The 70260-nt window shown below is 47.7% G+C and overlaps 3 protein-coding genes and 1 pseudogene across 3 annotated transcripts in view; all 4 read left to right on the forward strand.

Annotated features, from left to right (window-relative positions):
• Myo15a (myosin XVA) overlaps window positions 1-23372 on the forward strand; it is a 54214-nt gene extending 30842 nt beyond the window's left edge. Inside the window, 23 exon segments of the mRNA XM_028856522.2 lie at window positions 215-290; window positions 613-728; window positions 808-926; window positions 1758-1899; window positions 2466-2577; window positions 2667-2708; window positions 2711-2740; window positions 3091-3269; window positions 3495-3610; window positions 3831-3903; window positions 4167-4239; window positions 4453-4526; window positions 4689-4771; window positions 7099-7229; window positions 9439-9533; window positions 9754-9831; window positions 10449-10545; window positions 12512-12672; window positions 13437-13570; window positions 15029-15162; window positions 15737-15870; window positions 17351-17491; window positions 22477-23372. Of these exon segments, the coding sequence (XP_028712355.1) occupies window positions 215-290; window positions 613-728; window positions 808-926; window positions 1758-1899; window positions 2466-2577; window positions 2667-2708; window positions 2711-2740; window positions 3091-3269; window positions 3495-3610; window positions 3831-3903; window positions 4167-4239; window positions 4453-4526; window positions 4689-4771; window positions 7099-7229; window positions 9439-9533; window positions 9754-9831; window positions 10449-10545; window positions 12512-12672; window positions 13437-13570; window positions 15029-15162; window positions 15737-15870; window positions 17351-17491; window positions 22477-22578 (2442 nt within the window). The 3' untranslated portion in view covers window positions 22579-23372.
• An 11245-nt stretch (window positions 23373-34617) lies between these two features.
• On the forward strand, window positions 34618-58182 carry Alkbh5 (alkB homolog 5, RNA demethylase). The gene is made up of 4 exons (XM_028856483.2): window positions 34618-35680; window positions 46185-46265; window positions 55411-55566; window positions 56463-58182. Exons 1-4 carry the CDS (start codon window positions 34908-34910, stop codon window positions 56638-56640), a joined length of 1188 nt encoding a protein of 395 aa, XP_028712316.1. The 5' UTR covers window positions 34618-34907; the 3' UTR covers window positions 56641-58182.
• Window positions 58183-65431: 7249 nt separating this feature from the next.
• Window positions 65432-65554, forward strand: LOC114682583 (annotated as a pseudogene).
• Window positions 65555-69968: 4414 nt separating this feature from the next.
• The window catches only part of Llgl1 (LLGL scribble cell polarity complex component 1), a 14820-nt gene continuing 14528 nt past the window's right edge, over window positions 69969-70260 (forward strand). The window contains 1 exon segment of the mRNA XM_028856478.2: window positions 69969-70146. Within this exon segment, the coding sequence (XP_028712311.1) occupies window positions 70066-70146 (81 nt within the window). The 5' untranslated portion in view covers window positions 69969-70065.

Here is a 70260-nt window from a genome sequence, read left to right on the forward strand (position 1 = left end):
CAGGGCCTAGAGGTCAAATCTCAGTCTCACCGGATTCATACAGAAACCAAGGCCTGGGAAAAGCAGAAAGGATTAGGGAGGTGACCATGTGAAGGATCAGTTAACAGAAGTAACCCAGTTTACAAATGACCCCAGTGGGGCAGAACTGGAACCCCTCCCCGAGAACCTAGGCCATAGACCTCAGCTTCCAGCAGGGGCACACTTGTTCCTGCAGATTCTTCACGACACGCTCTCGGAGGCCTGCCTACGCATATCTGAGGATGAGCGGCTGCAGATGAAGGCCCTGTTTGGTACCTTGGGGAAGGGGAGGGCTCTGATGGGCAGTCAACCAGATTGGGGGCCAGCCCTTGCCTGGAAGAAGTCTAAGGATACACCCCTCCCTCTTGCCTCCCACACATGCCCATCCTTATTCAGCCTGACCAGGCTGCATGTTTGGAGGTCAGCAACACATAACACACAATATGGCCCTTTCATCTATCTGTGGCTTCTAGCTCCCCATACAGACATTGGTCAGACAGCTTATTGCTGGTACCAGCCTCTCACCCCCAACTCCCTGAGATGTGAGCTGGAGAGGAGGGGAAGAGGGTCTTGACCAGAACTGGCCTCCCTTAGCCCAGAACCAGCTGGACACACAGCGACCTCTGGTAACAGAAAATGTGAAGCGGGCTGTGATCAGCATGGCCCGAGACAGCTGGGAGGTCTACTTCTCCCGCCTCTTCCCGGCAATGGTAAGAGTCCCTGTTCACCTCTGCCTGCCTGCCCAGAGCAGCCGAGACAGAAGGCCTCAACCAGGTTAACCCTTCCTAGGGCAGTGTGGGCACTGGCGTGCAGATCCTGGCTGTATCCCACACGGGCATCAAGCTCCTGAGGATGGTCCAAGGCAGCAGAGAGGCCAGCAGACAGCTTCGGGTCCTGTGTGCATACAGGTGATTGGCAGGCAGGTGGGAGGGGGCTGTCTGGACACAGGCACAGACTGGCATCAACATCTCCGCAGTGTGCTGTCTTATGCCAAGCCTTTTACTTAAGTCCATGTTAAAGATTTGGAAAGGGAGGCACAGAGAGAGGAGCTGATGGTCTCTGGTCACATGGGTGGGAAGTGGTGGAGCCGGGACCCCACTACCCTGCTCTGCCTCTGGAGCCACATGCCAGCCCTGTCTCCAGAGCTCACTATACAGAGGGGGTAACTGCTGAGATCAACCAAGTCCCCAGGCATCTGGGAGAGAACATGGCTCTGGCTGAGACCCTACTGAGTGCCCAGACTCTCTACTGGAGTCCCTTTGTCCATTTCAACATGAGGTCAGGGACAGCTCTTTTTTTTTTTTTTTTTTTTTTTTTTTTTTTTTTTTAAGATTTATTTATTATGTACAGTGTTCTGCCTGCATGCCAGAAGAGGGCGCCAGATCTCATTACAGATGGTTGTGAGCCAACATGTGGTTGCTGGGAATTGAACTCAAGACCTCTGGAAGAACAACCAGTGCTCTTAACTGCTGAGCCATCTCTCCAGCCCCAGGAGACAGCTCTTATCACTGGCTGGGTGGAAACTCTCATAAGGAGAAAACTGGGCCAACTGATGAGACAAGGATATGGTGTGGGCAAAGTCTTGCTTTGTGGTTGAACCGAGGCCCTGAATGATGGCACAAAGGGTTTTAAGATACACAGATGGGTCAGAGAGGGGACACAGGACCAGAAAAGGCCTGTGGGAGGGCATCTCTTTGGCCACAAGGTCTCTGCCCTCACACCGCCTTCTCTCCCTCCAGCTTTGCAGACATCCTATTTGTGACCAGGCCATCCCAGAACATGCTAGAGTTCAACCTGACCAATGAGAAGATCATCCTCTTCTCGGCCCGAGCTCATCAGGTCAAGACCCTAGTAGACAGCTTCATTCTGGAGCTGAAGAAGGTTAGGATCCCTCCACAGATGTGGCCTGCCACTCCAATACAGATACATCACAGCCCTTCTGCCCAGAGAGTGTAAATACACTGTGTACATGTGCACACTACAGAACACACCCACAACCTCTATGCCAATGAGTGGTGTCTTCCCCTTGCCCTGCCTCTTCTCCTTTGTGCCCCCAGCCTCTTCTTCACACCTGCCCCTCAGCAGAAGAACGTACCTCCTGCAAGCAATTGTCTCCTAAAGACTGCATTACTTGCCCTCAGAACCTCCTTCTCATTTACCCCTATACTTTGGCAGGACATGTCCCAGGCCCAGCACCCAGCCTAGGGGGATCCAGAGGAAGGTTTAGGGAGGGATCATTGGCTAAGGCACAAGTATGCTCAGCAATCTCAGGTTCCCATCCTGTGTAACGTCTTACCCTCTGCCCATCTAGGAAACACCCATCCCTTCCCCCTGCCACCTAGGGAATGTGCCTTCTCTGATGGATCGAGAGAATGGAAGGAGCAGTAGCTGGAAGCCCCGAAATGAAGGTAGTACACAGCGCTCTCTCTATTCCTGGTGTTTTCCAGGATTCTGACTACGTGGTGGCAGTGAGGAACTTCCTGTCTGAGGACCCGGAACTGCTGTCCTTCCACAAGGGTGACATCATCCACCTGCAGCGCCTGGAACCACCTAGAGTGGGTCAGCTCCATGGCTGGGTGGAAGTGCACAAGAGAGGGAGCTGAGCAAATGGCTTCCCCGGTGCATGCTGATGCAAGCTCCTTCCACAGGCTACAGCGCCGGTTGTGTGGTCCGCAAGAAATTGGTGTACCTGGAGAGCTGCGGCGGAGAGGCCCTGACTTTGGTGGGTGTTTGTGGATGGCCCAAACCTGCAGCACCAGAGAGGGGTTCTAAACTCGCTGCAGACGCATAAGAGTCTGTTGGTGCCCCCTTGGTCTCCTAAGATGACCCGACATTGCCGGCCAGCAGCTCCTCCACCCAACCTTTTTGCCTACACATATGGCTGAGGTGTGTCTCCATGCCAGAGGCCCTACACTGTATTTCCGGTTGCTCCTGGCATTCATCTCCAGTACCACAAAAAAAAACAAAGACAAAAATAGTACTAGGAATGGCTCCAGGGGGCGCCCAAGCCTCCTCAAAGGACCCACTCTGTCCCAAGACAAGACCTTCCCATTTTCCTCTACTTGTCCCTAGGCTGGCGGTTCGGGGCGGTCCACGGACGCGTGGGCCGCTTTCCTTCAGAGCTCGTGCAGCCCGCCGCCGCGCCAGACTTCCTGCAGCTGCCGGCGGAGCCGGGCCGGGGCCGGGCTGCAGCCGTGGCCGCCGCCGTGGCCTCGGCAGCAGCCGCACGCGAAGTGGGGCGCCGGAGAGAGGTGAGGGGCAGGGCAGACACTTCAGGGGCGGGGCCAGCCGTGGGCGCAGCCAATCCCATGCAAGGGACTGGCCTGGAGGGCGGGGCCTAGTTTGGAAGCAGAGTCATCGCAAGTGGTGAGTGGGGCGGGCTTGAAGGATCCAGATGTGTGGCTGGGAGGTCAGCTGTCACAGCAGGGTCGAGGTAGGGGTGGCGATGGGCCTTGGCAACTGCACCTATCCTGCAGGGTCCTCCAGTCAGGGCGCGTTCCGCTGACAGCGGAGAGGACGCCGTGGCGCTCCCACCGAGCACAATGCTCGAATTTGCCCAGAAGTATTTCCGAGACCCTCGGAGGCATCCCCGGTGGGTAGTGACCCGTCCTCCGCTTTCCCATCTCCGTGTTTCCTTGAAGTCATTCGAGCTGTAGGCTGTAGGGCTCCCAGCCCCACTTGCGGCGGGGGGATCCGGAAACCCCTTAGTCTCAGCCTCTGGGTGCCTTCCTGATGGTTGAACTATTGAAAGGAGCAGAGATGTAGCCAAAGCCTGGGAGGCAGGACTGGGTAGCAGCGCCCATCTGTTACAGGGATGGCCTCAAGCTGAAGTCTAAGGAGGACCAGGAGTCCAAAACTCTGGAAGACATGCTTTGCTTCACTAAGGTGCATGTCCTGTGCCTCAGTTTCCTAATCTGTAAAGTGGTGATGCAGAAACCCTCTTCTATCCCCTAGAACAAATACGTGTCCCCATTGAAAGCCTCTGGCTCTCAGCGTCTGGAGCCAGGGCTCCTTGCCGCACAGTGTCTGTCCTCTATCTTGTGACATGGGTCCTCCTGTCATAATACAGCCTGAAAGAATGGTGCGGTCCTCTTCTGTTCTACCAAGTGCCAACTCCATCGTGATACAACCCCTTGGTCTCCTCACAGGTCCCCATCCAGGAATCCCTCATTGAACTCAGTGACAGCAATCTCAACAAGATGGCGGTTGACATGTTTCTAGGTGTGTGGGATGCAGCACTGTGTAACCTGTGTTTGTTACCGCTCTTCTCTAGTTCTCAGAGTTTTCCCTTCCCCAAATCTGAGACACTTGGAAGAAAATGGAAACCTCTAGCTGTCCCAGCTGCCACCTCCTAGAGAGGAAATGGACCTTGGGGCCTCTTGGGATGGGCAGCTGCAGCATGGTGGCCCTGAGCAGAATATGTCTTTCCTACAGCTGTGATGAGATTCATGGGAGATGCCCCACTGAAGGGCCAGAACGAACTGGATGTCCTCTGCACCCTCCTGAAGGTGAGTCCTGAAGCTCTGTGCCTTGGTTTCCCCATCTGCCAGTCGTAGTGCAGTGGGAAATCTCTCATGCTGCCCAGAGAGGAATGAATGCATCATCCTGCTGGTGCACGGAGGGCTGAGAACTTCCATACCGGGCAAGTGATCTGGCCTGCCTTTTTACAGTTTTGTGGGGATCACGAGGTCATGCGAGACGAATGCTACTGTCAGATTGTGAAGCAGATCACAGACAACACCAGCTCCAAGCAGTGAGTCACCTCCCAGCCCACTGTGCCCACACTCCCCCCATCTCAGAACTTCTCCCTCCTCAGCCCTGTGTTGTCTGGAGCATGCCATTTCTGCTCTTTCTTCCTCTATAAAAGAGGCAACAGTAATGTTTATGTTTAGATTCTTGGCTGCATCTAACAGAAATCCAACTCAGGGTGGTTTGGTCAAAAGTGAGAACCTGCTGGTTCAAAGCAGCTGAAATTCAATCAGGATGTGCTTGCAGGCTCAGCTGGGTCCAGATATCATGAGAAAGCTTTCATGGATGGGGATGTGGCTGAGAGGTTAAGAATGCTTGCTGCTCTTACAGAGGAACTAAGTTCAGTTCCCAGTACCCATGCTAGGCAGCTCACAACTGCCTGTGACTCCAGTTCCAGGAGACCCAGCTCTATCTTCTGGCCTCTGCCAGCACCTGCACTCATGAGCACATACCCACACACAGGCATGCCCACATTAAAAAATAACAATAACAATAATAATAATAAACAATCTTTAGAAATACGGCAAGCTTCCATCCTCTGGTCCTACTTTTCTTCTAGATTGATAGCATTCCCATATAGTCTCTCTCACAGTTAGCAAAATGACAGCTTGGGGGAACATTTATTTCTTCAGCTCAGGAATCACAAGAAAAGCAATACTGGCCTCAATTTGCTACAGAAATTCTCAAATCCAAGAAGACAGGTTTGTGTGTGTGGGGTCTCTTCCCAATGTGGCCACCCTGACTAAGACCCCTCTTTTCTGTGTTCACCACTACTTGTCCATTTGGCCTGCTGAGGGTGGGTGGCTGAGCCTAGCAACTCCAGTAACCATTTTGCCAAGTCCTGGCCAGAACACATTTTTGTTTATGTCAGTCACTCAAGCAAGTTGACCCTGGATAGCAGAGGAAAGATCAGATAGTCCCACACAGCTCCTGGGATCCCTGGATCCAGGGGCTTTTCTAATCTTCCACTTCAGTCGCTTTTTAACTCTAGTTGGTAAAGCAGAGACATAAGTGAACTTCATTTTGGACTTTAAAGAAAATGTCACCCTTGAAGTCCATCTTGGAAAAAAAAGAACACGTTTAGCGGTAGGGTGGTAGTGGTGAGGGTGAATGTGTACCACGGTGCCTATGCAGAGGACAGAGGAAAACCTGTGAGAGCTGGGTTTCCCTTCCACCAGATGGGTCCCCAGGATTGAACTCAGGTCGCCTTTGCCCTGTGAGCCATTTCTCCAGCCCCTGAAGTACAACTTCTGACAAAAGAACCTGAGCAAAACCTGGGTGTGGTGGCATGCTCGTGATCCTAGGTAGGACTCAGGAGGTGGGAGTAGGAGAAACAGGAGTTCGGGGTCATCCTTGGCTACATACTGGGTCCAAAGCCAGCCTGGGTTACATGAGACTCGGTCTCAAAACAAGTGGGAGTTGGGGCAGTTGGGTGGCTCAGCTGGTGGAGATGCTTGTCCCCAAGCCTGGCAGCCTGACTTTAATCCCCGGAATCCACATGGTAGGAGAGAGAACTGACTCCTGCAAGTTGTCCTCTGTCTTTCATGTATGTACAAGTGCATGTGCACACTTATGTATATAAATGTAAAGAAAATTTAAGCAAGATAAAAGAACTTGCACAGGATTTTTGAGATGCTGATGTGCACAAGACGGACAATGGGCTCCAGCTGTACCTGGCCTAAGAGCCACTCTTGTTATACTTTTCTTTTTCCAGACAGGGTTTCTCTGTGCAGCCCCGGCTGTCCTGGAACTCACTCTGTAGACCAGGCTGGCCTCGAACTCAGAGATCCTCCTGCCTCTGCCTCCCAGGTGCTGGGATTAAAGGTGTGCACCACCACTGCCCGACCTTTTTATACTTCTTAGCTGCTTAAAATTCTCCATAAAGGGTTTGCTTGGCAATAGCTCCTTGACATTTGTCATTCACCATGCCCTTGAATGAGGGATCTGATCTGAACCACTGGGACAGATCTCACTCATTCCCACAGTAAGGGACAGTGGGAATCAAAGCACCAGAGGGTCAATGAGCTATGCTTTCAGAAATTATTGTTCAGGTGGGGGAGGGTGGGATGTAGGGATTGAAATAAAGTCATACTGGATAGAGTGGCACTTGCCTGTAATCCCGGCACAACGGAAGCTGAAGAAGGATCCAACGTTTGGGGTCACCCTGGACTTCATAGCAAGTCTCCCCACTCCCTCATGTGTGTGTGTGTGTGTGTGTGTGTGTGTGTATACATGGAGGCCAGAGGTCGACACAGGTGTCAGCCAGTCTGAACTCTAATTGACCAGTCTTGGATCCTGTGTCCATCTCTAAGGCACCCTGTGTGCTTACAGGGACAGCTGTCAGCGAGGCTGGAGGCTGCTGTACATCGTGGCTGCCTACTACAGCTGCTCTGAGGTCTTCTACCCATACCTCATTCGCTTCCTCCAACATGTGAGCTGGACCCCAGGACTGCCTTTCCAAGGTGAGGAGCTGTGAGTGGGGACACTCACATAGGGACAGGACATTCAGCCATGGGCTGGCAAAACCAGAGAGCCTGGCCCTTGGCAGGTGCCTAGGAGTGTTAACGGATATAAATGGCTCTACGAACACTCATGGAGATCCCAAGAGGGCTGGTGCAGTAGTTCCTCTGATCTCACGTGGGTGTGCCCAGGGAAGGTTCCTAGAGCAGGAATTGCCCTGGGTAGTGCTTGCCCAGAAAGAATTTCCAGGTGGACTTTGCAGAAGTCAAGGCCCAGAAATGGAGTGCGTGACATATAGGAGAAATGGAGGAGGTAGGCAAGAACCTGGAACACCAGAGTAGGGCCCTGCTTCTACTCATCCAGGGTCTTCAGTGGCCTGCAGCTGGTAGCATGGTCTCAGCTTTACTTCTGCTGTATGGAGGAAGGGGCTAGCTGCTTCCAGCCGTGTTTCCATAGCAACTCTAAGAAAAAGACAAGGCACAGTGATGCATATCTGTAATCTCAGTACTCAGGAAACTGAGGCAGGAAAATTAGGAGTTCCAGGGCAGCTTGGGATACATACTGTCATTTCTATTGCTATGATAAAACACCATGACCAAAACCAACTGTGTGAGGAAAGGGTTTATTTCATCTTACAGCCTACAGACGATCGTGAAGGGAAGTCAGGCAGGAACTCAAGGCAGAAACCTGGAGATAGACACTGAGGTAGTGCCATGGCTTGCTTGCTTCCTTTTTTTTTTTAGAGATAGGATTCCTCGGTGTAGTCCCAGCTGTCTTGAAACTCATTCTGTAGACCAGGCTGACCTTGAACTCAGAGATCCTCTTGCCTCTGCCTCCTGAAATGCTGAGATTAAAGGTATGTGCCACCACTGCCCAGCTTTTAGCCACCTTTCTTGTACCTCCCAGGACTACTTGGCCATGGGTGAGACCAACTACAGTGGGCTAGGCCTTCTCACACCAATCATTACTCAAGAAAATGTCCCATTGTAGTTGGAATTTTCTTGGGCCACCAACCATCTCCCCAATAAAGACACGGAGACTTATTATTAATTATGAATGTTTGGCCATAGCTTAGTCTTGTCCCATTAGCTCTTTTAACTTAATTTAACCTGTTTCTATTCATCTACATTTTGCCTCAGGGCTTTCTACTTTTCTTTCATTCTGTATGTCCTACTTTCCTGCTTCCTCTGTGTCTGGATGGCTGGCCGGCCAGCTCCTGGTGTCTCCCTGGCATCTCCCTGGCATCTCCCTGGCATCTCCCTGGTATCTCCCTGGCATCTCTTTGTCTTTCTTTTCCTTTGAGCCCAAATTCCTCTTCCTACCTACTCTCCCTGCCTACAAGTCCTGCCTATACCTACCTCCTCCCTTACTATTGGCCATTCAGCTTTTTATTAGACCTTAGGCAGGCAAGGTGAAACAGCAACACATCTTTACATAGTTAAATAAATATTCTGCAACACCCCATAGACATGTCCATGGGCCAGTCTGATAGAGCACTTCCTCAGTTGAGGTTTCCTATTCCTGGTGTCTCTAGTTTGTGTCAAGTTGACAAAAAATAATAAGCACATGCACTGAGATCCTATTTTCAAAAAAGCAGAAGGACCAGGGCCCTCTAATCAATTATAGTGATGGCAGCCATAGAGGACAAAGGGGAGCCCCTCTCCCTGAATCTCCCTCTGATTATTAACTGACATGGATAACTAGGGAAGGGATCCCAGGTGGGAGATGACTGAAGAATGTGCCCTAGAATTCCTGACTCCATCCCTGGAGAGGGAAAGTACACTGCTTAGCTTAGATGCATGGAACACAGATGGCGCGGGTCTCCGTCCTGTGATGCACAGTGAGACGAGGCACTTGGCATGCAGTCCCAGTTGACAGAGACAGGGCACCATCATGTCATCTATTGAGCCAGTTGGGAGTGAGCAACATGGTCAACAGCTAAGGAGCATGGATATCTCTAGGTCCATACAAAGCCAAGGGCAAGACAAGATTATAACCCCATGAGATGTAGGTTTGGATTCTGCTCTTACACTGCAGGTCTTAATCTTGGTGAATCACTGCCCCTTGATGAGTTCACATTCCTCAACTAGCAAGAAGGGAATAGGACCTATTTCCTGTTGAAGAAGTGTAGGGGGCTCATGGCTGGGGTAAGAGGAACCTTTTCCTTCCGTGGCCAACCTGGAGCAAGACCTCGGCTCTCTGCCTCCGCAGGGATTGCCAAGGCCTGCGAACAGAATCTGCAGAAGACCTTGCGCTTCGGGGGCCGTCTGGAGCTCCCCAGTAATATGGAGCTTCGAGCTATGTTGGTGAGCCTACAGCAGGGCTGGGGTCAAGATGAGTGGGAGACCCAAGCTCTATCTACCCAGAACCCTTTGCTAGGTGCACATGCCCTGCATGGTGTGTGAAGATGGCGCCTGTCAATCCTGGCGCATAAAGGTTCCTGCACAGACGTGCCTCTGGGGATGGGGACTCCCGTGAGGGTGATAGGGTCCAGGCTTCCAACTTTCCTCTGCTTACCTACCCCAGGCAGGCCGAAGTTCCAAGAGGCAGCTTTTTCTTCTTCCAGGAGGCCTTGAACGCCATCTGAAAATCAAAACATGCACTGTAAGTGAGGAGTGTCTCAACAAACTGGAGCTAGGAGCGGGTAGGGACGCCAGGCTCTGGGTTGGGAGGAGTGAGCATCAGTGGTCCAGAGACTCCCATGCAGCCTCATGAGATAGGGCTTGAGGTTAGTTGCTCCTCCACTACTGTGGGTTCAGCATCGGCAGATTCAACCAACTGCAGATTGAAGATATTAGGGAAAAGTCACAATGGAACAGTACAGATTCTTTTCTTGCCTTTCTCTAAACAGTATCGTGTGACAATGTCCACACAGCACTCTACTATATTTGGTATTATTAGTCAGAGATGATTCAAAGTCTAATAAGGATATGTGTGAGGTCACATGCAAATAACTATGCAATTTTAAGCGATGGCCTTGGGCATCTGAGGAGTTTGGCGTCTGCAGGACGTCTTGCAATAGGTCCCTGATAGATACTGAGCAGGAAACAGCACACTGAGACTTCAAGAAGCTAAGAGTCACACAGCCCAGAGTCACATAGAGAATATACAAGGGCAAATCAGGAGCCAGTTCCAAAAGCTATGCTGTCAGGCTGAACCACAGAATCCTATGCCTCTTTGTTGGTGGATAGGGCCCAACTTTTCCTCTCTGGCCTTCCCAGGTGGCCCTGGATGTGATAGAGGGACTCTGCACCGAAATGGCCCTGACGCGTCCTGAAGCCTTTGCTGAGTATGTCATTTTTGTTGTCACCAACCGAGGTGAGTAGCCAAGAGGACTGAACATCCCAGGCTCCTTCATGAACCAGCATCACTTTTAGCCATGGGGGCCTCTTTACCCTGCCCTAATGGCCAGGCCAAAGGTCACTTTCTCTGAAGCCCTTAACCTCTGTGAGAGACGACCTCTGTGCACTGAGCTCTCTCCTTGAGCCTTTTGTTTGTTACGTTCTGTACAAGTCTGTCTCCCCTTTAGACTGTGGTTCATGGAAGATAGCGCCTCTGAACCCTGCTTTGGTCTCTCAGGGCCTCCTCAGTAGAGAAGCTGCTCTCTAGAGCCTTGTATTTTGAGAAAGTTTCATCCATCAAACCAGACTCCTGAAACCCCACGTAGGAACATTTGCTCCAGCCCGCAAGCCCTCAGAATAGCATGTAAGCCCCTGCTCAGGTCTCAGTGGGCCCTTCTCTCAAGGGACCCTGGGTACACGGGGAACCTCACACAATCCTCAACCCCTCCAATTTGCTACATGCCCACCCTAGGCTACTTTTGCCTTCCACCAACTGGTAGTCACAGCCATCTCCAGTTATCCCCTCATGAGTGTTTCAGCTCTTCTTACCCCAGGTCCAGGCAGGACAGAGGGGGTGGGGATGGCAGGTAACAGCAAACATTATTGAGCATATAGTAGGCATGTTCAAAGAATGTAATGGTATATACACCTGTGGTTGGTTTGTTGGTTTGTTTTTGCTTGGAGATACACTGGGAGTCAAACCCAGAGTCTCATGCATCCTAGGTAAGCCATCTCTGACTGAGAAATGCCTCCACCCCAGATCCAAATGCTATAAAGTCTTCCAACTCCTACATTCTGTAGGGTAGACTCTTCTCTTTGCTATTTACAGTTGGGGAAACTGAGGTCCAGAGAAACTTCAGTCTCCTGGGGCTGCTATAACAAATGACCACAAGCCCAGTGACTTACAATAACACAGATTGTCTTACAGTTCTGAGAGTCAGTGATACTAGACTAGAAACATGGTTAGAATTGCTTTTTTTCTGGAAGCTTTAGGGGAGGTTTCATTTCCATCCTTCCCCAGCTTCTCCAAGCCGCCCACAGTTCTTGGCTTGGGGCTCCTTCCCAAGAGTATTGTTTTCAGATGTCTTTCTCCTGCCCCACCCCACCCCCATCCTACCCCCCACCCTCCGTCTCTGACTCAGCCTCTTGCCTCTCTTTTCAGATCTTCAGCGCTTCCATTTGGCCTATCCAGTAATCTAAGACCCTTAATCACATCTGCAATGTCCCTTCTGCCATAAAGGTGCATAGTTACAAGTTCTAGGTATTAGGATATTGCTTTCTCCAGAGGACTGTTCTCAGACACCACAGAGACCTGATCAAGGTTCCATGGTGGAGGTCAGAAACCAGGCAATCTGGCTTTAAGACTCTGGACTCTTTTATCATCACGCCAAGCAGCCCTCCGTAGTGCAGTTTTTTGTTGTTTTTGTTTTGTTTTTTTAACTGAAGAAGTGGGACAAGTAGCAAAAACATCAGTACGAGGGAGAAGCATATGTATGTACCTCTCTCCCAGCTTAAAGCTCAGGCCTTTGACACCCCACCACACCCTCCCACCCCCCACCCTCGCACAGTGAGGGGCTTTCCTGAAGGAGGTCTGCAGAAAGGTTCATGACCAAGGCCTACTGTGCTCCTCAGTGACTACAACCTCTCTGGAAAAGGAGCTAGGATTTCCCAGTGCCCTTTCCATACCCTGGCAGGCACTCCAGAACATTCAAGGCCCCTTCCTGGGGAGGAACGGGATGTCAGTGGTTTCTTTAAATTGGAGCAAAGCCTCCTGTGGTCACCAGCATGCCAGTGGTGCACGGACATCCTGCTTTGTTTGTCCGTTCCCTTTCATAAGGAAGGTGCATCCTTGCTGATGAGACGTCACTTGGCTGGCGGTTGGTGCCATACAGGACCTGCACCATAGGTCCACTTCTCTCAGCCGTGCCTCTTTCTCCCTGTAGGCCAGCACGTGTGTCCACTGAGCTGCCGGGCCTACATCCTGGACGTGGCTTCAGAAATGGAGCAGGTGGAAGGTGGCTACACACTCTGGTTCCGGCGGGTGCTTTGGGATCAGCCACTGAAGTTTGAAAATGAGCTGTATGTGACCATGCACTACAATCAGGTGAGAGATGTGACCTCTCTGTTGTTCTGAACCCTATAAAATGGGGTGTGTGTGTCTGTCGCATCACAAAACACACATGCTACACCCAGATTTTTGTGGAACTTGTACCAAAGCTTTAGCAATTCCACATACGAAACATGCCACATTATTAGATGTGGTGGCGCACGCCTTTAATCCTAGTGCTCAGGAAGCAGAGACAGGTGGATCTCGGGGAGTTAGAGGCCAGTTAACTGGTCTACAGAGCAAGCCCCAAGCCAGTTAGGGCTACATAGAGAGACCTTTTCTCAAACCCACAGCCACTTCGTTTTGGGGGCTACACAGTGTTGAGCCCTCCCTCTGCATAGCCTGGTAGTGTGCTACTCAAGGACTAGCAAGCGCTTGATACTAACTGGTCCTGTCCCAGTTCTACAGGATCAGAGACTCTAGATGCAACTCTGAAATCTGGTTTGACACACTCTCTGCCTATCAACTTTGAGAAACATGTATCTAATGAACACTTGCGCACACTCTACTGTTTACGTTTTGTTTCACCTAGCCCGCTCTTCCCATGTTACCATGGAAACTCCCTCATAGTCTTCATCCCTCAGAGCTCTTCTCCCATACGCATCCATCCTCATTCCCCGCAAACCAGGAAAGTGATGAACCACAAACTCCTGGAAGTGGGAAGGACTGGAGTCAATGCAATTGCCTGACCTAGAACCCCTGACAATGAACGCCCGGACGTGCCCCTGCCTGGCCGCCCCTCACGCCAATGCTTCCTGCAGGTCCTGCCAGACTACCTAAAGGGCCTCTTCAGCAGTGTGCCAGCCAGCCAGCCCAGCGAGCAACAACTGCAGCAGCTGTCCAAGCTGGCTTCTCTGCAGCACCGCGCCAAGGACCACTTCTACCTGCCCAGCGTGTGAGCACCTGTCCACTTGTCTCAACGGGGACGGGGGGGGGGGGGGGGGGCGGCGGCGCAGGGCCGCCGTGCGGGCGCTGGGGCAGGGCAGGCCACCCATCCCCTCTGTACCAATTAGACAGGAAGAGGCTTTCCTGGCCTTGAAGCTCTTTTCCTCCCCTGCAACACATTGTTACTAGCTCGGAACAAATTTAATGATTGACGAAAACCTTCAAGACACACACACCTTGTAGGCTAGAAAATATACAGCCATGAGGATTTAGCCACATAAACATTCACTGAGCTACGTGTGGTGGCTCATGCCTCTAATCCCAGCAATGGAGATGCTGAAACAGGAGCATCACTTGATCCCAGGAATTCAAGGCTAGACCGGGCAACATAGTGAGAGAACCTTATCTCAAAACACAAATCAAAACCCAGATTTTTGTGGAACTTGTACCAAAGCTTTAACAATAACAGCATAGCTGTTACATGTTAATACGTGTAGAGCGTGATGAAAACTAGCCATGGTGCCTGAGTGAGAATACCATCAATACCTGACCTTTGTGAACTTTTCCTGGCTGACTCACCTGACGTCAGTCCGCCATCGTCTCACTGCAGAGACCAGCCTGCCCTTCACGGCCTCTGAGACGCTTTATGGTTCACTTGTGAGAAGATGAGGGTGGAGGAAAGGCTGATGTGTTGGCGTCACTGGGAAAACGGTTGTTACTAGTCCTCACAGCCCCTGGACCACCCTTTGAGAAGCCTTGTGTGAACAACAGCAAGACACTATCTTTACCGTGTGTGTCTCATGCCTCTCCTGCCCAAGGCCCAAATGCTGAGGGTGCTTTCCCTTTTTTTGGTGACAGGGTCTCATGCAGTCCAAGCTGGCCTCAGTACATAGTTGGGGATGACACTGAACTGCCTTACCTCCCGAGTGCTAAGATTCCCAGGCCTGAACCAACACACCAAATTCTCAAGGCACTTTTCATGGAATGATTGTTAACAACAAGAAGAAACCCTTAAAAGTATAATTCCAGCCCGGCGGTGGTGGCGCATGCCTTTAATCCCAGCACTCGGGAGGCAGAGGCAGGCGGATCTCTGTGAGAGTGAGGCCAGGCCAGCCTACTCTACAGAGCGAGATCCAGGACAAGCACCAAAACTACACAGAGAAACTCTGTCTCAAAAAACAAAACAAAACAAACAAACAAACAAAAAACCCAGTCTGGATTCACATCTTACCCTGTTCACACTGCCTCTCTCAGTCACTGAATGACCTTGGGCCCCTTGGTGACCCTCTCAAAGCCTCAGCTCCCTCAGCTGTGAGTAGGGACCCCATATTTCCTTCCCATACTCCCCTACATTTAGTATTACAGGGAAAGATGACAGTGATGTCTGCTAGGTGTCATACCTGCTTCGAAGTGGAGATCAACAGGTGGGTGGGGGGGTGCTCAGAAGCCCTGTACCCTCTGCACACAGGCGTGAAGTTCAAGAGTACATCCCAGCCCAGCTCTACCACACCACAGCCAGTGACACCTGGCTCAACCTGGTTAGCCAGCACCGGCAGCAGACTCAGGCCCTCAGCCCCCACCAGGCTCGTGCTCAGTTCCTGGGTGAGAGCTGGGAGGAGGGCTGGAGACATCAGGGGGAGCTGAACTGAGGGTGGCCAGAGGGAGGTTGGAGATACTATTTTCTTTTCTTTTTTTTTTTTTTAAAAAAAATATATTTTTAGTTTATTGGTGTTTTGCCTGTATGTGTGTCTGTGTGAGGGTGTTGGATCCTGGAGTTATGGACAGTTATGAGCTGCCATGTGGGTGCTGGGAATTGAACCCAGACTCTCTGGAAGAGCAGCCAGCGCTCTTAACCACTAAGCCATCTCTCCAGACCCAAGGAGATGCCGTTTTCTTTGCACAAAAGCAGTTTTTGGTGGCAGCCGAGCTGCCTACCTATCTGGAAAGACTCGTTATCACCTTCCTAAAAGTATCATGTGAGTTGGAAATGATGTTGGGCAGAGAGCTAAAGGCGAAGGAACTAGCAGGTGGGGAACAGGAAGAGGCCAGGAGGGGAGGAAGAAGGTCTGAGCAGACAGGAGCAGAGAGCAGCCTTTGCAGGCAGCCGGCAGGGCAGGGCAGTGGCTGGCCCGTTGTCCTGGCCCAGGTGTCCTGATAGCAGCTCCCCACCCTGCAGGCCTCCTCAGCGCTTTCCCCTTGTTCGGCTCCTCCTTCTTCTTCATCCAGAGCTGCAGCAACATCACCGTACCGGCCCCCTGTATCCTTGCCGTCAACCATAATGGCCTCAACTTCCTCAGCATCAAGACCCATGTGAGTGGCTTCGGCCAGGCTCTGCCCACCTGTCCCTTGTCCCTTCTGTCCTTTGGCACCCCCACCTACTCTTAGGGACAAAGATTTGCCAACTTCACATCTACCTCCTTTATGGTCTGCAGCCAATTCCTTCCCCTTCAGAACCTTCGTTTGGGAAGTGGGAATAATAGAATTCTGGCCCCCACAGGGCTATGTGAAGGGACCATGTAGGAAAACACGCTGAGAGAGAGCATGTGCGTAGTATGTCAGGCTGGCAGAGCTGCACACCACAGGCTGGCAGCCCTATGCAATTCAAGGTCATTTTCTCATGTTTCTGGAGGCTGAAATTCCAAGATTTCTGCAACTTGGGAGCTTTGGTTTCTCCTTGGCTTGTCGACAGTAGCCTTTTTGTTTGTTTTTGTTTTTCAAGACAGGTTTCACTGTATAGCCTTGGCTGTCCTGGAACTTGCTCTGTAGAACTAGGCTGGCCTTGAACTCACAGAGATCCACCTGCCTCTGCCACCCGAGTGCTGGAATTAAAGGCATTCGCCACCACCACGCGGCCAACTTTCCTCTTCTTATCAGGACACTCTAGTCATGCTGGAATGAGCCCAACCTAGCGGCCTCATTTTCATTGATTTAACTGTTTTTTTTGGGGGGGGGTTGTATAAATTTGTGGCCCAGGCTGGCCTTAAATGATTCTCCTGACTCAGTTTTCCTACGGTGGGATTACAAACACATATGCCTACCTCTTATCTCTCTACCTTGTGGTACTGAGGATGGAACCAGCCCCCCCATATGAGGCAAGCACTCTATCCCTGGTCCCTTAACCCCCCCTTTACAGGTCCTACCTCCAAATATAGTCAGGTTCCAGGGGGCTAGGGCTTTGTATAGCATTAAGGAGTTGGACTTGCCACCCTTTTCTTGGCTCCTGCTCTTAAAAACAAACATGGGTTGTGAGTTTGGGTTTGCTTAGGTTTGCATAGAGATGAGTCTAGGAGATACTAGAAGAAGTAAGTGGGGTGGAGAAGGGGCAGGTTGGAGACCCTGGGAGACAACACAGAACATACCTGTTAAGGTGTGTTTTTTCTCCTGGAGTAAGGAGCTGCCATGATTCCTCACTCTACATCCCATTGGTCTAAAGGTGTCTCCTTTAGGTACTAACCTTTCTCTGCATGGGGACCAGAAATAAAGCTCTTTGATAAAAGGGTGCAGGTGTCCCCAGAAGCAGCTCTGATATAAAGGTTGGAGTACCCACAGTACCCACTACCCTTTGCATCTCAGCCATGAAGCATCAGTATTTGTTGAATCAGTTTCCTGTAGTGAGGAAACTGAGATCCAGAGTGGGCAGGTGAATTGCTCCAAGTCACAAGTCAACAAGTGTCTGAGGAACTAGAGCTGGACCTTCTGTCTTTTGATGCGACTTTTTGGGGAAGGTTTGATATGGTAGAGACTACCCTCCCCCTTCATTTCTGTCTGGCTCCTCTGCTCTCATCCGCAGGAGCTAATTGTGAAGATTCCCCTGAAGGAGATCCAGTCCACATGGACTCAGCAGCCCACGGCCAATTCCAGCTACCCTTATGTGGAGATCTCACTGGGGGATGTGGCAGCCCAGCGTACCATGCAGCTCCAGCTGGAACAGGTAAGTCCAGTCCTGCTAGCCAGACCCTGTCATGTGGCTCTGGCTCTCTCATTCTACACACTAGGCTCTTCTCTGGCCTGGGCTATGCCCCAGGGGGCATACAGCCCAGTACAGGCAACAGAGCTGTGAATTCTCATGGAGACCTTCCCAAGAAGCAATTTAGCAGTGCACTGTGGGGAAGGATCCAGGTTGTTTGCAGAATAGTAAGGTATTTGGCGGGGTACTAGGAAGATTCACCAGGGAAAGAGGGGGGCCTCAGAGCTCTTTGAATGTTAAAATAAAACTCCGGGAGATGGGGGTGTGATTCAGGTGCTAGACTACTTGCCTAACATGTGTGAGGCCATTGGATTGATCCCTAGTACTGCGCAAACACTGGACATGGTGATACATGGTACATACCTGTAATCCCAGCAACCTCAGAAGGTAGAGACAGGAGGATCCTGAGTTCAAGGTCATCCTTAGCTACAAAGGCAAGCCTGGGTTAGAGACTCTGCCTAGAAAAGAAGGAGGAGAAGGAAGAAGGAAGAGGAGGAGAAGGAATAATAATAACAAGAAGCTTTCTGAGGTCACTAGGGAGCAACAGAAGGTTGGTGAGTGGACAGTTTGGCACAGGAGGTCTAAGGAGGTTGACCTGGCCTTGAGACATGGCAGCTGGATTGTGGGGACCTGGGATTGGAAGCTAGGTAAGTAAGTTTCCTTGTGACAACTAGACTAGACGACATCTAGACTAGGAAACTGGACTCCTGGCTAAATCTTATGGTCCCTAGCATCAGGGCAGAAACAGAGCCAGGGTTGAGGCAGAGAGAGGGACAGGATCTTGGATAGCCTCATTTTTTGCCCTTTCTAGCCTGCCACCTCCCCTGTGAGACTGGGCCTTCGCTGTACCAGCAAGAGCCCTGGAGAACCTGTGAGGCAGGACCAGGCTTCTGGATGGCCTTCCGCCACACACCTTTGTCCTGCCTCCCCCCACTCTCCTTCCTCTGGTAACCAGGATTTCTTTCCCTGCAACCTCTCTGACCCCAGGGCTTTCAAAATGAGCTCTGGGATGGCAATGTCCTGGCTAGGTAACAAAGACTATTAGGGTCCAGCCCCTTAATAGCCTTTTCCCAGGGTCCGTGGAAGACTCTAACAACTGAGGAATCCAATCTTAATGATATCAAATGAATCTACGTACACAAAACTCCTTAGTCCATTCACTTTATTCTTCTGAGTCAGTTCTATTCTGCTCTCATACTTAGCTCCTTTCTTACCTGATTCTCTCTACATTTTTCTGCTGTTCTAAGTTCTATCTTAATTCTCCCTTCTTAGTTCTTCCCATCTTAGTTCTTTCTCATCCAATTCTTCCCCATCTAATTCTTCCTAACTTAGTTCTTCCCCATCTTAATTCCCTCCCATCTTCATTTTCTCTCAAGACGCCAAGGTTTTCAGCTATATACCCATGCAATCAGCAACACTCTGGCCAAGGCAAGGTCACCAGGCTGGAATTCTTTCAGGGTCAAAACGAGGGGTGACAAGATCCACACAAAGAGTAGCAACTGTTAGTTAACTTTAGCAGGGAATGTGACTAGATCTAGAACTAGAACTAGACATCTAGAACTAGAGATCTAGAACTAGAGATAGCACTTGGAAAAAGGACGGTTAAGCTTAATTAGCACATCTGCCTGGCCTAGGCAGTTGTCTCATTATAAATTTTTAACTTCTCTCAGGAACTAACAGATAGTCTGAATGCTTATCTATCTGCAGTCTGTTCTAGGAGGTCTTGAAGGTATCTCAGATAAAATACTTTTCATCTGGTGAAGATCCTGGCTGGATGTTTCTAATGATGATAATTACAGAAAGGCCTGAAATTAGGGGTCTTGGCTGTGTGACTGCTGTTAGCACAGGTGGGGTATGTTATCCAGATACTCTAATTGTGTAGGGGGAATTGTGCCCAATGAATGATCAACCACACTGTTAGAAGTTCTTGGGAAAAGAATCAAATGGGAGCGGGCAGTAGTGGCGCACGCCTTTATCCCAGCACTTGAGAGGCAGAAGCAGGAGGATCTCTGTGAGTTCGAGGCCAGCCTGATCTACAGAGAGAGTTTCAGGACAGGCACCAAAGCTACACAGAAAAACCCTGTCTCAAGAAACCAAAAAAAAAAAAAAGGGGGGGGGGCTGGAGAGATGGCTCAGAGGTTAAGAGCACTGACTGCTGCTCTTCCAGAGGTCCTGAGTTCAATTTCCAGCAACCACATGGTGGCTCACAACCATCTGAAATGAGATCTGGTGCCCTCTTCTGGCCTGCAGTCATACATGCTGTATACATAATAAATAAATAAATCTTTAAAAAAAAAAAAAAAAGAAACAAAAAAAAAAGAAAAGAAAAAAGAGTCAAGTGGGAAGGTTACAATAGCACACAAGAAATTCATTGCAGGAGACAGCTAATACATTCAAGAGCCAATATCACCAAGACTCTTTGAGTCTTAGCTTCTGGAAGAGTTCTTAACTCTTCTAGGTAGTAGCTTTTGCCATAGTCAGCTGAGTCCCTACTTCATATTTCTACAGCTCGCAGCAGTTAGGGTCACTATTGCTGTGATGCAACAGCATGACCAAGAGCAAGTTGGGGAAGAAAGGGCTCGTTTGGCTACACTTCCACATCATAGTCCATCACTGAAGGAAGTCAGGACAGGAACTCAAACAGGGCAGGAACCTGGAGGCAGGAGCTCATGCAGAGGCTGTGGAGGGGTGCTGCTTACTGGATTGCTCTTCATGGCTCGCTCAGCCTGCTTTCTATAGAACCCAGGACCACCAGCCCAGGTGGGCTGGGCCCTCCCGCATCAATTACTAATAAGAACATGCCTCACAGCTGGATCTTTCTCAAGGCATTTTCTCAGTTGAGGTTCCCTCCTTTCATATAACGCTAACGTGTGTCAGGCTGACATAAAACAAGCCAGCACACGTGTCAGACTTCCCTTTCCTGCTCTAGCCTGAGCCCTGCGCTCCCTCCGTGGCTCCTCTGACTGCTCTCCTTCCATCCAATCTGTTCTCTCATCACCACGGCAGCCACCTCTCTCTCTTTCCTCCTGCTCAACCACTCCACCTTCCTTGCCTCTTACAGCTCCGCTGTGCTGAAGTCATCGGCCCCTCCCTGCTCGAGATCCTTTGCGCCGACGGTTCTCTCTACCTGAACCGTTCCTTCTTCCTTGATTCCTCACAGGGCTTATCCCCTCCCTTTACTTAGGTTTCGTCATCAAAGCCCCTCTGCAAAAGCCTTCCTCGGCCCTCCTCCCTAATGACTTATCAACTCTGCTTCCGTGGCCCCCAGCACACCTTGCATATCATTTATGCTTTTGTTTGCCTGTTGCCGGCCTCCCCACCAGAATGTCAGCTCCATGAGGACTTATCCATCTTATTTGCATCATGTCAACGGCACAGTGCCTGGGACATAGCAGGTGTTAGTGTGTACTCATTGGGCTGATGAGTTTATGAATGGGTGGGTGGGTGAGCGAGTGAATGGATGGGCAGATGGATGGATGGGAGAATGAGTAGAAAGGTGCACAGGTGGGTGGATGAAAATCTTTCTGGCCTCTCCAGTTCCTTGCCGTCCCCTCCTGTGAAGAAGCTACTACCTCTGTCCTGTATGTGTGGAGGGACACAGTCTTTTACTCATTCCTTCACTCGGCAGATGGCCATTGAGCATCTCTGTATAGCATGCTTTAACAAATGTGACTGAATCTCACCAGCTGTACTGGCTCTCAGAGAACCCCACTTTCAGATCTAGTTTGTTGTTGTTTGTTTGTTTGTTTGAGACGGGGTTTCTCAGTGTAACAGCTCTGGCTGTCCTGGAACTTGCTCTGTAGACAAGGTTGGCCTTGAACTCACAGAGATCCACCTGCCTCAAGTGCTGGGATTAATGGCACGTGCCAGCACTGCCTGGCTCCAATTTCAGATCTGTAAAAAAAAAAATCTCACTACATAACCATGATCCATACTGGGAAGGGTGCACAGGAGATTTGATCTATGTAAGAGGCAACTGGGGATGGTTCCCAGGAGGAGGTAGTTTCTGAGTGTGGTAGCATTGACGTCTCTGACAGGCTGTGCAAGAGGTTAATAAAGTATCCCTGCTGCCTTTGAGCCTGTTTCCATATCCGCTAAGCTGGGCATAAGCATAGCAGCCTGTGAACAGGCAAAAGATTGACCGTAAGGAGCTGTGTTGGTCAGCCTTCCATTGCTGTGATAAACTCCTGAGATAACTTAATTAGAATCTTACTATTTAGGCAGGTGGTGTGGTGCATGCTTTTAATCCTAGCACTCAGGAGGCAGAGGCAGGTGGATCTCTGTGAGTCAAGGCCAGCTTGGTCTACAGAGTGAGTTCCAGGACAGCTAGGGTTATGCAGAGAAACCCTGTCTCAGAAAAAAAAAAAAAAATCTTAGGCCAGGAATGGTGGCATGGCCTTTAATCCCAGAACTGGGGGGTGGAGGCAGGTAGATCTCTATGAGTTTCAAAAGCCAGCCAAAGCTACACAGTGAGACCTGTCTCAAAAAAAAAAAATCTGATCTTGCTGGACATGGTGACACAAGCCTATAATCTCTGTAATCTCAGCCTTGGGGAGGCAGAGGCAGGAGGATCTCTGTGAGTCAAGGCCATTCTGGACCTGGCCTACGTGAATTCCAGGCCAGCTCAGGCTACACATTGAAACCCTGTCTCAAAACAACAACGAAATCCCATCTGACCCTCTACAACCCTGCTAGACGGGGTCTGGTAAACTGAAACCCTTCAGATAAGGCCACCGAGTCTCAGGAAAGCCTAGTAACTGATCCTACGTTACTCAGCACACAGGCAGCAAAGCTGAGGTCCCATGCACTGTCCCTACTTGCTGCCCTTCTGGTCTATGGCCCACCAGCTCTTGGGTCCTCACATGGGTCATGTGACCTCTGCTCTTTTCGCAGTCCCATTTCTGTTTCTGGGGATGGAGGTTAAGAGACTATTCTGTGTCCCCCTGCAGGGTCTGGAGCTGTGTCGTGTGGTGGCTGTGCATGTGGAGAGCATGCTCAGTGCCCGGGAGGAGCGTCTTACACTGCCCCCGAGCGAGATCACCCTGCTCTGACATGGCCTATCTTCTTGATGCTTCCTGCCAGAAGATTGCTCTGTGGCTTGAGGGTAGTAGCTGGACCTTTCAGGACCATTGACCCCAGACAAAGGCCAGAACCTATGAGGAGACCGAAGGAGACAGGAGGAAAAACTCAAGAACACAACGGGACCTATCTGGAGCTGGGATGGAATCACAGATGCAGCCAAGGGTTAGTTAGCAGAAGTAACTTTTAAAGGCTGGCCTGTCATACAGTGAGAAATAGAGCAGGACCACCAGAAGGTGACAGGCCTCGCCTTGACTACTACCCTTGACAGGGAAGCCCCACACCAGTAGTCTAGATGTATTGGGGCCTGCCTTTGCTTTCTTTAAGGCTTGATACTCAGATCTGCTCCAGATTCATCCCCAGCCTTCCATGTGTCCTTGTCAAGTGCCCGCAGCCTGGATCTTTGACCCTTGGTCGTTTCTTTGCAAATAAGAGGTGTTCCTGGCAACCATGTTCTCCGTGGACCTACTCAGTGGCTGGAAAGCAAGCCTGAGAGAGGAGGGAGAGGCACAGATGTACCAGACTCACTGCAGTGAACAGCATTTCCAGCAGACACATCTGCCCTTCCCCCTCTCTAAGGACCCTTGACCTCCATTCTACAATCTTTTGGTAGCCCCAATCCCAGCTTCCATCACAGGATGGACCACCCAAAGCACAAGAGTGGGGCAGTAAAGAAGGTTCATCACAGGCTGTAGAGACGACTCAGCAGTTAAGAGCACTGGCTGTTCTTCCAGAGGACCTGGGTTCAATTCCCAGCACCTACAAGGCAGTTCACAACTATCTGTAACTCCAGTTCCAGGGGATCTGACACCTTCACACCAATGCACATAAAAAAAAAAAAAAGTTCCATCTCTGGGGGTAAGGGCTAGGAAGGCTGAGAAAAAGCCTTTCAGAGATTGGTACATTATAACTAGATTGTGAAGAATGAGTCAAGTTTGCTTAGATGGAAAGGAGAGGGTTAGACATTCTAGAGGGAACCATAGTTTCCTGCTGGATTTGCAGATGGAAGGTCTAGCCTAAAATGATGGCTAATGTACAGTCGGCCCTTCAAAAATACTTGCAGTATAAATGAAAGGATAAATAAAGGAATGCTGGGTATGTTGGTATACAGCTGCAATCTCAGTGCTCCAGAGGCTGAGTCAGAAGGATCACTTCGAGTTCGAGGCCAACCCAGGCTACATAGCAAGACCCTGTTTGGGAAAGAAAAAAAAAAGACACTGGGGAGATGCCTCAGTGGTTAAATGCATTGGCTGCTCTCCCAGAGGACCTGAGTTCAATTCCTAGCACCCACACAGCAGATGACAACCATTTGTAACTCCAGTTCCACAAGGTCTGTTGTCCATGAGTACTAAGCACACATGTGATGTACAGACATGTGCAGGCAAAATACTCATACACATAAAAAATAATATTTTAAAAATTTAAAAATAAATAAAATGGATGAGTGTGGATGGAGGATGGTGAATGGATGTGAATGGATGGTGGTGGAGGACTGGTAGAAGTCACAGAGGCTTGGGAACTGGGGCTAGCCTGGCAATGGCAGCCATGACACCAAAGGAAGGAACTGAGGCTCATTCAGCCGTTCAGTACCTTGCCAGGCCCTGGGAACTACTATACTGGATAACTATGGACCAGGACCAACCTGAGGAGTGGGACCCGGCAAGTGATAAGAACAGGTCCCAGCTCCTCACCCTAAGGTGATGTCACTAGCAGCAGGTGACCCTGGTATTAGATAAGCTTTTGAGGGTGACTCGGGCCCAGCTTCTTGGGAACTCGCAGGATTTCATCCCAAGAACTTTCCAGTAGTGATGGATTACAGCGGGGGGGGGGGGGGGGGGGGGGGGGGGGGGGGGGGCAAGGAGCAGTGAGACCGTGAAGGTAGGCTGCCTTTGGCCCAGAGCCTGTAAAACTCCAGCATGGCCTCGGGGTGAGGGGTGGGGGAGGGGAGGGGGAGGATTGACATCTGGGGGAGATTTTGGATGTCTAAGCAGCGGTACACTACGGCTTGATTAGTCGGGATGTGGTAGAGGGTCAACGAAGAACTTTGATGGACTTACCTCCAGGTTCTCACTGCATGCTACTGCCTGAGGCTGGCTTTCCATGGAAACAAGCACGAAGGGCAGGCAGGAAGTACACGAGGCATAGTCATACCAGCACTACCATAGGCTGTGGCTCAGGGCGGCTCACTTGGGGTTCCTTAGCCCTGGTGCCTACCTATATGAACTAATTCTCTCGATACTGTAAAAATATACCTGACAAAAACCACTTAGGGAAGAGCTGTTTTCCTCATAGTTTCAGGGTGCAGTCAATTATGGCAGAAGCGTCAAGGCAGCGGGAGCTCCAGGAGCCTAGTTCCATTTTAATCACAATCAGGAAACAGGAAGATGAATGCTGGTCATGGAAAGCATGGCCAGTGAAATAGGAGGCGCTGGGCGATTAGGATATCCACAGGTGATTTGCTCGAATATGCTCAGTATATTCACACAAGCATTCCTTACAATGCCATGCTATTATAAAGATTATGGTAATCCCATGTAATCAGACATCTCATCAAACAGGGAACATGGGCAGGAAATGCTTCAGGCTTCTTCTAGGGCAGTGGTTCTCAACCTTCCTAATGCTTTGACCCTCTTATACAGTTTCTCATATTGTAGTGACCCACAACCATAAAATTGTTTTCGTTGCTACTTCATAACTGTAATTTTGCTACTGTTATGAATTGTAATATAAATATCTGTGTTTCCAGTGATCTTAGGTGACCCCTGTGAGGGTCATTCAAACCCTAAAGGGTCACTACCCTGTGGGGGTCCAGCTCCCACCTTTTCCAGGGTTCTTATGAGAGAGGGAATAGAAAATATTAGAAAGACCTAATTGATGAGAAGAAAAACAGAAACACAGAATAGCTTCAGGAGGGCCTGGATCAATACCCAAAGGCCTTTTCTGTTCATTCAAAAGGGCTTTTTACAACAATGCCAAGAGGCAGGACAAAAGACCTCCCCCTTGCTAGATCAAAGCACACTGCACAGCCAAGTGTAGACCCTTCCAAACACCTGGCAAACACATCTGCAGTCAAATCATCCTCTTATGCAGCCCTGCTGGGTAAAGGAAGCTCAGATTCTGGAACCCTGAGTTCTCACTAGGAAACCTCTGTGGGTCTCCACACTACCCAGAAGTTGAGAACCACTGATCTTGGACATCCTCTCAGTGGGGGAATGCTTTGGAAGCAAGCTTGGCCTGCATCCACTGTGAAATCCTTTAGCTGTGGCAGAGTGGGAGGATGGCATTTTGGGCATTCCAGAAGGTCCTTGAGAGCACTGGCTAGCTCTGACTAGGTGGGCATGTGTGAGCCCATCCATGTTGCCAATTTCTGAAGCCACAGGCACACAGTGGTCAGTTTCAAAGTCCCTTTGCCAATAGGAATCATTGCGCAGGCTTGAGACAGCAGTACAGTTCTGAGGGCCACTTCAATAGCTCACACTGAGATAAATATGAAACTCCTTAGAGGTACAACCAGGGCTGGGCATGGTGGCACATGCCTTTAATCCCAGCACTTAGGAGGCAGAGATGGGCAGATAGATCTCTGTGAGTTAGCCTGGTCAACATAGTAAGTTCCAGGACAGTCATTAATATATAGTGAGACAAACCTTACCTGTCAAGGAGATATACTTTCCACCCAGCATACTCTTGTCTTTGGTTGGCAGCTAACAAGAAGAACATTGCCTGTCCCTGACTACCAGCCTGTGGTAGGTGGGAGTACACAGCTTAACTCAACTCTGACTCAGGTCCCTACTAAGAGCTTGCAAGTAGTTTGAACAACCCAGCAATCCCTAGGCTGCCACACCCCCCAGTAAAGGAGTAGAAGATGACCAAGATGGAATGTTCTTTTTGAAAGGGTCTTAAGATGTCTATAACAGCCTTAGCTGTGCCAAGCCCTTTTTTAAATCAATAAACTCTTGATGCAAACCACATCAAATAAATTGCATCAAACTTAAAGATTCCCTTAGTTTCACCAAACCCTGGTTCATTAATATCAACATATTCTAGTATAAACATTACTATACATATTTACAACTAGCATGACTATTTACTATACGTATTTACACTTCTTACAACCTTACATTCAAAAGCAAACTCTCTTGTAAACTTTAGCAAACATCTAAAACAGATCTCTTAACAGAACTATTTACATTTTCTTCCAACAAGACAGACTACATGAACCAAAAATCACCACAGTTAAAATTGCAGGTGAACTCAAAACTGCTTCATTTCTGAAGTTCACAGTCAGTTTTGATAACATCCTTAATGTTCCCCTGACAGTTGGGAACAAGAGCCTAATTTGTCATGGCTCTAGAGTCATTGTATCCAACTCCCTTGTATCTGAGATTTGGTGAGTGCTGTTGTTAGGGGTTGTAACACTTGGGACAATGTCACTCCCTAAAGCCACCTTTCCCAATGGCCCTTCCAGCCATTCCAGAAACAGCAGAAATGTGCACAGAGACTGCCAACCGGGGACTGTCCCATTACCCAAACTCATTGCAGCTCCCCTGAGTGCCACAACTCAAGCAAACATTGCTGAAACTTCACTCAGTTACAGCAGAACTTTCAGTTCGCTCTACAGAGAAGCCTCGCCTCAGGGCAAGAGTGGAATTGCCTTATTGAGCTGCTGTAAAGCTTTTAGAAAAAACTTCCTGCACAGCTATAGGAACCATCTTTCTTAAAGGAAACACGCATCAATTTGCTGATAGTCAAATAAAAGCAGTGTGACTCCTAGCTCCATTTCCTTTCAGCTTTTACTTAACAGCAACAAAACTTTTGTCCCAAACTCCTCAGCAGTCTGGAAGCCCCCTTAGTCTCCTGCTTTCCCCAGATTGCAGGATGGAACCTCAACATCAAGAACATTGGTTCAGCTGATTTCACTTCAGTTCCTCTGGAGGAGCATTATTGGAGCTGACATTCCTCTGTTCCACACTCCTCACCAAATGCTCAGACAGCCATGAAGCTTCTGAGAGTACAATTTCCTCCTTCTTAAGTTTTTAAAGCTGCTTTTTAAGATTATCATGAGCTCTTTTAATGATGCCTTGTCTTTGATAAATTTTTATTAGCCCAATGTTTTTTTTTTTTTTTTTTTTTGTTTTCAAACAGGGTTTCTCTGTGTAGCTTTGCGCCTTTTGACCTCATTGTAGCCAGTGCTCAACTCACAGAGATCGCCTGCTCTGCTCCAAGTCTGGATTAAAGGCGTGCGCCACCACTGCCCGGCTAGCCCAATGTTTTTGACAAGATTTTCTGTTCACAGAAACTGCTACTGTTCAAAGGAGTCAAGAACAGAGATGTTATGGACTACATTTCCCAAACTGCCTTTTTCTTTATTGTCATACTGTTATGAACGAACTATATTTCCCATGCTGCCTTTCAGTTCCAGTAGAAAACTCAGCTGCAACCAATGGCAGTGTTGCTCTCCCAGTTCCATTCACACAGTCTGTATTCATACTGGACTCAAGGTTTGTGTTTTTTTGCCACAGGAGGTTTTTGTCTTCCCTAAGCTCACATTAGGACAGGTGTACTTCCCTAATCAGACTCTTCACCTGACACTTCCCTGGAGCGGGTTGCTTCCATCCAGGTCAGTGAAAAAGTAAAGAGAGTACTTGGAAAAAGAGCTTTTTCAGAAAGATTTTTTTTTCCTCATTAGATCTCTTGCTTGTCCCTGCTTGTCCCTTCTCCCAAGATGCAGAGTCCCTGATGCTGCTGCCACTGTTCAGGACCTACACTAAGAGCACCATGATCTTCTTGGCTCAACCAAGCATCCCACAACAGCCACACCTCCTCACCTTGCAAATACTCTGCCCCTGGCTGCTCTTTTAATACTGACTTGAAGGGAAAACAGAACTAGAAGAGAAGGTCTGCCATATTCGAAGAGGCTTTTTGTTTTTTCTAGGGCAATTAAGTTGACCTTCCCTTTCTGATGGATGTTATTTCCAGGTGAATCTAATTTTGCCCTTACAGGAAGAAAAGAGATCTGAAAAGGAAAGACCTGAAAAGCTTTCAGTTTTTAAGAGAGAAATTACTAGATTTTCCCCAAGATATCTATTCCCTTAACTTAGTTTTTGCCAAGAGAAAACTGATGTGGATGGTACGATGCTATAAAAGTGTTCTCAGGCACTGCTGGTAGAGTGGAGGGTTTTGTCTCTCCTGTATCCATCTAAGGGAAAATTCCCCCCTGCTTCTCAGAGCTTAGATCTAAACTGTCCCAAATCAATGCCCACAGGCCAAAAGCTTCCACAGAAATCTTTTCTGGCCCATATTCTTCATAATATTTTTGCATTTCGACCCTGATTCTCCCCTAGGAGTCTGTGTTCAGAGTCCCAAGAACACAATTCCTTTGCCTTATTGCTTTTCTAAGTTTTTTCCCTACACTTATCTTCCTATATTCTTTCTTACCCTAAGTTTTTTCCTACACTATATTCCTATACTTAACCCTATATTTTTACTTAATTTTAATAGATAGAAATTAAGAGAGAGAGAGAGAGAGAGAGAGAAACCTAGACAGAGAGAGGTACTCGCTGCAGCCTATTTCTATACTGCTTCATAGTTACAGTTATACCTCCCAAAGAATAAAATACCAATGCCCTTAACCTGCACAACAAAACTGGACATGTCCAACTGCTTCCATGATGTTCTTTTCTACTCTCACTTAACTTCCTCTGGGCCCAAGTCCCTAGTTCTGGCACCATTTGTGGGGGACCTGCCCCCACCTTTTACAGGGTTCCTATGAGGAGGAGGACTAAGGAATATTAGGTAGAATGATAGGCCTAGCCAAGGAGAAGAAGAAAGACAGAAACACAGGATAGCTTCAGGAAGACCTGGATCAAAATCTACCAGCCCTTTCTGTCTCTTCTAAAGGGCTTTTTAAAGAAATGCCAAGGGGTGGGGCAAAAGACCTCCCCCTTGCTAGATCAAAGCATACTGCACATCCAAGTGCAGACCCTTCCAAAACATGCACGTGGTGAATCCATCCCATTATGCAGCCCTGTTGGTAAAGCAAGCTCAGATCTCACTAGGAAACCTCTGTGGGTTCCCACAGTCTGATAATCATATCCATGCAGATTATCGGGGACTAGGGGGTCCAGCCCCTCGACAGTCCCCTCCCAGGGTCTGGGAAGACTCTACAACCAGCTGATAATTAATCTTTGATGAAATGAAATGAATCTATGTACACGAAACTCCTTAGTTCATACACTTTATTATTCTGTGATGGTTCTCTCTCTACACAGCTTCTATTCTGCTCTCATGTCTAGCTCCTTTCTTGCCTGATTTCTCTTTATTTATCTACTGTCCCCTCTAGGTTCTATCTTAATTCCTTCATCTAGTTCTGTCCCTTCTAGGTTCTCATCCATCTAGTTCTTTCCCCTATCAGCTCCTCTCCCATCTCCTTCTCTCTCATCTGGCTCTTCCTTATCTTGTTCTTCCCCATCTTCCATCTCATTCCTCTAGTCCTCTCTTCTAGCCCTTCAATCTAGTTCTTTCCCATCTCAGTTTGTTCTTCTCAAGTTCTTAACCATCTAGTTCTTCCATTCTCTTTTCTCTTTTCCCTCCTGTGCCCTGGAAGTCCCAGTATATAAAGGGAGGGTCTAAGCTAAATTGTGTAAAGCTATTATTTAATATCTACCTCTCCTAGGTGGTGTCTCCTTGTGGAATTTACCTTAAGCCAGGAGACTTACCTGTGGGCTGCTATCATTGTTAGTCCTCAGAAGTTGGGCGCCCACCTGGATGGTGTTTCCTGTAGTCCTTGAAAGTGGCTAAGGTAGATAATCTGATTCCAGAGAAAGCCTTTCCTGAGGCTGTTCTCCAAATCCCTGGAATGTGTATGTCCAGAGAGTGATCAGTCCACACTGTTAGCCCTTCTTAGGGAAAAGTCAATTGGGAAAACTATGAAGGCACGCATGATTTTCATAACAGAATACAGCTGATATATAACAAGCCAAGTAACACCAAAAACTCCTTGGGATTTGGCTTCCTCTGGAGGAATTCCCTGATTCCTCCAGGTAGTGACTTTGCATAACCAGCTGAGTTCTTATGATATATTCCTGCGGCCTGCAGCAGTAGATATATCCTGTCAGGGGAAAAGCCTGCAGGACTTACATCCCTAGGCCTTTGCATCCAGTGGCTTGGCCACATCCGCCTAAACCTGTTTATATTACTGACTCCTTTCATTTTGAGGGGTACTGCGCTAACCACCTGGAGTCCCAGAAGATTCCTTCAACTATCTGGAGTGGGCTACCAACATTCAATTTAGACAGGATTTAATATGTCACATAGATTACCAGCACATGTGTAGTAACAGCTCCTTAAAATAAGAATAGATATAACTGGTGATTGGGACCCACCTCCTGGGTGTTTGGACCGACAATGATAGCAAGGATATGGTCCAATTATGTCAGCTCATCCTAAAAATATAAAAGGCTTATGATCAGACTGTTTCTTCTGCTAACATTACAAAAATATTCCTTTGTAATCCCAACTGACCTGAGCTTTAGTGTCTGTGTGTCTGTCTTTTCTTCATTCCCTAGACACCCCTAGTCAGGGTTCTAGGACCTGGCACAGGTTGATGTGGTGAGGCCCAGGACAGAGGAAGTTCTAGCCTAATGTGGGACAATAGAGGAGGAATATCTGGGCAGCAAGGAAGATTAAAGTAATAAACTCACAGAGGCTTGGAACTCAGGCAAACGCAGCAGAGCACATCATAATTCAGGACACTGAAATAACCAAAATGACCTCTTTGCTGCTTCTCCTCCCCCTGTGGAACAAGGGACTGGGCCTGCCCTAATTTCAGGCTGACATACACCTCTAGCTTTCTCCTGCTTAGGACTCTTCAGGGAATGGTGTCTGGGGAGTTGAAGGCCCACACTGAAGAGCCAGAGAGACCTGTGTTCAAATCCACTTGTTCGCCTCCTGGCTCTGAGTTTTGTTTGGGACAAATGTGTTCTAAGCGTTCATCAATATTTCTAGCACGGGATACAAAGGGATTTTAGGGATGGACATCTGTTACTGTTGTGTGTATGTGTATACATGTACTCATGGGTGCACATGTGAGAACAGGTGCATGTGTGGAGGCCTGAGGTTGATGTCTTCCTTGATTACTCTCCATGCTAATGATATGATACAGGGTCTCTCACTGAACCTGGAGCTCACCAATTCAACTAGGTTATCTGGCCAATGAACTCCTGGGATCTGGCTATCTCCATAAACCTCCCACCAATGCCCCACTGCCCCACTGTTAGTGTTACAGACATGCACTATCTAGCTTTTTACATGGCTGCTGAATGTGTCTTCACATTTTACATGGTGGTACTTTACTGACTGAGCATCTCTCCTGCCCTACATTGTTTTAAAAGGCAATTTTAGGAGCTTGGGGAGGGTTCAATTGGTAAACCTGACTTCAATTCCCAGAATCGAGGTTTTAAAAAAAAGTGGACAATTGTAATCCTGCAGATGGGGAGACAGAGACAGGATTCCTAGACCAGCCTAGTCTACTTAGCAAGTTCCAAGCAGAAGACCCTCCCTCAAAATATGGTATGCAGCACTCCAGTAATAACACCTGAGGTGGACCTTGAATATCTGTACCCACAATGTACCTACACACTTATGCACTGCACACACATGAACACACATCCAAAAAAGGAAGTTTAGGAGGCAAAGGCATGAAGATTTAGCAAGACCTTGTCTCAAAAAACAAACAAACAAAAAAAAATATTTTTACTATGTACCAGCCTCCCTGCAAATACTAACTCATTCAATCCTTAAAATCCCCCAATGCAGTTGGTATAAATTGGCAAAGTGCTGCTGGAGTGCTATTGACTTGTGACAGTATTTAGATCTTGTGCACGTCGGCCTGCTTGGATGAAGTTCAGATCATCCCCGAGGCAGGCTATGTGGGCGGCATGACGAGCGCACCCACCTGCGGTTTAAGGTGGATAGGTAGCCTTCTAGTGTGGTGGTAAAGAGCTCCCACCAGGCAGCTGTAAAAGGCAACTCAAAGGCTTCGAGAACTGAGCTTCTAAAGAGCTTCCCATCTCCCAGCCAAACTGCCCACTGCTCAGGTAAGAGATTCACCAGGTGTACCACACGGTACAGATCAGGCAGGATTCCACCAGAGTCCAGGTCAGCTGGCCTTGCCCTCTCGTCCACCTCCTTACTACCTGCAGCTGCCCTTCCTCCCTCATTTCATCACCTAGGTCCATGGGCTGCATCAGGAACTCCCAGTGTGCCTGACCCATTTCCCTTGATCTGCCTGCTGCTTGGGAGAGAGGGTGGCCTGGATCTCTAGGGTCCTCTGGCTTCCCATCCCACAGGCTTTGCCAAGTTACTACACAGTCCCCGCTTTCCAACAGCATCTGTCCAGACCCTGTATCAGCAGCAATCCTCTGCTGCTCCATTGCATCCTCACAACCACGTTTTGAGGTGAATACTGGCTCCTGATTTTACACGCCAGAATCTGAGATGGTTGCAAGACAAGAGGTGAACTGACAAAAGGCCCAGTAGATGGAAGGCATTACAGGTGACACGACAGCATGGCAAAGGTCAGGATGGGCGGGGACGTTTGAAAAATCTGACGGAGTACCAAAGAGGCAGCAGCTCAGCGTGGAAAGGCACTGGGAACCAAGCAGAGCGGCTGACTTCATTTGGGGGAGGTCGGGAGCAGAAACCTATTTGACAGAGTGCTCAGGGACCTCCAGCACGGCCACACCTTTGTTCAGACCCTGCCCTCCGCTTCAGGCTTTTTTGTTGCTTGGGTTTGTTGTGGTTGTTTTGAGACAGAGGCTCGCTACGTAACCTAGGCTGGATTCCAACTTGTGGGCTATTCTCCAACCTGTCTCCATAGCGCTGGGGTTGCAGGCGCACTTTACACACCGCTGTTCAAATGTTTTAAATGTCTGAAGTCAACACCCAATTTGAACTAATCCGTGGTAAACGCACGCCCGAGAGACGTGAGCCCTTTCGTCACCCCTTACAACAGGGGTGCAAAGATCCACCCCCAGCAGGGACAAGCTACGCCCCGTGCGCGTGCCCGCGGCTCCGCGCACGGCGGGCAGTCCCGGGACGTGACTCGTGGAACGTCCGCTCCAGGAAGCGATGGCGGTGGGGAATAGGGTGTGGGATGCCCCGACCGCGCGCCTCCAGCTTTTGTTGCCGTCCTGGCTTGCTCCGGAGTCTGGGTCTGACGCTCTCCAGCCGTCAATCTGAAAACTTTCCTACTGTTTCCGAAGCTTCACAGGAGTCCACGGGGATTTCCTCCTCCGAGAACTCCATTCAGGCACTTACTTAGCCACCTATTCACCCTTCAGGGGTCCTCGAGCTTCTGCCCGAAGCTAATTAAGTGATGGACGCAGTAGCCAAGGAGACTAGCTGATTGACAGGCATGATTTACCAACCGACTCTGGAAACTCCGGTCTGTGTTTGCCCAACGCGTGGCCGGCAGTCCAATTAAGAAAGTGGAAGCGCCAAAGGGGGCGGTCACGGGGCGGGTTGGGTGGTGGTGATTCCCGAGGATTGTGCGCTGGGAAGCCGAGGCGTCTGCGGGCACCCCGCGCGATGCCGTGACGCGGCAGCGCAGCCGAGTTGACACCGCGAGCACAGCCCGGCGGGTGGAGTCCTTGGGTCCCGGAGGCGGCGTGGCGTGAAGGCAAAAATGGTTGTTTGAGAGCGGTTCTCTCCAAGTCTTCGGAGGGTGGGGGGAGGGGCGGCGGCCGACGAGCGGGCCTCGTGTGCGCAGGCGCCGGCCCCTTTTTTTTTTTTTTGGCCGACGGGGGCCCGCACGCACGCGCATGCTCGGAGTGCGCGCGGGTGGGGGGGGCGTCTCGTGGCCGCCAGCACTGCGCCTGCGCGTCGAGAAGCCCGCTAAGGAGCGGCGCTGTCGGAGGTCGGGCGGGCAGGCGGTGACGTCGTGAGGAGAGCTTTAAAGTGCGGGCCGGGCCGGGCGTCTGAGGGTCTGACCCCCGAGTCTGGCCGGGTCTTCGCCGAACCCCTCCACGGCATGAGGCGCTGCCGGCGCCCTTGCTTCTCGGGACGTGGAGAAGGTGGAGGAGGAAGAAGCCTCGCTGTCGCTTGTGCTGCATGACCTGCCGCTGCTGAGGCTTGACCCGCTCCTGGCCCTTGTACGCCCCCACCCCACCCCCGCTGGTTCATTGGGCCACGCATGGCGGCCCGGCACTGAGGACCCCCGCTTCCCGCTCGGGCCCCCGGGTGCGTCCCTCCAGAGCCATGCCGGGCCGCCCCGGAGGATCCTAGAGTTGAGTTGCGGGGGGCCATGGCGGCCGCCAGCGGCTACACGGACCTGCGTGAGAAGCTCAAGTCCATGACGTCCCGGGACAACTACAAGGCTGGCAGCCGGGAAGCCGCCGCCGCGGCAGCCGCTGCCGTGGCCGCCGCCGCGGCTGCCGCGGCCGCAGCAGAGCCTTACCCGGTGTCCGGGACCACCAAACGGAAGTACCAGGAGGACTCGGACCCAGAACGCAGCGACTACGAGGAGCAGCAATTGCAGAAGGAGGAGGAGGCGCGCAAGGTGAAGAGCGGAATCCGGCAGATACGTCTCTTCAGCCAGGATGAGTGCTCCAAGATCGAGGCCCGCATCGACGAGGTGGTGTCCCGCGCCGAGAAGGGGCTTTACAACGAGCACACCGTGGACCGGGCCCCCTTGCGCAACAAGTACTTCTTCGGCGAGGGCTACACGTACGGCGCCCAGCTGCAAAAGCGCGGGCCAGGCCAGGAGCGCCTCTACCCGCCGGGCGACGTCGATGAGATCCCCGAATGGGTGCATCAGCTGGTGATCCAGAAGCTGGTGGAGCACCGCGTCATCCCCGAGGGCTTCGTCAACAGCGCAGTCATCAACGACTACCAGCCTGGCGGCTGCATCGTATCCCACGTGGACCCCATCCACATCTTCGAGCGCCCGATCGTGTCTGTGTCTTTCTTTAGCGACTCGGCACTTTGCTTCGGCTGCAAGTTCCAGTTCAAGCCCATCCGGGTGTCGGAACCTGTGCTTTCTCTGCCGGTGCGCAGGGGGAGCGTGACTGTGCTCAGGTAACGCACACCTGGGAGGAGGGGCTGGCCCTGCACCCTGCCGCCTAAACCTATCCAGCCGGGTCCCGGAAGCCACAGCTGATGGGAGCCGGTTCTTTTTATGGTTCTGACTCCTCCTTTTTCCTGCAGACTATAGGAATCTTGTGTCTGAAACTCGTAGCGGGATAAGACCAATATGGAATTCTGTACCTGCAGGCAGGTTTGGAGTGGTCATAATAGTTCTCTGAGAATTCATCTATAAAAGCCTCATTCTGAGAAGCTAAGCATTTTCTGAAGGCTAGCATAGGACTCGGTTTTCCAAGTGTGTAGTGCTTGTTTTGCTTTTTGTTTTTGAAGACTGAAGGGGGTCTCAGTCCAGTTTAGCCTTCAACCTTCTACACAGAGAAGGATGATCTTGAATGTCTGATCCTCCTGCCTCTACCTCCCGAGTGCTGGGATTACAGATGTACACTGGCCGGTTTTTGTGGGGCCTAGAAATAGAAGAACTCAAGGCTTCATGTTTTCCATGTGGTTTTAAGCAAATCACTTTCGGTTGTGGACTTCATTTCCATATCTTAAAAAGAAAAAAAACCTGTGCTTAACTATCTAAAAGTTTTCCCTGTTCTGTTGTCTGTCTAAAATTTCTTCTGCTTCGTTGTTTGTGGTTTCACAGAGTATGGTGGATTCCTTAACAGAAAATGCAGGCAGAGCCCTTGGGGTTTTGGGGTTTTTTGTTTTGTTTTGTTTTGTTTTTGTTTTTGGTACAGATTTCTCCGAAGAATGACTTCCTTGAGTTGAACAATTTGGTGGTTTAGCCAGAAATAAAGTACAGCATGCTCTTAAAATTCTCTTGGTTTCAGGCCTAGGCACTTTGTAGAAATGCCGTAGCTGTTACTGGGATCCAGTAAAACAAAATACAGCTGGTCTGTTGACCTGGTGTTTGGCCTTGTGATTTGGTGACCACATCTTAGGCTCTTGGCCAGTTGGGGCCCCAGAACCTGCTAAGAATTAGCTCAGTGCCCTGGCCAGCAGGGTAAATCATCTGCTGGAACACTGATGGGATTTATATGAAGTGAAATTTTATTCGGAGGCTGTCTTCTTCCAGCCTAAAAAAGGTAAGCTTAGTTAATGTACTTTATTAATCCCCAAAATGAGGCCTAGACTACAACTGTTTCAAGTGTTTCAGATGTGCTTCCAGATGGATGCCTTGACAAAAATTTTTAAAAGGGATTTCCAGCTGTACCTGGTAGTGCATGCCTATACGCTCAGCACTCATGAGGCTGAGGCAAGAGGATTGCTTTGTAAGTTTGACATTGTCTCAAAAAGATCCACCTACCTTCCAAAAGAAAGGATTTCCAGGCAGCTTGCTGTGTAAGGAAGATTTTGGGGTCTGCCATGTTGAAGTTTCTTGGTGCTGAAAGGATTTCACATAGAGGCCATTTGGTCATTTAGTGAGATATTTTCCCTCATGGTCATACACCTTTAAGGTTGTTTTGAGGTCTGGCAGACTGGCTGCTTAATGGGGAGTTCTCAGGCACTTTGAGACTCCCCCTACAGCACACTCCTGGATTTAAAAGCAGAACTCACAAATTCTTAATGTGCAGGTCTGTTAGTGATTAACAAGATTGCATCAGCAGGAAAACTGTCTTTTCTTTGCAGTAGTAAAGTCCTAAAGCTTTCCCAGTCCTTTCCAACCCTTCCTGGATTCAGACTTGGCTCCAGAGTTAGTGTGGGAGGCACAGTCATGTCCTGAAAAGTGCTGCCCCAGGCTTTGAATCCAGCTTGCTTTGGGGTTTTATTTATTTATGTTTGAGGCAAAGTCTCACTCTGTAGCCTAGGCTGTCCCCAGCTCAGCACTGCTACTGCCTCTGCTTCCAGAGTACTAGGATTGCAGAAGTGAGCCATCATGGCTAGCTTTCTTTGGGATCTTGTAGGTATCTTCTCAGAGCTGGCTTTCTTTCTTAGCTGTATAACAGATAGATGGTGCCAACTTTTGAAGTCTTTTAGTTAAATGTGATTTGGTGTCTAAAAGGATAGGCACTCAAAGGTCTGTACAACTGCTTAGCCCCTGCTCTGGCTGGAAGAGGTGCAAGGGAATTGGTGGATCTTGAAAAATGGCTCCATTCTTCACATAGTTCATTCTCAGTAGAGGCTTTCAGCCTAGGTGGGTCATCAGAATCCAGAAAGATAATCAAAGAAGCACGTTGAGGGGGCATCTTACTGAGATATAGTGAAAGTTCTTAGGAGGAAGGAAGCTGGAACTAAAGAATGACTAGAAATTAAGCCAGAGTTGTGGAATCACAAGGTAGCATAGCTTCAAACGCAGCAGTAGAACATAGACATTGGTAAACATGGTTGCTGTGAGGCATTCCATATCAGAGTCTCTGGTAAGGGTTAGCCTGGTGGTAACAGTAGTTTCTCAACTACTGTTGATATTTGGAGGTTGTAAATTTTTTTCTGGGTGAGCTGTCTATGCAGTGAAGAAAAAAAAAAAAAACCAACTATTCTTGGCCTTTCTGATAGACACTGATAACACTTTTTATGACAATAAAAAATCTGAGCGGTGGGTAGTGGTAGCACATGCCTTTAATCCCAGCACTCAGGAGACAGAGGCAGGTGGGTCTCATTGAGTTCGAGGCCAGCCTGGTCTACAGAGGAAGTTCCAGGACAGGCTCCAAAGCTACACAGAGAGACCCTGTCTCAAAAAAACAAAAACAAAAACAAAACTCAGACATTGACAGGTGTCCCAGCAGGTGAGGTTGCAGGGCAGCCTCATCCCCAGTTGAGAACTAGGGTCTGGACACACCTGCTAATTTAAATCTTCAGGAACCTGCTCGCTGGTACTCTGCTGGCCTGGTATATAGTTAAATGAGCACCTGCCTATTAGTAATGCCCCTCATCAAATCCTATGTGGAAACCTGTAAGAAGTTTGCTTTTTCCTTGTTTCCTGATGGATTCACTTTCCAGAGGTGAGAGTGTTAAAGCTGCAGGTTAGATAGATGAAAATTTTAGATGAGGGTAGATGTAGATGGATTCTAACAATTGCTGCCTTCACTTGTTAGTGGCAGTAGTGTCTGTATTTGGCAAAGGTACCATGGCAAAATTGTTTTACATTTATTGGTGTTCATCATGTGTTTTGATTAGTAGCAGAGATTTGACTCTGGTGTCTAGACCTGCATTTTTTTTTTTTTTTTTTTTTTTTTTTTTTTTTTTTTTTCAGACATTTCTCTGTGTAGCTTTCGCTTTCTGAGCTCATTTAGCACTCTCGATCACAGAGATCCTCTGCTCTGCTCCGTCTGTTAACGTGCCCCAACGCCCAGCTAAGACCTGCATTTTTATTAGAGCAAGACTTCACAGACCCCTGTAGAAGTGTTTTACATTCCTTTCCAAACCCAGCTGGAAATTTTTAACTGTTGGTAACTTTCCCAATTTGGACCTGAAAAGGGGTCTCCTTTTTATGCTGTTCTTTTTTTTTTTTTTTTTTTTTTGAGACAGGGTTTCTGTGTGTAGCTTCGAGCCTTTCCTGGAACTCACTCTGTAGCCCGGGCTGGCCTTGAACTCACAGAGATCTTTTCCTCATGTCAGTTCATCCCACATTCTTTGTCCTGGCTCTGTAAAGTGAATAGGGCAGATTAAAACAAACCCCAGAGCTGGAGATCAGTTGGTAAACTGAACTTTAGTGCTTAGAAGCATAAGGACCTAAATTTGATTCCCTAGAAATTTCCCACCCTTTTTTCCTTCTTTAAAGCCAGATGTGATGGCCCATACTTGTAATCCCAGGGCCAGAGAAGTGGAGAACAGGACTCACTAGCTACCCAACCTAGCCTTCTTAGCCAGTGAGAGACCCTGTCTCAAAACAAAAAAAAAAAAAGAGCAAAGTGAATGATGCTTGAGGAATGACACCTGAAGTTGACCTCTGACCTCTTATATGCATGTGCATGTAGATGTAACCAACCGTCTTATTAAATAAGAAACACAGAACCAACGTAAAAGAGAAAGCCAAGAGGTCAGAGCTCAGAGCTAAAACCTTACCCTTCCTCCTGCGGTGCTCCTAGCTCTCCAAAAGAGACCTACTTCCTGTGTGTATGTCTTTAATAGTCTTTCTGTTCTGCCTTCTCATTGATTGTAAACCCAAACACGTGACTGCCTCGTCACTGCCTGTAAGTACAGCCCTCCAGGTCTTAAAGGCGTATGTCTCCAATGCTGGCTGTATCCCTGAACACACAGAAATCTACCTAGCTCTGTCTACCAAGCACTGGGATTAAAGGCGTGTGCCACCACCGCCATGCTCTTGCTATGGCTCTAATAGCTCTGACCCCCGGGGCAACTTTATTTATTAATATACAATTAAAATCACATTTCAGTACAAATAGAATACCACCATATGTGCACCCCCCACAGATGCATAAATAAAAAAGCAATATATACATTACTTTAAGATAATTTTTTAGATTAAAAAAACAGGCTCCAGTTGTTAGAATAGTCACCTCAAGGCTAACTGCTTGTGAACTGTTTCCTTTAACCACTGTTTTGGGTCCTTTCCGGAGACCTGGGTCTTAGCTCCCGGTCTGGAGTGACTGTTCCACCTAGCCATCTATTGTGTACTGGCAAGCTTAGTCTTTGGCTCTACTGGTTAATAGTATTGGGGGATCAAGCAGTCAAGCATCCCTGTTAAGTTTGTTTGGCTGAATGAAAGCAAAGTTTAGCTTTGTGGTTTAAAATAGTTGGGAAAAGTCCTGGACTGCACCACTTGTTTGGATTTTTTTGTTGTTGTTATGTACATTCTTCTGTGTGTGTACACTCATGTGTTTGTGGTGCATCAGAGGACAACTTGTGGGAGTTGATTCTCTCCCTGTGGGTCTCTACTCTCAAACTAATGTAGTCAGAAAGAACCTTTATCTACTGAGCCATCTCACTTGCCCCTTGTTTGAAATTTTCCTGTTTCGTGGCTATACACCCCCTGGAAGGGCTGTTGGTTGTTGAAATTGGCTTCCTTTTGTGTTGCCAGACCTGACAAGGCAGAAAGCAGCAAAAGAAAAACACCTAGCTGGGAGTCATGGTCTCAAAAAGGAAACTCAGAGCAAGCAAAGAGCAAACAGGCCGTGAAAATCTCAGGGCTGACCGGCTGGCGAGCTGTTTTAGACTGAGCAGTTCGTATGCAGCACTGCCATACAGCCCTCCCTGTCTCATAGGATAGTACTTATTCCCATGTTACTTGAGGTCAGCAAAGCCCCATTTCAAGGTAAACCTTGCTACCAAGAAACAGATGGGATTTTCTGCTTTCACTTATTACCTACTTAACACATTTGGCTACCAAAAAAAACCCAAAAAGATTAGGAAAACTTGAAGTTTTAGCATCACATCAGCAATTTTTTTTTCTTTTTTTGAGACGGGGTTTCACTTTATAGCCCTGGACCCCCTAGAATTCACTATATATACCAAGAAACTCAAAAGGTCGACCTGCCTCTGCCTCCTGAGTGTGAGTGCTGAGAGGTGAGTGCACACCAGCCATGATCAAATTAACTTAATGGTCTTGTTTTTCACTTGTGCTAAGAAGGAAGCCAATGGGGACTGGAGATATGGCTCAGAGGTTAAGAGCACCAGTTGTTCTTCCAGAGGTCCTGAGTTCAATTCCCAGCAACCATAACGTGGCTCACAGCCATCTGTAATGAGATCTGGTGCCCCCTTCTGGCCTGAAGGGATATATGCAAGTAGAACACTGTATACATAATAAATTAAAAAAAAAAAAAAGAAGGAAGCCAATGGTGCTTTAGAGTTGTCGGAAAAGATTGAATCTCTGTTATATGGCTGAGTTAATGAAGTTTAAAGATATCTCAAGAGATGAACTGTTGTCAGTACTTTGGTATATGCAGAATTAGGATATATCGGTGTCTAAAAACCCCAAAACTTCTTTAAAATTAAGTCATTTCTTCTCCTGGAGACTTGAGTTCACAGTTCTGCCCGGGTACCAAGCAGTGATGAAGCTCAGGGGGCTGCCTAAGGAAAGTAGCCCATCAAAGGGAGGCTAGCATTAAACTGTGACCTTGTCCAGTTCAGGTGTTTTTGTTTTGGGTTTTTGTTTGTTTGTTTGTTTGTTTGTTTGTTTGTTTGTTTTGGTCTGCCCTGGCCTAGGCGGACATGGAACAATTGAGGAATGGTGGCCATCTTGGAAATGAGCTCTAGCAACTCCATCTCTAAGGCTGTTTCCAGAAGAAACCTGCATAGTTCTGCACATTTCCTTAGTACTGGTTTTCCAGGCTCATTTAATTTGTGTACAGTCCTCTAAGGAAAGGCTTGTTACAATCTGTTTTGATGCTTTTAAAATAGAGGCTTCAAAGTGATAGACTGTTTTTGGTGTAGAATATTAGCACATATTTAATTTTCTTGTCCACCGTGCAGAGTTGAGTAAGGCCTTTGAACAGAGTGTTGTCCTAGAAAGAAAACACAATTTCTGTAGTCCCAATATAGTAGAGTCATGGGATGATGTGGTTGGGTAACATGGGCAGGAGGCCTAGGGAAATTTTACCAGGAAAGAGGAGATAGATAGGTCAGCTCCCTCGTTATTCTAAGGTATAGGACTAGTGAGTGACAGAGCTAAGTCCTGTCGCTTGGTGGTTATGGATAGCATAATGAGCATTGTTGCTGGGCATGGGGGCTTAGCCCATGCAGAGAACAGACCAGCTGGACAACATAAGGTATTTTTCCTCTACTTTTCCTGCAAAAACAGGAGTAGGCAGCAATAGAACTTTCCTTCATATCAAGGGTAGAAGAGGACCCAGGGCATATTACATTTCAGATTGGCTGAGTGAGATTTTCAGTGTCTCCTGTAGCAAGTAAAGGCACTCTTAGCAGTAAAGGCACTCTTGTGGTCTTGGCTAGGCAATTTCTGCTTAAGTTCAGCCAGGAAAAAAACTTCTGTTAGAACTTTTTGGGTTCCCTCTCCCACAGAGGAAAAATCAGTGGGCTATCACTGATAACAGGATATTCTAGAATACTGGTGTTAATAAGACTTAAATATAGGGTTGGTATGTCAAGGTCACGTCTGAGGTTCTGTGTAGTGCTCCCTTCATTCTAGTTGTGAAGCCTGGGCTTAGGGCAGGAACCTGGTATGGCTTGTTTGTTTTATAGCCCTTTGGAGGATGGCAGGGAACATGGAAGCAGTCAGACTTTGACAAACAATCTGGATTTGTTCCAGAGCTGCATTAAGAGAAGTGGTTTCTTGTTGGAAATGAGAAGTCAAGGCCTTTGGTCATACTTATATAATAGCCAAGTCAAACATAATCCTTGTTAACATCAGGGAACATCGCATGTAGCTGGCACTACAGATTCAGGCCTTTTGAGATGAGCCATTATACTCGGCTCTTTTTCTAAGATCTGTGTGTGTATAGTATGTAGCCCAGTCTCTAGTCACTAATATAAAGTGATAATAACATGGTTCACACCTGTAATTTCAACATTCAAGAGGCTGAGGTTGGAGGATTGCTGTGGGTTTGGGGCCAGTCTGAACTACATAGTTACTGGCCCACTTGGGTTACGTGAGAGGCCTTGTCTTAAAAGTTGAAATGGAAAGGGAAAAAAAAGAATGAGACTAAAGCTAGCTCCTAGCCTGGGAATAGGGCCAAGAGGCCCCTGATAGTGTAGAACGTAAAACCCTGTAGGGAATCTGAAATTGTGTTTCCTCTGCAGGAGCTGAATTCAAGGCTTGCTAAGAGGTCTAGGCCCTTCAGCAGTGCCAGATGCTTAGCAAATGGTAGGAGGATCCAAGGCACTCTGAGTTATCCAGCATCATTTTCAACCCTCAGATAGGCCTCTCACTGCTCCCTTGCTAGATTTCCGTCATGTAAATTCTGCCCTCAAGAGAAGTGGTGTCTGTCTGCCTTTTAACATCTTGAGTCTTTAATAATGACAAAAATGAGTACCTAAATTATAAAGCATAACAAAATGAACACTGAAGAAACCAAGGTTTTTCTGTTCAAGCATGTGACTTAACTCTGGTCACAAAGCTTATAGCTTGATGGGGCATGGTGATTTTACACATGTTTAATCCCAGACTTAGGAGGCAGAGGCAAGCAGATCTCTGAGTTATGTTGTACTTCTCTCTGTGGGCCCATAGTTATTAATAGGGATGAAGAGTGAGTTCTTTGGTCAGTGCTCAAAGTCAGTAGATTCTTTTGCTATAGTAATTCTCAAACCCTTTTACATCCTGATACTTTTTGGAACTCTTAATTTGTATTTTCCAGCTTGATTTGGTTTATGGATATTTGTCCTAGTCTCTTGTGAGGATAATACGCACTTGAGTACATGCATACACCAAACCACTAAAGGACCCTGATCTAGAAGCAGCTGGGGTGGGGGTAGGAACAGGTAAGGCATTTATAAATAGGCTTATTCTACTGCCAGCATGGACTCAAACCAGAATTGTGGGTCAGGGAGGGCACCTCTCTATATAGTCCTAGCTGTTCTCTATATAGTCTTAGCTCTATGTAGTCCTTGCTGTGGAGACTAGTTTAGCCTAGAACTCTAAGAGATCCACCTGCCTTTGCCTTCTGAGTGCTGGGATTAAGGGTGTGTACTACCAAACTTGACTTTCAAAACAGATTTTTAAATCAGAATTGCTTTCCTTATGAAGTAGCAACAAAATACTTTTATGGGTGGGGGTCACTACAATATGAGGAACTGTATTAGAGGGTTGCAGCATTAGGAAGGTTGAGAACCACTGCTCTAAGGTCTGACTGTAGCTTGAGAGTTTTCTCTCCAGGTCCCACCAAGTGCTGGCAGTCCCTTAGCCCACTTATAAAATAAACACACAGACGTTTATATTATTTAAACTGTCTGGCCTAATGGCTCAGGCTTCTTGTTAACTATTTTTATATCTTAAATTAACCCATTTTTATAAATCTTTACCTTGCCACGTGGCTCGTGGCTTACTGGTACCTTACATCTTCCTTGTCCTGGCGGCGGCTGCAGTTTCCCCCTCTGTTTTTCTCTTTCCTTTATTTTTTTTCTCTGTTAGTCCCGTCTATATTTTTTGTCTGGCTACTGGCCAATCAGTGTTTTATTTACTAACCAATCAGAGCAACACATTTGACATATAGAACATCCCACAGCATCTGACCCTGAAATAGTTTGGCTTTGTATTTCTTGCTGGCTTTTGAATCCAGCATTGCTCTTAGGACAGCCTAGCCCTGAAGGAGTCATTCCCAGATCTTTTGTATTTCAGGTAGTTAAGCATGTGTTATCCCTACACCTGTACTAGAGAAGGACCTGATGAGCGGCCATGAGAGAAGGGTGTGTGCACAGGCCTGGTAGTGCAGGCCTTTAATCTCAGCACCAGGGAGGCATTGGCAGGTGAATCTCTATGAGTTCAAGGCCAGCCTGCTATACAGAGTAAGTTCCAGGACAGCCAGGGCTATACACAGAGAAACCCTGCCTCAAAAAACAAAACTAAACAAAAGGTGTATGGCCTAGGGCCAGTTAGGAATCTTAAATGGGAAAGCTTGAAGGCAAGCTCTTCCATCAGGCCTGGTACCTGGCTGGGCAGGTGTCTGGCTGTGTCACTCTCGGCAGCTCAGTGGAGTAGCTTGGACTGGGAGTATCTTATCTCTTGGGGTGCTCACTGAGAACATGTGAGGGGCTCAGTAATCAGTTATTCCTGGAACTTCAAATCAGAGGGATGCCAGCTGAGAATAGTCATCTATCCATATTTGTTAGCCTTTAAGTAGTTTTAAAATCATGTAACTTTTAGGTAGAAATTTCATTATGGTGGAAATTTATAAAATATCCCCAACATAGCTGTCTTCAAATTTTTGGATCTCGGCTGGGCAGTGGTGGTGCACGCCTTTAATCCCAGCACTCGGGAGGCAGAGCCAAGCAGATCTCTGTGAGTTAGAGGCCAGCCTGGTCTACAGATCGAGATCCAGGACAGGCACCAAAACTACACAGAGGAACTCTGTCTTGAAAAAAAATTTTTTTTGATCTCCCCAGAGGAGGCTTTTGAAAGTTTTTTTCCAGGTAATGAAGTTCTATGTTGGGGACTTAGTGATCTCTATATTTCTGTACTGTCAGTGGCTACCTCGACTTCCTCTGTATTTATGACTGGGGGCAGGTTTTTGTCTTTTCACCGAAGACTTTCACCTACACTCCAATTGCCTCCAGAGTTTCTTTGTTTTATATTTGTTCTAGTGCTAGGGATCGAACCCAGAATCTCATTATTTGTCAGGCAAATGCTTTACCTCTGAACTACACCCTAGCCTGAAGAGCTGCAAACAAAAAGGATTCTAGTCTGTGCTCGGAGAGTCTTGCTCCAGACTGTCTTAAGTGACCAGTGAATCTTCTGTGCCATATTTTTCCTTTAATGGTTTCTAGGCAGACACTTCTTAGGCTTAAACATATTTCCCTTCCATGTAGATTCTTGAATTTCTCAGGTAGTAGGCAGAGGGCAGCCATGAGACTTTGTCCTATTCCTGTCCCCCATGCATTGGTTATCTGTCTACTCTCTTACTGGTGACTTGTTCTGTCTTTCTAGTGGGTATGCTGCTGATGAAATCACTCACTGCATACGGCCTCAGGACATTAAAGAACGCCGAGCGGTCATCATTCTCAGGAAGTAAGTACCTTCATGTCTGGCCTCCTCTGCCTTAACTACAAGCCTGTCTGAATCCTCTTAGAATTTACCTCTCTACTTCTTGCATGCCACTATGTAATCTAGGGGAGCGGAAAGACACAAATTCTCTTATTTTATATCCTTAGACTGTTTAGGGACTTGAGTGAGCAAAGAAGTACTCCTGATATTTATTAGCACACTTTTTTTCCTTCCTTTAAGGATTTATTTTTAGTTATATGTATGTGTGTATCAGTGTGTGGCTGTGTGCACATGTGTGTAGGTGTCTGTGGAGTCCAGAAGAGGGAGTCAGGTTCCCTGGAGCTAGAGTTCCTAGTAGTTGTGAGCCACCAGACATGGATGCTAAGAACCAAACTCAGGATCTCTGCAAGAATAGTGCAAGCTCTTAATCCTGAGTTATCCCTAGTCCTTTGGGCACAGACTTGAAACAAGATTTGGGAGGACTTTCCTAAACCCTCCACTGCTCTCTCTGTTTCATACACGCACAAGCACGCATGCACGCACTCAGGCCTGTTCTGACTTGTCACATGTGCTTTTGGGGATTATTTTTAGACTGTGCCTCAGCAGCCTACTTTAAAGATGCCTAGGCTTTCACTTCTAGAAGGAGCTAGGGGTGAGGTGAGAAGAGTAGGAAGGTAGGCTGCAGTATGCAGCTGGCTTGTCGCTGTGGCTTGTCCCCCTCTAGACTAACACTAATAGCCTGCCCTCTCCTACCTGAGCATGGTGGCTCACTAATGCCTCTAGTCCAGCATCTGGGGGACTAAGGTGAGAGGACTGGGGCTGTGAGGCAGGCCTGTCATAGAATAAAAGAGAAAGGAGGGAGGAAGGGAAGGAAGAAAAAAGAGAAACGGAAGGTTAGTCGAGCATAGTGAGGCACTCCTGAAATGTTGACACTTAGGAAGTGGTGGTAGGAGAGGAGTTCAAGGCCAGCCTGGCCACATGAGGCTTGTACTTTCTTTTGGTTTTGGTAGTTTTTTTGTTTGTTTGGTTTGGGTTTTTGTTTTTGTTTTAAATGATTCTTACATTGTTGCCCTGACTGGCCTGGAATTCACTATGTAGACTATGGTAATATTTTATTTTATTTATTTTTTTTTTTTGGTTTTTTGAGACAGGGTTTCTCTGTGTAGCTTTGCGCCTTTCCTGGAACTCACTTTGTAGACCAGACTGGCCTCGAACTCACAGAGATCCGCCTGGCTCTGCCTCCTAAGTGCTGGGATTAAAGGCGTGCACCACCACCGCCCAGCAGTGATATTTTATTTGTGCTGAAATGTGATTTTATTTGTATGTTAATAAAGTTGCCTGGATATCAGAGCTAAGAGCAAGCTGTTTAGCAGAAGTCCGATGGTGGTGGCACTCGCCCTTAATCCGATCACATGGCAGGCAGAACCTCTGTGTGTTCAAGGACACAGCCAAGTGGTGACCCAAACCTTTAATCTCAGTACGAACCATAGAGACCTGGAGGTCTGTATAGACAGGCAGTGATGAGGAGGTCATGTGGTTGGGTTTACAGCCAATGAGAAGGCAGAACAGAAAGGCAATAAAAAGACAGGACACAGGAAGAAGGTCTTTCTCAGAGGAAGGACGGCAGCGAGTGGTAAGATAAGGAGGTCTTAGCTCTTGGCTACTGCTCAATCTCTTGGCTTTTAACTCTGCGTTTGGCTCTGTGTTTCTTATTTAATAAGATCTTCTAGAATTGCATCTCCAGTAGACCAGACTGGTCTCAAACTCTCAAGATCCACCAACCTCTATTTCTGGCGTGTAAAAGTGAGCAAAGCTCATCTAGTGTGCAGACTCGGGTTGTGTTTGGTGAGGTAGATATTGTTTGTTCTTTTTCCCCCTTTAAAATTTAAGTGAAGTCTTTTTTTTTTTTTTTTTTTTTTTTTTTTTTGATTTTTCGAGACAGGGTTTCTCTGTGTAGCTTTGCGCCTTTCCTGGAGCTCACTTGGTAGCCCAGGCTACCCTCGAACTCACAGAGATCTGCCTGGCTCTGCCTCCCGAGTGCTGGGATTAAAGGCATGCGCCACCACCGCCCAGCTTAAGTGAAGTCTTTAAACCTTAAGTTTTTTAATTTCATTATTTAAAAAAATGTTACAGGTAAGTCAAGTGGTGGTGGTGCAGAGGCAGGTGGATCTCTGTGAGTTCAAAGCTAGCCTGGTTTACATAGCTCCAGGACTACATGTAGAGACCCTGTATCAAAAAGACTAGAGAGTTGGCTCATTGGTTAGGACACTTGACTACTCTTCCAGAAGACCAGGTTTGGATTCCCAGCAAACCATCTGTAATTCCAGTCCCGGGGATCCAACACTCTCTTCTGGCCTTCAACCAGGCCCAAAGACTATGCAAGACAGTAAACTTCTATATAGTTAGAATAGGCATTTGGAACAGAAGCTGTGTAGCTTCACACTGGATTATACTTTCAACTGTTGAATTATATTTTCATGTACTTATCCACCACCAATGTTTAAAAATCACTGCCACATGTAGAGCTAGAAAAACAATTAGCAGTCGGATGGTGGTGGTGCATGCCTTTAATCCCAGCACTTGGGAGGCAGAGGCAGGATCTCTGTAAATTCGAGGCTAGCCTGGTCTACAGAGTGAGTTCCAGAACAGTCAAGACTGCAGAGAGAAACCCTGTCTCGGGAACAAAGAAAAACAGTTGGCTTTATATGCTTTGGTTTTTTGATAGTTTTTGATTTGTAGAACATTGTGAGACCGTTAGAGTTCCCATGTAACCTGTATTTTCCTTTATTGTTGGTATCTTAAATTTAGTGAAATATATTTGTTACAGTTAAGAGACCAATGCTGAAGCAGGAAGATTTTTAAGTGTAGGATCTGCATAGACTACAGAGAGGGCCAGCTAAGGCAGGTTTGGGAGACCTTGTCTCAAACTAAAAAGTAAGAATGCTGGACTTTTTAAAAAAAAAAAAAAAAAAAAAAAAAAAAAAAAAAAAAAAGATGGACTTAGGATGTAGTTCAGAGGTAGTATTCACCTGGCAATCCAGCCCCTGGGTTAAATCCCCAGTTCAGAGAGATAGACAGATATACAAGTATTGTCTATATTCCAGATATACTAGACATGGCATATGCCTGCAGTCTCAGCTTTTTGGAAATCTGAGGCAAGTCACTTGAGCCTAGGAATTGGAAACCAGCCTGGCATTACAGCAAGACCCTTTCTCTAAAAACAAACAAAAGAAAGGGAATCAGTTGTGGCTGAAAAATGTAGTCTAATGATAAAGCACTTTGTTAGCATGCCTGGGGCTTTGAGATCCATGCATCATCCATGGTTTTAGATTTACCTAGTATCTTTATTAGTTTTCTTGTTTCTGTGACAAAAGAACTTAAAAAGAGAAAGAATGTATTTTGGCTCATAGTTCTAGGATATGGACCTTCATGATAGGGAGTCTTAGAGGTAGATTTAGGTCGCTAGTCACATTTCATACAGAGTAAGCAAGCAGAGAGCAATGAATGATTGTGTTCAGCTCACTTTTGTCTTTTTTATACAGTCCAGTATCTCAGCCAAGGGAATGGTGCCACAATGGGCAGGTCTTCCCAACTCAATCAAGATAATCCTCTATAAGCTTCCATGCCCAAAGGCGCATCTCCCAGGTGATTCTATACCTCAATAAGATGACAATTGAGATTTCCATCACACTTAGGTTTACTTAATTTTTTTCATGAGTCTGTTCTCATCCAAGGTGCATCCTTTGTACATCTAGTTGTCATGTCACTTTACTCCTCTTGGCTATAACAGTTTCTCAGACTTAATTGGCTGGATATTGTATAGAATGTTGTAACAGCCCTGACTGTCTGGAACTTACTCTATGTACCAGGCTGGCCTATAACTCACAGAGATCCACCTGCCTCTGCCTCACCAGTGCTGGGATTATAGCTGTGTGCCACCACGCCTAGCTTAGATGTCTCTCTTGCCTGGCAGAATGAAATTCTAACTATCCAGCCTAGTCTCTTGAGGTCCTTCCCTTTGTCGTGCTCTACCCCTAAAGTACCTATGGCCCCAGTTGATGAACTTATGACCTGGTTGTGTGACAGGATGGCTTTTGTTGGAAACGCCTTTCTTTCTAACATATTCATGTTTTGGTCCACATCACCACTCTAAAATTTCCTACATGTACACACTGGTCAACCTAGCTATCCCTCAAGGCCCTGGTGCTGACCATTTTGACATTCAGGACACCTCGAGTACCTATAGCGCTTTATCATGCCTCTTTAAGTTGTCACAGCCTATGTACATGACCATTGTGAACTTCCAAATTCATATTCAGGGATAGTAGAGGGATGTCCAGTGCCTAGCTTGCTACCCAGGCCAAATGAGACATTAGTTGATATGATAAGTGAAGAATAATTTGAACTGCCAACAAGTAGTTTCAGAAAATCTGTTGAGACTTGTCTTGTAAAAGGATGAACTGAGCATCACCCTGACTTGGACATCCAGATACTACCCAAAGATCAGAGGTAACCTTGTGATGTGTTTTGGTGAGACCAAGTTCTAGTGAGTAGAGTATGAATGTTAAATCTGCCCTGTTCCTTTTAGTGTCATGGGTTAGAGTCAGTCTTGCCTAAAGTTCAAATAGATTGTATAAACTCTGGTAGCTCTGACACCAGCTCACATCAGTAAGAGCTGCCAAGATCTTTCTCAAGGATCTCATGGAGAAGTTCATGGATAGCTGCCATGTGCTTGCTGGTTGAACAAAATGTGGCTGCTTTGAAGTAACCTTTTGAGTTTGTTTCAGAGTAAAATCCTCAAACTACAGACCAACTTATGTTTGTAGTCACAGTACATGGTTGAGTGAGATCTTGAACCCAGGCCTCCTGGCTTGTTGGTGGTTTGCAGAGTGGAACACTCTAGGTCCTGCCTTCACCCACCTACTTGCCCATGTGTCACTGAGGTGTATGCTCGAGTTACAAAACAAGCTCAGTGATCAAGAGCACTTTCCAGAGGAACTGAATTCAATTCCTAGATCCTTACATACTGAGTAGCTCATAACTGCCTGTATCTCACTTCAGTGGTTCCAACACATTCTTATGGCCCCCATGTTCTTCTGTATGCAGGCACACACGTACATGTACGTATGCGCGCACACACATACACACACACACACACACACACACACACACACACACACACACACTTGTTTTGAGACAGAGTCTTACTGTGTAGTCCTAGCTGACTAGGCTGGCCTCCCAAGTTGTAGAGACCCTCCCACTTCTGCCTCTAAATTTCTAGTATTAAATGTGCATGCCACCACATCTAGATAAAAATTTTAAAAATTAAAAATAAATCTTTGCGGTGGGGGATGTTGTGAGAGACAGCTCAGCAATTAAGAGCACTGGCTGTTCTTCCAGAGGAACTGGCATCTTTCTGTTCTTAGCACTCAGATAGTGGCTCACATCTATCTGAAATTCCAGTTCTAGGGGATCTGACACCATCTTCTGGATTGTTTAGGCACATCCTTATATGCAGGCAAAATATTCATACAGGTAATAAAAATAAATTTTTTTTGTTTTTCAAGACAAGGTTTCTCTGTGTAGCCCTAGCTGTCCTGGAACTCAGAGATCCATCTGCCTCTTCCTCATGAGTGCTGGGAAGACGTGTACCACCACCACCTGGTCTAAAATAAAATTCTTAACTGGTTGGTGGTGGCACACACCTTTTTTTTTTTTTTTTAAAGATTTATTTATTTATTTATTTTTATTTATTTATTTATTTATTTATTATGTATACAGCATGTATGACTGAAGGCCAGAAGAGGGCATCAGATCTCATTACAGATGGTTGTGAGCCACCATGTGGGTGCTGAGAATTGAACTCAGGACCTCTGGAAGAACAGTCAGTGCTCTTAACCTCTGAACCATCTCTCCAGCCCCGTGGCACACACCTTTAATCCCAGCACTTGGGAGGCAGAGGCAGGTAGATCTCTTGAGTTCGAGACCAGCCTAGTTTGCAGACTGAATTCCAGGACAGCCAAGGCTACACAGAGAAACCTTGTCTCAAACACCAAAAAAATAAATACATAGAAAAAAGTAAAGAAAATTGTAGGCTAGGAGGCAGAGACAGGCAGATCTCTGTAAGATTGAGGCCCAGCCTGGTCTACATAGCAAATTCTATGACAGATCTACATTAGAGAGACCCGTCTCAAAAAAACAAAAAAGAGAAAATTGTAAAAATGGGGGATGTGTGGGACAAATTACCTGACAGTGTGATAAAGTCGTAGCATGTCCTTCAAAGTACTTGTATCAACAATGTCTCTGTATATTATAGTCATTGGTGATCTTTGAGGAAAACGGGACCCAGCCTCTTTGGAGAGTGGTTGAAGGGTTAAAGTACTGGTTAGATGACCAAGAGGCTAACCAGCTTCAGGAGTGAGGTGGTTAGTTCATGGACACAGTGGTAGTGAATGGGAGTTCTAGTGTCTGCATGACTTCCCGGTGTGCACCCTAGTGTTCCTCCCCCTAGAAGACCTGGTTTGCTGCCACATTTTAACACTACGAGCAGGAGATGTGACTCTGGAAGGGGGCTCAGGCAGAAAGGGAGTTGTGCCCAGTGGTGGCACATGCCTTTGATCCCAGCACTCAGGAGGCAGAGCCAGGCGGATCTCTTGAGTTTGGGGTCAGCCTGGTCTACAGAGCGAGATCCAGGACAGGCACCAAAACCACACAGAGAAACCCAGTCTTGAAGAGGAAAAAAAAAGTGAATTGCTTGGGCTGGTTTTTGAGCAGGAATTTCTGGCTTGTTATCACATTTTTATTTTATTTAGGCATCCAAGATAGGTGCCATTGGATACCCATAGTTTTGTTTTTGCATGCCATTACAGCACAAAGCAGAGGACACACTGATAGAAAAGCACAGAATATTTCTCCCTGAGGACCCACCATAAAGAAAATCAAAATTCATTACATCCGCGTTAGTGGGAGAATCAGGGAAGACTTGGTACATCTGACTTCTGAGCTTGAAACAACTGGCTAGACAGAAATGGAATATCCAGTGGCTGGAAGGCCAGGAAGTTTTTCCTTACTTTATTAAATCATACTAATATTCTTTCAAGGACAAACATACAGCTAAGGATGCCAGAGGGAGGAAATCTTATTTTTATGAGAGCAAAGTCACAAGATAATTCCAGGTGCTGTCCTCAGTGATGCTACTTATCATTCTGGGAAGTCAGGAAATTTTCAACCCCTACAGCTACCACAAATACAGCAAAATCTGCATTTGAACCCTTTTAATAACGTTCTCATGAAAGTGACAGTTGTTTGTAAAGCCACCAATGTATCTCCAAGCCTCATTGTGAGCCTGTGGATCCCCCAGCCCTCATGCAGCAAGCTTCTTCAGGACTGTTCCTAATGATATCCCTTCTGTTTTCCACTGTCTGTAATCTGGAAGTACCAATTTTCCATGTCCAGTGGCCATATCTGACATCAATCTGACCTCTCAGGTCACTCCTGAGTGATCTCTATCTGTATGTCCTTTGGGGAAGTTAGCCACTGAATGCTCACCAGGGAGGGGCAAGTCAAGAAAGTCTTTATAGAAACATGCATGAGATGCTCAAAATGATTGGGCCTCATCCAAGAACAAAAGGGTCTTGGTCTGAGGTAGTTTGGCCAGAGAAGTGCTCTTTGGGCTAGGGGTGTAGCTCCATGCTAGAGGCTTGCTTAGTATGTCTGAGGCCCTAGTTGCATTCATGGCACCACAAAAAGAGAGAACCAACCTCTGAGGCATCCATTATGCTGGAATAGACTAGAAATGAGGTGGAGATTGATACAAACCCGGATGGCTATAGGAAACCCACTGAGAGCAATGGGATATGGGGTTCACATGACAGGTTGTAGGAGCCTGAGTTCAGTGGCTTATTTTACCATTGGAGCCAGAGGTCTGCAGGAGACCCCACCCTAGTTAGCTTATGGATGAACAGGGTGGTTGTGGTGGGTGCGCTCTGCTCCATTCCTCAGGAGAGTGTGAGTGGCTAGATCATGGTTTCCCTAGCTTTGACCATGCCTAAGCTGTTGCCCCCACAGAGACCCTTGCCACCTCTGGAGCATAGTTAAAGTGGGCTAGTTCCTTCTTTCCCAAGATTGTGCTACCCCTGGGCAGCTCTGCTCTATGACAGCAAACACTGCCTCTCCCTTAGACACCTTGATAGGATCCAACTTCTCTGGCCTCCATGGACACCTGCACATACTCCCACAACACATGTACATATACATAATTTAAAAATAAACATTTATGTATTTTATATAATATATGATCTTACATATAATATATAATAATATTTATGTTTTATATATTGTTATGTATTGTTACAAATAAAAAGGAGCCCTTTTGGTTTCTGCTTGTTTAGAATTCTCCAAAGGGCCACTGCTAATTAGATGTGACAGGGGTGTGGAGTAGGCTAGGCTTTTCTCCATTCCCTGGCTCTGCCACTTAGCCTTCATAACCCTGTGTCTATGAAAAAGTAAGGTGGTTCTGCTTTTCCCCAGCTCTTCTGTATGGGGCAAAACCTTTCCTGTGTTTGTATTGCTGGCAGGGATGAAGACATCTATTGGGGTGTACCCACAATCCACTGGCAGGTTGGGTAGATGCTCCTAGAGAAACTGCAAGTCTGACTGGGTTAAGAAATGCTTCTGGTCGCTGGAGAGATGACTGAGTGGTTAAGAGCACTGCTTGCTCTTCCAGAGGTCCTTAGTTCAATTCCCAGCAACCACATGGTGGCTCACAGCCATCTGTAATGAGATCTGGTGCCCTCTTCTGGTCTACAGGTATACATGCAGACAGAACACTGTATACATAATAAATAAATCTTTAAAAAAAAAAAAAAAAGAAAGAAAGAAATGCTGTCTTCTGTGGCTGAGAGTGCGCTGGGGTCTGTCTGCATGAATAGCACACGTTGGAGGTGTCCAAACAGAAGTTACTCCCATTCTCCACTTCTAGGCCTGAAAGTGAAAAAGACATTCTCTGGAAGTCACTAGACCAATCTCTAGTTGAATCACAAAGAGATCAAGGCACAGTACACAGACTGTTGGTTTGCAAGCCCATCCAGTCTTCACTGGAGATAGATTTGTCCTGATGTGGCTTATTACCAGAGGCCCTTTTGAGACCCTGTGTGTGTTTCCTTTGCAGGACAAGATTAGATGCACCGCGTTTGGAAACAAAATCCCTGAGCAGCTCCACATTGCCACCCAACTATGCTTCAGATCGCCTGTCAGGAAACAGCAGAGACCCTGCGCTGAAACCCAAAAGGTCCCACCGCAAGGCAGACCCTGATGCTGCCCACAGGTACTTAGAACCCTCAACAGAGGCCAGCAGTGCAGCTGATGGGCAGCCTAAAGAAGGCTGGTTAGGAGCCTGGGGTTGTCCATTCCTTCAAAGCCTTATCATTTGGGAAAGTGGCATTGACGGAACACACATACCCACCCACCCCCCAAAAAAGAAAGCCTGGCCAGTGCATAATACCCCTTAGAAGAGGGATTCAGCAGAAATTCTGAGAAATGTCCCATGACTTGTCTTGCTCAGTCCCATCTGGGCACACATATTTATAGGTTTATACTTAGGTGTTAAGAGAGCATCTTGACACTTAGAAGTGAACCAGGGATCTCTTGGAGAGGGTTTCTGGGAGGGTAATATTTAAAATGACACTAGAAGGGACTGGGCCATGGTGGCACAGGCCTTTCATCCCAGCAGTTGGGAGGCAGAGGTGGATCTGTGAGTAATGACATCAGAGGGATGAGAAAGCTGTGTGGAAAGGGGAGGGCATTCTAGGAAAGAAACAAGTGTGTAAGAGCTGAAGCGCTGAGACAGAAAAGAGCAGAGTGGTTTCAGAGACGGGGGGTGGGGGTGGGGGTTGCAAGGTTGAGAGGAACAGAAGAGGTGTATGGCAGGACCTGTAGGGGTTTGAACCTGACATAAGAAAAGCCCAGCCCAGCAGACCTGACAGGGTACTGAGCACCAAAGGCGGAACTAAGCATACTGTACAAGGTGACTAAGAGACGTCTAAGACAAGGACTGGCCACTGTTGCTTAGTAGGCAGGCCCCACCACTGTTAGTGCATCTGGATTGAGATCTGCTGAGAAGAGTAACCCAGTCTGGGGGGGGCGGTTCTGAGTCCCTTACAGTGGTGGCAAGACTAGACCACTGCTGGCTCTCAGGTAACAGCCTGTCCCCATTGTTTGCAGACCCCGGATCCTGGAGATGGACAAAGAAGAAAACCGGCGGTCTGTGCTTCTGCCCACACACCGGCGGAGGGGTAGCTTTAGCTCTGAGAACTATTGGCGCAAGTCCTATGAGTCCTCGGAAGACTGCCCCGAGGCAGCAGGCAGCCCCACCCGCAAGGTGAAGATGCGGAGACACTGAGGCCCTGTGCCCGCCTGGACTCTGGCTGACCCTGCTGTAGCTGCCCCATCTTTTGTTTGTTTGCGTGTTTTCCTCTGTTGTTTGTTATTTTGGTCCTATATATGTTTTCCTTGCTTGGTTGCCTATTAAGGCTAAAGAACAGAATTGGCGTAAGACCTGGGTTCTTATGTTCTTGGCTTTCCTCCTTGATGGAAAGAAAAGGCTGTTAGCTTCTGTAGGGGAACACTTACCAGAGTAGCCAGTCGAGACAGTGGGGACAGTTGTCTTCAAGTGGAAATGTGTCAGACTAGGTTTATTTAAACACACAAAGTGTTTTGGTTAAGGAATTTTCGTTTGGGCTTTAAATGTAAATCTTTGCAGTGTTTTAAACAAGGCGATTCTTTTGCCAGCCCTTTTTTCCACTGATGCTCATGCTTGGATGAGGTCTCTTGGAGCCATACAGGTCCTGCATTGGGCCTGCTGCCCCTACATTTCACCTGCTGTTCAGGCTCTGGAAGCTCATGCAGATACCCTGTTCCCCACTGTTAAGGTTGGCTGGGTGTGGGGCTTAAACAGTGCCAGCCCCTGCTGCCCCGTTTCTGAGTCCCCAGGCTTCCTGCATGCCCTCTAGCTTGCTCTGCCCACCAATTTTGGGTGGTCAAGAGACTAGCACAGTGGTCCTGACCTCTTGCCAAGAGCATGCCCATTTACTGGGTTGCTCCTTTTAGGCATGTGTGTGTGGTTGTATGGAACAGTTAGACTTGCTGCAGTGGGTTATTTGTAGGAATTGTTTCTAGCTAGAGGAACTGGTTGGCTTCCAGTCTAGCATTTGGGTTATGGGAACTTGGGGTGTGTGGTAGGGCTTTGTTTCTTTTGTTCTGAGGTGTTTCCCCTCCCATTAGTCCTCTTGGCTTTCTTCTTTTTTCCTTAGTTGGCCATCTTGGTTCTCCCCCTCCCCCCGCATATCATCTATCTAAGAAGGTGTTTCCATCCTCTCTTGTCCATCTATAGCTTACATCCAAGGCCAGAAGTCAGACCTGCATATTGGGTTGGTATTTTCTCTGCCTCAGGGACATGGGTGCTGGGGAAGGAACTTGTAAAAATAATGGAAAGTTAAAGTCTTTGACAGTTTCTGCCTGCTTAGATCCTGGAAAGCTGTGGGGCTTTGCTGATCCAGGTTCATTAGGAATGTCTTTGGCAGCCAGACAAAAACTGGGCCTGCCAAAAACAGGCCTTCTGAACAACGATGCCACCACCACTCCAGAGGTGCACAGAGGCCTGGCCTCAGGCCTCAGTGGCTTTAGAGATGTGGGGAGCAGCCAGCCATCAGGAAATCCCTCTTTGAGGTCAGAAATCCTTTGCCAATGTGGAGCCAGCCCTCAAGTTGAGACTGCGTAACTAAAGCAGTTGCAGGTCTTCTGTGGTTTTGGGGTGTTTTTGTTTTGTTTTGTTTGTTTTTTTACTGCTCTTTTCCCAAAAAAATGATTTGTAGTTGTGTGTGCAGCACTTTGCCCTAATATGTGTGTGCTCTACAATAAAAAACAAATCTAATATATTTTGAAACAATTGTCTGATGCTGTGATAAGAGAAAGCCTGACCTTGGTTTGTCCCAAATTTATTACCTACCAGTGCTCTGAAGACAGTGGCCACTGACACTGGCCCTCTTGATTGATGGCTAAAGGTGGACTTGTCCTTGCCCACTGCCCTTTCCCCTTCAAGGAGGATGGCCTTCATAAACCATAGTGACCAGGGACACACGTTGTTGAATTCTAGAAACTACACCCTCTCCCTGGCCCAGTAGAGAGTCTGCAGGCCAGTGCAAATACCACAAATGGAGCTGGGGCGGGGAGAGGGGAGCTCTGGTAGTGGACATGGCAGTTTTTGTACTCAATAGCCAGGTTCTTGAGCTCCCTGGCTAGAACCTTGGTAGACAAAGTGGATAGGATAGGATAGGATGAGGCTGGCCCTCAGTGGACTGTTGGGATCTTTAATGATATGGATCCCAGGGTGTTGCTAACCATTTCTGTTCACCCAGCTCTGCTCCAGTGATCTCAGCCAGTTTGGTCAAATTGTCACTGGAATCTTGGTCAAGCCATTTCATTGCCCATAGAATGACTGGCCAGTACAATTTGAAGGACAGTGCTAAGTCAAGAAGGGCCAGGGCCTCTGTACAATCTGTGCAGTGGACTGGGATGATAATGGAACTGAGAGGAAAGCACCAAGTGTCATCCCAACCATGATGTTGCAGGAGTGGTGGTCCCACTCCATGATTGGGGACTGAAGAACAAGGGGTAGGTAGAAGAGACTTGATCCAGTGATCGCCTAGGTTTAAGTCTCTACTGGGATAGTGAGTGCCCCCATCTCCCTGAAGTCAGAGTCCCACACCTGATTCCCTGAATTTTGCCTGTTTCAGCCATGGCACTGGGCCAAGAGCTTTGTTCCATCAGCCCTTGGTAGATAGTACCAGCCCTCCTGGTAGAGAGTAGTTGCTCCAACAGTAACTGGTACCAGCCCTACCCACCTAGGAGCTCATCCCATTCCTCTAGCCCTGTTGTATGGAGGAAGAAACAGGTCCAGAGAGTTCAGAAAAATAAAGTATCCTATAACCCAGGCTTAGTGCAGGAGAGAAACTTGTATAAGACATGCTTATGTGCGCATAAGGTGTTCTATGATGTATAGATAGGATGGCAGTAGAGCCCATTAAGTGTAAATAACATGTACAATGTGTTTGTAAATCTGTATAGCTAGTTGTTGCCCACAGAACACTTTGATTGGTATTTTGTTGAAGTGTGGGGTTCATCACCTACCTGTGGTTGTAATTCAAATACTGTGTGAAGGAGATGTATTTTATCAGTTTGTCTTAGTTTTCTGTGGCTTCCAAAACATTGTTTCAAACTTGAGCGCTTAAAGCAACAGAATTAGCTGGGTATGGTGGTATGTGCCCATAATTCCAGAAGAGGCTGAGGCAGAAGGATCAAAAGTTCAATGCCAGCCTGGGCTAAAAAAGCAAGACCTTGTCTCTAAAAGCAAAGTGGCCAAGCATGGTGCTTGTCCATAATCCCAGCAGAAGCCATAGGAAGAATATTGGAAGGTTGAGGCCAGCCTAGTCTACATAGGGAGCTTGAGTGCAGCCAAGACTACATAGTGAGACCCTGTCTGTTTCAAACAACAACAAACTGGTTCATGCTCCTTCTGAGGCTCTGGTGGAAAGCCTGTTCTTAGCACTTGCAGCTTGGGATGTCTCTAACCAGTCTAGATGCAAGTACTTTTTAGATCCATAGTCACATGGCCTCTTTTGTATGCTATATCCTCCTCAGTGCCTCTATGCCCCCAGCGTGTGTGTGTGTGTGTGTGTGTGTGTGTGTGTGTGTGTGTGTGTGTATGTAGACAGGTTCTCACTTTAGCCCAGTCCAGCCTTGAACTGGCAATCCTGCCACCCACCGCACCCAACTTTTTCTGTCTCTGTCTTACTTGGGCATTCGTAATTAGATACAGGAACAGCTACATGGCCCCACTTCCTTTTTGTGGCAGTGCCAGGGATGGGACCCAGTGCCTCTCCAGTGCTAGGCAAGGACTCTACCGCTGATCCACGCCTAACCTCAACTCAACCTTATAAAAGTAAGTGTATGCCTGCAGGAGCTAGGACCTGAGATCCTTGGGGGCCGCTGTGCAGCTTACCACACTGCTGTTTCTTCAAACATTGTTACAGAATCTGTGACCTATTAATTCCTCAAAGAAATTGGATTGAAATTTCTCAGCCTCAGTACTATTTTTAATTTTAATCTGGATCTTAGTATTTACTCCATTGCTTGCTTGCATTTTTTTCTTTAGTGCTGGCCATCAAACCTAGGACCTTGTGAGTTCTAGGCCTTGTAAATGTTAGCTCTGCCCTCAGCAGCTCACTGCTTTTTTAAGTTTAGACCTATGCTGTCCAATCTGGAACTACTGGACTCTGCCTTTTGAGCACTTGAAATGTGGCTAGTTTCAATTGAGATATGCTTTATACACACCAGAATTTGAAGTTAGTATGAAAAAAGAATGTAAAATATATAATTGATAACTTTATATTGATTACATGTTGAAATACTATTTTGGACATACTGAGTTAAATAAAATACATTATTTAAATTAATTTCCCCTGTTTTGTTTGAGTTCTTTCTTGAAAGAAGTTGTTTTTAGATGTGCATGTCTAGTGTGGGCTTCTGCACGTGAGTGCAGGTGTGTGAGGAGGCCAGAAGAGGGCGTTAGATCCCTGGAGCTGGGATTAACAGACGTGAGCTGTCTCACCTGTGTGCTGTGAACTGTCTCGGCCCTGGTTTCTGTTTTCAATCAGGCTGTTTGAGTTTGTTTGTTTTCTGGGTATTACAGAGGAATGGGTAGATTGCTCACCTACCGTGTTCGATCCCCAGCACAGACAAAACAAATAGATCCTAGATAACACTAAGTGCAGTTGGTGTATACCTATAATCCCAGCACTCAGGAAACTGAAGCAGGGGGATCATGAGTTCCAGGAAAAAAGAATAGTAAATTTAAACAGAAAATCTTTACTTTTGAATATTAGTATCTTAGTTTTTAATATAATTTCAATTTTTTTAAAGATTTATTTTATGTATGAGTGCTCTATCTGCATGTACACCTTTATGCCAGAAGAGGGCATCAGATCCCACTATAGGTGGTTGTGAGCCACCATGTGGTTGCTAAGACCTCTAGAGGAGCACCCAGTGCTCTCAACCCCTGAGCCATCTCGCTCCAGCCCTGTGATTTCAATTTTATATAATTTTTTTCTTCCCTCCTCCTTCAGTGCTGGGAACCAAACTCAGAACAGAGAATATGCTGGGGAAAAACAATAAAACTGAGTCCCATTCTCAGTCCCCGATTTTCTTTTGCTGTTAACTGGCACAGGAAGCTTGTGAGAATAAGTCTAACTTATATACACACACACACCTTATTCTTTGTTTATTTATTGGTGCTAGGAACTGAACCAAGGATTTGATATGTGCTAGGCAAGCGCTCTGCCACTGAGCCACATCCTCTAAAAGATGATGATTTGCCAATTGAAATTTTGCAACGAGCTCCAGATACTGCAGGGTTCCCAACTGGGGGCTTTTGATGGAACGTGGTCTGCCTTAGGATTCCTTAGGATTCCATGGGCTGTTGTGAAGACAATCAAATCGGTAGGAAAGTCACTGCACAGGCAAGCAACTAGGAAGTGTAAAGCCAGCAGTCTGAGGACCCCGTGTGTTATGGGTGGGTGCTGAACCCATGCTGGGGCCGTGGGTGGGGGCGGTTTGAGGTCCTCCAGCTCAGTAGCAGACGTTCAGTGCTGCAGTTCTCCCTGTCCCCGCAGCGTGGCAGCAGAGCCTGAGTGATGGTGTTTCCTGGTGCCGCAAGGAGCCGCTGGTCCTGGATTTGGATGAGGAGGGACTAAGGTCATCTAACCTGCCTGAGCATGACCTTTGCTTCTGCTCTGCACAGCCAGGGTCCTTGTGGCTGGGACTTGTGTTAGGACATACAACCTGGGGACAAAGCAGATGCCATCATATGTCCCATGAGCTATGGCCAGAGAAGTGAAAACTGCCTCCCATGTGGATCTCATGGGTCTGCTTCAGGAAGCACTCACTGCTGGAGCTCCTCCCGGCAGCACCCAGGTTCCACGGGTACTCGGGGGTGCCTCTTGGTACTGGTTTCCCAGAGTACTGTATAGCTCCCATGTTTCCGCTCCAGGATGGAAGCCTGTGACATTCCTCTTGTTCACTGTGAGTGAGTGAGGCCCCCTACTTAATCTGTGGTCCCATTCAACACTCACCACACTTCTATCACCACTCTTGAGTCAAAGCCTAATTCCACAGCTGTGTGCTAGTGTAGCCTTGGGCAAGGTGGTGGTGGCACATGCCTTTAATCCCAGCACTTACACAGAGAAACTCTGTCTCAGAAAATGAAATTTAAAAATGAGTGTAGCCTTAAAGGAACAGTTGCCTGCACAGAGTAGGTGTTAGGTGTTAAATGGGGATACTACCCCCGTTCTGCAATAAGAAAATGAAGGGCCGGGCGGTGGTGGCGCACGCCTTTAATCCCAGCACTCGGGAGGCAGAGCCAGGCGGATCTCTGTGAGTTCGAAGCCAGCCTGGTCTCCAAAGCGAGTTCCAGGAAAGGCACAAAGCTACACAGAGAAACCCTGTCTTGAAAAACCAAAAAAAAAAGAAAGAAAGAAAGAAAGAAAATGAAGGTCTGAAGAGGGGAGATGGCAGAAACAGAGCACAATTAGAACCTGGATCACAGACAGAAATGAAAGGAAACATACAGCCCATTTCCCAGCAGCCCTGTGATGGTATCTAATAGCCAGGCCCAGCAGCCTCAAAGCTACCCTCCCTGGAAATACACCCCAGTGAGAGTCCTCAGTTCTTGCTCACAACTTCAACCAAATAAAGCCCAGCACAGGGCAGGGAGCAGAAGCTAAGGTCACTTGCTGCCAAGCCTGATGATCTCCGAGTTTGATCTCCAGAACCCAAATAAAAGGTAGGAAAGACTCCACAGAGCTGTCTTCGCATACTTGACTCCTGCATGGCAAGTATAAGCATACATACACATGTGTATATGGGTGTGCGCACTAATAATAAGTGGAATGTTTCTGAAAAGAAAAAGCTCAGTCAGCCTCCAGACTGAGGCCTAGGTCAAGCTGAATCCTACCTCAGAAAGATAACTGAATTATCTACCTTTGACCTTTTCTTTGTAGAGGAGGGTGAAATTCAAGACAGGGGCTCAGGATCTATTCCAGTCTGGCCTGGAACTCACCATCCTTGGCAAGTTCCCTCTGAGAATCTGTTTTCCACTCCGTAAGGTGAGCACAGAGAGGGCGCCCCACCCCAGCCTTTCTTTCCTACTCAGCCTCCGGCTGGAATATGCCACACATCAGGGGTGGCCTCGTATCTGTAGACCTGGGAAAATGAGGTACTACTGCCCTGTGGCTGGCCAGCTGACGCCTGGCCTGGTATCCCTCTCATCCTCTCATTCCTTAGCTTCCTCTCACACGAAGCCCACCCCACCCTTCCTAGGTCTCCTGCAGGGATGCTAGGCCTGCTGGGTCCCCAGACACCACCTAGAAGCAGCTGCCGGTGTGGTTTAGCCAGCCCCTGGAAGGTTACACCAAATAAGTGTTAGACCTTTTCCCTGCCCTTCTCTGCCCCTTGGGGCCTCCTCCTTGTCGTTCTTATGAACCACCCTCTCCTCTTCCCTTTGCAGGGATGTAGACCAATGTGACCTTGGACCAAGGTACTTCTCTATCCTTTCTCAAGCGCTCTCTCTCTCTCTCTCTCTCTCTCTCTCTCTCTCTCTCCTCTCTCTCTCTCTCTCTCTCTCTCTCCCTCCCTCCCTCCCTCCCTCCCTCCCTCCCTCCCCTTGTTTTTTGTTTTTTAAGACAAGGTTTCTCTGTGTATCTCTGGCTGTCCTGGAACTCACTCTGTAGACAAGGCTGGCCTTGAACTCAGAGATTCACCTGCCTCTGCCTCCCTGCTGCTGGGGTTAAAGTCCTACACCACCACTGCCCAGCTCCATTTACTCTCTCTAAAGTGGAGGGGTTTTTGTACTTACAAGGACTAAAGTTGAAGCATATTAATTTCCTAAAGTGCCAGTCCCTGAGGATTCCCTTAGAGGGTGCTGGCTTAGCTGAGGGAAATCCCTAGTCACCAGGCCGTGTCAGCTCTCACTTCTGTGGGGTCAATTCCTAAACAGTAGATGGTGATTGTTAGTGTTATTATCTGTGTTATTAGTGTGTATGAGTGTGTGTGTGTGTGTGTGTGTGTGTGTGTGTGTTCCCAGATGAAAGAAACCTAGCACTTCATGTATAGTAAACATGTATTCTGACCTTAAACTTGCTATGTAGCCAAGTATGGCTTTGAATTTTTAAACTTACAGAGTTCTGAGATGACAAGCATTTAATACCACACCCAGTTTATTTAGTGCTGGAGATTGAATCCAGGGCCTCCTGCATGCTAGGAAAGCTTTCTGCCAATTGAGCTGGGTACCCAGCCCTGCTCCCTCTTGTGTGACAGTTTTGCTCTATTGTCCAAACTGTCCTGAAACTCATTATGTAGCCCAGTTTGGCCTTGAACTTGCAGTAATCCTCTTGCCTCAGTTCCCAGGGACTCGCAAACTACATCACCTGGTTTGTATGTTTTGTTGTTTGATTTAGTTTAGCTGTTATTAAGGAGGGTTGGAGAGATGACTCATGGCATAAGAATGCTTCATGCCTGGCATGGGACTCACACCTTTTATTCCCAGCACTCAGGAAGCAGAAGCTGACAGAATTCTGCTAGTTTGAGGCCAGCCAAAGCTACATAATGAAAACCTAGCTCAAAAAAAAAAAAAAAAAAAAAAAAAAAAAAAAAAAAGGAAAGAAATATAGCCAGGCGTTGTTACTCACATCTACAATTCCAGCACTTAGGAAGAGGCCGAAGCAAAAAAATTACTGTTCTAGAAAAAGTTCTAAGGCTGTCAGGGCTAGGTGGCAAGGACCTATCTTAAAAAGAGAAACCACGCTGACCCAGAACATACAGAAATCCACCTGCCTTGGGCCTGGAGATAGGTTCAGCAGTTAAGAGCACTGGCTACACTTCCAGAGGACCCAGGTTCAATTCCCAGCACCCACATTGGGAATCTAGTAACTGTTTGCAACTCTAGCTCCAGGAGATCTGAAGCCTCTGGCCTCTGCCATCATGTGCACACACCCACTGTAACACACACACACACACACACACACACACACAATTTTAAAGATAAAATAGATCTTTAAAAATCTATTAAAATATGCTGGCTTGTCTACGGCCATACCACCCTGAACACGCCTGATCTCGTCTGATCTCGGAAGCTAAGCAGGGTCGGGCCTGGTTAATACTTGGATGGGAGGGAGACTGCCTGGGAATACTAGGTGCTGTAGGCTTAAAAATAAAATTATTAAAAAAAAAATATGCTGGCTAGTTTTATGTCAACTTGACATAAGCTTAAAGTTATCTGAAAGAAAGGAACCTTAGTTGAGAAAAATGCCTCCCTAAGATCCTGCTGTAGAGCATTTTCTTTTTCTTCTTCTTCTTCTTCTTCTTCTTCTTCTTCTTCTTCTTCTTCTTCTTCTTCTTCTTCTTCTTCTTCTTTTTTTTCCCAAGACAAGGTTTCTCTGTGTAGTTTTGGTGCCTGTCCTGGATCTCACTCTGTAGACCAGGCTGGCCTTGAACTCACAGAGATCCGCCTGCCTCTGCCTCTGGAGTGCTGGGATTAAAGTCGTGCACCACTGCCACCCATTGGGCATTTTCTTATTAGTGACTGATGAGGGAGGGTCCAGTCCATTGTGAATGGTGCCAATTGATGGTCCTGGGTTATATAAGAAAACAGGCTGAGCAAGCCATGGGGGAGCAAGTGAGTAAGCAGCACCTCTTCATGGCCTCTGCATCAGCTCCTGCCTCTAGGTTCCTGCCCTGCTTGAGTTCCTGCCCTCACAGCTTTTGATGATGAACTGGTACATGGAACTGTGAGTAAAATAAACCCTTTCCTCCCCAATTGTGTTTGGTCATGGTGTTTCATCACAGCAACAGTGACCCTAAGATAGGGATATAGCTCAGTTGGTAGAGTGCTTGCTTACCTAGCATGTGCCGAGTTCTGCATTTGATCCCTCATATTGTATAAAATGGGGCTTGGTGGTGCACACTTACAATAGGGAGGTAGTAGAAAGCAGATCAGGAGGACAAGTCCAGACAGGTTATATAGAGAAGCCTCTGTTAAAAGACTATCTTTTAACATGAATGACGTAGCCCAGCAAGACAAACTTTTTCTTTAAATGGGTGTACTGTGGTAGCCTCTGGCTTTTATCCCTAAAGCAAGGGAGAATGTGGTACTTCCTACTCGTGACTGACTAATTTGGAAATCTGTGTGAGGAAATGAAGGAAATTGCGAAGGGGGGGGGTCAACCTCTCAGGGCAACCTGCCTGTAGGAATGCAGCAATCCTTTATATAAACAAAATTTTTGTGTTCTTAACTGTTGTTTTTTCCTCCCCTTTTTTTTTTCAAGACAGGGTTTCTCTATGAAACAGCCCTGGCTGTCCTGGAGCTTGCTTTCTAGACCAGGCTAGCCTCGAACTCACAGAGATCAGCCTGCCTTTGCCTCCTAAGTGCTGGGATTAAAGGCGTGTGTCACCACTGCCCCGCACGGATTTTTTTTTTCTTCCTAATTTTTATGTGCGTAGGTAGTTTGTCTGTTTGCTTGTCTATGTACCACATTGTGCCCATGGAGGCCGAAAGAGGGTGTCAGATGCCCTGGAACTAACTGGAGTTAGCACATGTTGTGAGCCACCATGTGAGTGCTGGGAATTCAATCCCATCTCTCCAGCCCCAGGATTTAAAATCTGTTCATCTCCTCCACCTGGTAAAAGTTTTACTTACACATGGCCTGGAGAGATGGCCCAGTGGTTAAGGGCTCTGGCTGCTCTTCCAGAGGACCTGAATTCAGTTCCCAGCACTCACTTCAGGCTGCAGACAACCACCTGTAACTCTTCTGACTTTAATGGGCATCCATATATACATGACAGGCACATGCACATTCATGCATGCAGGCTACATACAGACACACAAACATGCACATAAATAAAAATAAATCTTAAATCTTGAATTCCTTTGCATGAAATCTTTAAAAAGTGTGTGGAGATTTATAGTATATTGGTCCTTGGCAGGCTAGCCAACTTTATTTTTATTTTTAATTTGTCTGTGTTTGCCAAGGGGGTCAGAAGAGAAGGCTGGATCCCCTGAAATGGTAGTTACAGGGGGCTGGGAGTTTAGCAGGGTGCTAAAACTGAACCTGCTCCTAACTCAGGTCATTTCTCCAGCCAGCTTTGTCAAGAAAGAAAATCATTTCTCATACCTGGGTTACATGAGATGCTGTCTCACTGAAAAAAGAAGAAAGAAGAAAAGAAAAAAAGAGGGAAGCCAGGCAGTGGTGGTGCAAGCCCAGCACTCGGGGGGCAGAGGCAAGGTGGTAAAGAACCTGAGTTTGAGCCCTGGGACCCACAGTGGGAGGAGAGGACTAACTCCCTAAAATTGTCCTCTGACCACACAATGTGCTGTGGAGTGTAGCCACCCTGGCACCCATGAGCTTGCACCCAAACACATCTCACACACACATATAAATAAACTTTAAATTAAAAATTTAAAGGAAAAAAAAACGTTTAAGCTGGGCCTGGTGCTAAACACCTGTAACAGCAGCATATGAGGACGCTGAGGAAGGAAACCTATGAGATCAAGGATAATGTGGGATATATAACGGAACCAGTCTCAAAAACAAAACCACAGGCCAGGTGTGGTGCCAGGTGTGATGGATGGCACACATCTTTAATCCCAGAGCTCTGGAGGCCACTCAGAGTTTAAGGCCAGGCTGGTCTAGGTAGTAAATTCCAGGTCAGTCAGGGCTACCCAGTGAGATCCTATCACAAATAAATAAGTAATGAATAGATAAATAGAACGTTAAAAAAACATAAAATAAAAGTCATTGATGCCAGGAGGTGATGGTGCACGCCTTTAATTGCAGCACTCCGGAGGCAGAGCCAGGTGGATCTCTGTGAGTTTGAGGCCAGCCTGGTCTACAGAGCAAGATTCACGACAGGCACCAAAACTACACAGAGAAACCCTGTCTCGAAAAACCAAATTTAAAAAAAAAAAGTCATTGTTATTGGCCATCAAACAGAAGTTATTAGGGTTTTGTTTTGGTGTGTGTGTGTGTGTGAGAGTGTGTGAGTGTGTGAGTGTGTGTGAGTGTGTGTGTGTGTGTGTGTGTGTGTGTGTGTGTGTGTGTCTGCATGTCAAATTCCTGGGGTTTGATTACCCAGGGATCCTGATAAACTTTCACCTCAGCATTGAGGGCAGAGAGAGACAGACGATCCTGCTGGTGAGCATGGCTTGAGCAGCCGTAAGCTGGAAACACATCCTGGGGCATGATAAAGGACTTCAGCCTAGGCTGAAGTTGCTTCTAATGATGGCTGGTGACCAGTAGGGTCTGGTCTTGGTCTGTGCTGGTTGTTCCAGTTTCATCCTCTGTGAACCTGGGGTGATATCGCTGTGTGATATCTGTGCCTCTCTCAGGGAGCTCTTAAAACCATTAAGCCTGTTGAGACCAGGAGGGGCCCTTTGCTGTCAAGCCAACCGCTTTAGCAATAGCACCGGAAAGATCTGTGAGTAGTGAGCCCCAACTCACAGGGCGGGCTGAGCAGAGCTGGTGGTGGGCAGTTTCGGGGTAGCCAAATCCCTGTTGTCGCTGAGCAGCTACCTCAGGGTTGGAGGTCAACTCCTCCTCTCTTGACACAGCTGGCGGAGGAGGGGGGGACGAGGACGGGGCGAGGGCGGGGAGGAGATCTCTCCCAGCATCGAGCCCCTCAGTTTGCAGGAAAAAAGGTTCAGCATAGAGGCCATTGTCCAGATGAGAAAAGTCTTGGGAGGTGGGTGGGACAGGAAGAAAGTGGGGGCGGGCGCAGCTTTGTTCTTGGTGTTCCCTGTCGGGATGGGAGGGGGCGGGGAAAAGCCGGTATCCAGCTCTAGTTCAGCCCATATGCCACCTCCTGCAGCCCTCCGCCCCTTTTCTTTGCCTCACGTCGCTCTCAAGGATCTTCTGAGCCTCTGCTAACAGAACCCTTTGTGTTGGGTCATGAAGAATGTGTGAGAGTTCCCCAAGGGATGAGAGAATTCTTTTTTCCTTTTCCTCTTTCTCTCTCTCTTCTCTCTCTCTCTCTCTCTCTCTCTTTCTTTCTCTCTCTCTTTCTTTCTTTCTTTCTTTTTTTTTTTTTTTGAGACATAGTTTTACTATGTAGCTCTGGCTAGCCTGTAACTCAGAGATCCGCCTGCCTCTGCCTGCCTCCCAAGCGCGGGAAAAAAAGGTGTGCAGCACTACACCCGGTTCCTAGAGAGGAATTCTTTACTAATCCACAGTTGAGACAAAAAGCATGGCGTGGGAGACACACGGGGGGAATAGACAAAGTAGTGATCCGTGAAAACTGGCCACACAGATTTAGTAATCTCTGGGCAAAGGCAAAGACAGTGGATGTGGGGCCCAGAGGGGACAGGGAATTGTCCTCGGCATTATGAGAACGTTTATGTAGCTCAGTCGTGAGTGGAAAACAGCCTGCTCCCAACCACAGCCCAGCTTCCCACGCAGGAGACCCAACTCCGGACTACAAGTCCCAGCAGGCCCCGCAGAGCTGCGCATGCGTCCTTGGGCCCCCTGGCGAGCCCGGCGAGCCCGGGGGCCCGGTCCTTGCCCATTGTCTGGCGAGCAAGGGGCGGCGCGGTACCGCGGGCACGCTCACGTCGTGGGTCGGGCGGGCGTCCGTGGCGTCCCGCGCCTCCGTGCAGGCCCCGCCCCGCGCCTCAGGACCGGCGGGGCCGGGCGCATCCCGCGGCGGTGGCGGCGGCGGGCACAAGATGATGAAGTTTCGGTTCCGGCGGCAGGGTGCCGACCCGCAGCGCGAGAAGCTCAAGCAGGAGCTCTTCGCTTTCCACAAGGTGCGGCGGCGGGGGCGGCGGCGGCCCGGGCGAGCCACGTCGGGCCGCCTCTGCCCTGTGAGCGCCGCGATGCTCGGGCGTGCCTGGCCGGGGTCTCGAGCTGTGCCCCGCGCC

Source organism: Peromyscus leucopus, chromosome 8b (genome assembly GCF_004664715.2).
Source record: "Peromyscus leucopus breed LL Stock chromosome 8b, UCI_PerLeu_2.1, whole genome shotgun sequence".
In the NCBI taxonomy this organism is placed as follows: Eukaryota; Metazoa; Chordata; class Mammalia; order Rodentia; family Cricetidae; genus Peromyscus; species Peromyscus leucopus.

What these genes read in the sequence shown, in the direction of transcription:
- Alkbh5 (XM_028856483.2), top strand. Translation starts at nt 34,908, where the DNA reads ATGGCGGCCGCCAGCGGCTACACGGACCTGCGTGAGAAGCTCAAGTCC. An exon ending in GCGGTCATCATTCTCAGGAA is followed by an intron (nt 46,266 to 55,410) that starts GTAAGTACCTTC and finishes TTTCCTTTGCAG; the next exon opens with GACAAGATTAGATGCACCGC. An exon ending in GACCCTGATGCTGCCCACAG is followed by an intron (nt 55,567 to 56,462) that starts GTACTTAGAACC and finishes CATTGTTTGCAG; the next exon opens with ACCCCGGATCCTGGAGATGG.